The following is a 72,089-nucleotide window of genomic DNA, read 5'->3' on the forward strand; positions in this document are numbered from 1 at the left end:
TGTAAATACCGGTGTGTATCTATCGCGAGTTCTCGTTGATCTTGTCCGGCGTGGCTTTCGTAGTGCAAACGCTGTGAGGGAGACTCGCGTGAACGTGGAGCGTGCCTCCAGGCAGATATAGCATAGTGACTGTTTAGGCTAGAAAAATGTTCTAAATGACGTCGTTTCGAGTAAACTCTGGATGTCGCCACTTCAGGACACTTGGATTGCAGCAGACGAGCAGTATGGAGGAATACTACAAAGTTTTTGTGTAGTTTTATGGACCTTTTCGTCTCGGGCACCATTGACGCTCGTTATATGGATTTTTGCTGCAGGAGGGTACCCCCGCGGGTCTCCAGCTGCACTTTGAGGAATAAGAAACTACATCGGACTTCTCATCAGCATGAGGGTGAGTCGATAATGACTGAATTTTGTTCTAGAGTGAATTATTCCTTTAATGAGGTGGTCAGGATGGAAACTAGTTGCATGTAAAACAGTGTTTCTATCGGTGTTTTTACAATAGATGTCTCCAATCTCCTATTGTCATTCACAGAAATAAGTAGATCTAAAAAAATGAATCTCTTTTTGACTATATTCCATAGTGAATTTCAAGTTAGAATATGTCCCATTAATGTATTCATTGAATGCCTTAAGATCATCTTCACTGCTTACAAATCCCATCACAATGTCATCAATAAATCTGCAAAAAAACAAAATGTTACCAGAAAATGGATTGTTATTAAATATATGCTTTTCTTCCCACAATCCCATATACAAATTTGCATAGTTAGGGGCAAAAGGTGACCCCATACTCGTGCCTTGAGATTGCAAAAAATATTTTTTATCAAACATAAAGTAATTAGACTTCAGAATAAACTTCATCAATATCATAAGCAGTTTGGCAGGGAGAACATCTTTTCTAGGTTCCAAGTAAAAGTCCATGGCTTCTAAACCACCTTCTAAGTCACATGGTACACTTAATCAATTTAATGACTGGGAACATTGCTTGAAACATTTAATACTCAAGGGAACCTGAATGAGTCATTTATTTCCTGTATCCTGGTTAGACTAACCTTTCTTGTTCTGGGATAAAAGTGGATAAATGGATGGGCTGGCACAGCTAATCTGCTGCTATCAACCCATTCACCAACTGAGCTGTATGTCAAGGCTGGTAATTGTGCTGCCAAGGTCCCATTTTCTTCATCTGTGTGATCCCTGTCTGAGAGAAGCCTTAAAGGTCATGAAAGTGAATGTAAATGAGAGTCAGATGGATAGACACACCAGTATGAATAAAACCTTAAAATCTTATATCATGTACAAGTGAATGGTGTTAAAGCAGCATCATGAAAGAATTGGTAATTTTTGCAATTTGGCACCTCTACAGTTTCTTAAAGTAAAAGTGGTAAAAGTCACTAGGTAATTTTTCGACCTTAAAATAATGTTTCTAAACTCAGTTAAGTGGTAGAAAAACGGTTAATAGGATGAATGGTGACGTTTCTGCAGCCTGAGGGGGGTCGCGCCGGCAGAAACCACACTGTGTAACTTCTCAGAGCGGGTCGGAACCTATCTGACGTAAAGGCGTCTAGTGCGACCTGTTTTACAGCATACGTCACGTGTTTATTCGTCGGTGGATTTAGCCAGCAGCTACTTGGATTTTTCGTAAACCAACACCATGGCTGAGCCAGCTAAAACAGCCAAGAAGGTATTGTCTGAGGAGGCGAAGAAAAGAAAAAGAGAAAGTGATAGAACACGAGCCCAGACACGGATACAATCGGTGGCGCGAGCTGAAAGAAGAAACAGGTTTTAAGTCTGATGGCGACCTAGCCTTGATGCTACTGGATTTGTCACTGGATAAGTCATATACTACATATATACAAATTTATTATCTTACCGACTTTACTTTGAGTTGATTTGTTGTTATGTGGTGTTCATTGGGGCACTATTTGTCCACAGTTTATAACCATAATAAAGAGAGAATCTACTGCTGTCTGTTTCGATAGTTTGCACGTTTTCATGTAGTGACTGTAAACGATGACTAACTTACTAAAACACTATTAACGTCTTGTCTTGAAAAGTTGCAGATTCCTTAGTTAATGCAGATAATCAACGTAATTGTTGAACAGTGTGGTCGGGAGGTAAAGTTAGGCTATTGTTGTTATCGGTAACGTTAGCATGCTACTTACTGTTGTTGTACCGAGTTGGTTGTAGTTATTACACCAAACACAACGTCAACTTGCGATTGTATTTAGTAACTCCCGAAAACATAGTTATATTTTCAAATGTTACTAAACACATTCAGGCCCAAGCGGCGTGTTTTGGAAGTAACTTAGTCGGTGCAATCACTATAACCAACTCGGTATGAGAATAATTCTAGCATGCTAATGTGCTGTGCAGCCTATATGCTAACAAACTACCAACTGCTATCTCTGAATCTAGCTTGTTGTTGGCACTCGATTGAGGTTTTTTCAGACGATTGTTCCAGTCGAAGTTTTCCCCTTATGTTGTACAATGTAGGTTCTGCATTGCAGCAGGTTACTACAAACACTCTGATTTATTTATTTTTTTAGTTATCAAAAACCTTGTCGGTGGACATGTTTCCAAACGAGGCTTCGTGATTCGCCGGCTCCGTCAACAAATTCACGTGTATTCATTTCCCCCAGGGATGCTCATGCAGCGACAGTATTTACGACACTGGTAACAGATAATTGCGCTTCTCAACCAGCTGGGGGTAGTAATGAGTCCAAACTACCTAGTGTTGCTTTAATTTACTTATACATGACTTTTGTAAATATGGACTGTGGTACACATGCATTTGTTATGATTTCAATGGTTATGATCAAAAGATAGCATGTCAACAATTTTGCTAACCTGACACGCTAGATGGTTTATTTCACACTTATACCATGGTCTGGGTGAATATTCACTTCTCATTGGCTGGAAGGTGTGAATTAACTTCTGATATACGGACACCTCTGGAACTCCTCAAGTAGTTCCAGTGAAACTGTCTGTTCACCGTTCTAAATTAATGCGCTGTAGCCAGTATCTAAAATGAGCGGCATCAGCATCAGCTGGCTGCAAACACCTCGAAGCTTGAAATAAATTAAATAAAAAGGAAAAATGTGAATATCTTATTTACAACACAAAGTGTAGTCCATCAGAGCATCATCCTCTGAACATCATAGGGTGGCACATCTAAGACACAAGCTGCAACAAGAAGCCTACACGCTGTAGAAAAGTAAGAAGTAGGTAACCTAAGTGTCTGCTGGCTGAACTGTCCATAACAAGTAATGGACAGCTCATAAATAGGTGAGTAACCCTGTTTGATTTTAAAAAGCTGGTATATTGACTTTATGTGCATTTACTCCCCACTACAGCTGCTACACTGTCCCTCTGAACGCACTGCATCGAGCCATCCTCCCACATTTAACTCGCTACTTCAGGCTGCAGCCAGCCACTCGTTTGTTGTTAGAGAAATTTTATTTTAGGACAGTGACATGGCTGGTTAGCTAGCAAGTCTTATTGTTTAACATGCTGTGCAATTATATTTACTGTTTGTAGATAGTACACAATGTTATTTACTTTGACTCTTGCTAACATAGCATATAACTATCTGTCTAACAGCTAAGACAACTAGTCTAGTTTAGCAAAACACAAAAATATACGCAAATTGTCTTGATGTATTTTTCTTGGGCATTATCACTTACATAACCTTCTGGAAAGGTGCCGTTAGAAACTGTTGGCAAAAATGTTTGGCAGGTGATTGGAAGAACCATCTGTCTATCACTGGCTAACTTCAACAGTAAGTATCAAACTCTTACCAAAGCCAGCTGAGAGAGGAGCGATGTTCCTGTTTTGTTATTATGTGGTTTCCTGTTTTACTTTGAAATTTTGCCCTTATGTGTCATGTGTTGCTTTTCATTTCCTCCTATTGTGTGATTTCTGTGTTCACCTGTGTCTTGTTTGTAATTAGCCCTTGTGTGTATAGTCTGTGTGCTCCTTGATGTCTTCGTCAGTTCATCCGTTTCTTCTCCTGGATTTCATCTTTAATTAATTAAAGCTCACTCTTAGTTCCTTATCCTGCCTGCCTCCTGCGTGTATGTGCATTTGGGTCCTCACAATATTTTTGCCTTAAAACTTAACACTTTGCTCTTCTTTCAATGAAATATACTCTTCAGGGGCCTCATTTATAAAATGAGGAAATGTACGTACACCGAAAAAAAATATTCAGAAAATATCAGAAAGTATTCTGATGGCGTGCCCCTAACAGTGCGCAATTTCCTTTTATAAATCCTAAATCAACTTGGAAATCTGCGCACATGGATCAGTCCCGCCCTCTCCACACCCACATTCAACCATAAATGGTCAATGTTAATGTGTGGAAATGAGCCACTGAATCATGGTCACAAGTGAGAAGAAGATGAAGAAAGTGAATCAAAGTGTTTGTGGGTGAAGTAGACGTTAGAAAACACTTGTTATTAATTATTTCATTCACGTTGTCCTCTCGCAGTGTGAGGACAGTAAAAGACCATGCGTCCATCATGCAGCACTACGCATGAGTGGCACTGCATTTCTATGTTTACAGAGATCAGACTGACTGTTCCACCTGCCAGAATGATCACGATGATCAGTGGTCTCCCCCACTCTGAGACATTATTATCAGAATCAGAATCAGAAGTCCTTTATTTGTCCAGCAATGGGGAAATTTCTTTGTCACAGCAGCCAAAGGACATTTATTACAATAAACAATAATACAAAGTAAAAAATAAACAATATAATAAGAAGATAAGAAATAGAACTGACTCGTATATACATAATATTTACAATATGAACACTGTAGTAATATTTAAAATATGAACAGTGTAATTATAAACAGTGTGGTATTTTTTATTTACAAATAATAATAAATATGGGTATTAAAAATTGTCCAGTTAGTGCAAACCAAAATGTATATGGCATATGTGTATGAGTTTTTATGGCATAGTGCACAGTGAGGTCTACTGGGAGCAGTGCTGGTTGTACAGTCTAACAGCAGCAGGAAGGAAGGACCTGCGACACCTCTCCTTCACACGCTTAAGGGTGTATCAGTCTGTTGCTGAAGGAGCTGACCAGTGCGGTGATAGTGACCTGCAGGGGGTGGGACTACTTCACCAGGAGCAATGACAGCTTGTCCATCATCCTGCTCTCTCCCACCACCTGCACTGGGTCAAGAGGGCATCCCAGGATGGAGCTGGCCTTCTTGATAAGTTTGTCAAGTCTCCTCCTACCTGCTGCCGAGATGCTGCTGCTCCAGCAGACTACACCATAGAAAATGGCTGATGCCACCACAGAGTCATAGAAAGTTGTCAGGAGTGCCCCCTGCACTCCAAAGGACCTGAGCTTCCTCAGCAGATGAAGTCTGCTCTGACCTTTCTTGTATGTTGCTGCAGTGTGATCAGTCCAGTCCAGTTTATTGTTCAGGTGAACTCCCAGGTACTTGTAAGACGTCACCATCTCAATGTCCGTTCCCAGGATGTTCACCTGTGTGCAGGATTGTTTGCGCCTGCGGAAATCCACCACCAGCTCTTTGGTCTTCTCGGCGTTGAGCTGGAGGTGGTTCCGCTGGCACCAGTCTACGAAGTCCTGAATAAGTTCTCTGTAGGCTCTGTCGTCCCCGTCCCTGATGAGGCCGACAATAGCAGAGTCGTCAGAGAACTTTTGTAGATGGCTGTGGGGTGTTTGGTGGGAGAAGTCTGCAGTGTACAGGGCGAACAAGAAAGGGGCCAGGACTGTTCCCTGTGGGGCCCCCGTACTGCAGACGACTGTGTCCGACACACAGTCCCGAGTCCTCACATACTGTGGCCGGTTGGTGAGGTAGTCGAGGATCCAGGACGTGAGGTGTTGGTCCACCCCCATGAGCTCCAGCTTGTCCCCCAAAAGTGCAGGCTGTATGGTGTTGAAAGCACTGGAGAAATCAAAGAACATGATCCTCACAGTGCTTCCAGGCTTTTCCAGGTGAAAATGGAAGTCTGATATGTGAACACAATTTATTTATAAAGTCTTGTTAACTCAGTCTGAATTATGATTAGGACTCACAATGAGTGTCTGGAGGGTAACGATTGTGTGAGAGCTGTTAATGGCTTCATTTCCAGGCTTTGATAATACAATCCATATGTGCAGTAGGGTTTAGATGTTCTGGGTGATGTTCCAGAGAATGAGGTGTCTGGCAGCCACCATGCTGTCTCCAGTCGCACAGCGTTTTTACACAAAACAACTATATGAAAACTAAAATCATACTTGGTGATATATATACAGTGTTCATTCTTTAATGCTATTTGTTGTAATATTGGATTTCTGTAATGATGATGATAATTTCATCAGTTAGCCACCAATCAGTCTGGTCCTCTCTGCTCGTTCCAGGAGAGGGGAATGTGATGGTTAGATGGCACGGATCCAATATTGATTTAAGATTTGAGATGGCTGATATTTTTTCAACTGAATTAGTTTTTTGTCACAGTTTGGCATAGCTGGTCTACTCATTTCTGCCTGCCCTGTCACCAGCCATTCTCACCTATCAGCTGCTCCTCATCACCAATGACCCAGTATATATACTCTAGCCTCTTACTCATTGCCAGATTGTTCTTCACCTCATGCAAGACTCTCCAGCACTTTTCTCCAGACTGATTACCTGCTGCCAACCCTGCCTGCCTCTGAGAAACCTGCCTCGTCTGATCCCTGGTAAACTCACCTGCCTTCCGTCTCTGGCTTTGAGATTTTCCACTGCTACGCTACAGAGTGAGTTTTACTATTCAGCTTTCCTGTGACTTCCTGGTGATCAGAGGCTCTCGCTGTATTGCCTCGCTTGCTGCTGTGAGTACGCCGTGTATGCATTCACCTGCTGTTTTCCACCTTCATTTTCTGCCTGAGTGGGCTAAAGACTTTAAATATCCCTGAAGATCTGGGGGGACCCACCTTGCCTAAAAGCGGACTCCCACGAGAAAGCGTGGCTCCCACCACCATCGTGCCTCTCCAGTGCCCAGCTGCCTGCCTTTGTCACTGCCCAGCTGTTCGCCTCCGCACCTGCCCAGCGCCCCAGAACAAACTCTGGTTCTCAGTCGGCGGCTCCATCGACATCCAACTGAGGCTCCCAGTCGGCAGCACGGCCGACACCACCAGCCAGCGGCTCCCAGTCGGCGGCACAGCCGACTCTAGTTTTTGGGTAATTTCACTCACAGTGCTCTGTTTTTGCTGAGTCTGACTATTAAACTCCACAAGCCAGTATTCCTATGTGCATATGCAAGATTAATAAATGAGGCCCCAGTTCTGAAATAACTGATGCTGTAGCAGCTACGCTAACCTCTCGAGGAGCTGCCATTCTTGTTTTCAAATGAACGGTCACTTCTCTCGCTGGTCCCCTCATCGAAATCATATCTGTAGCTGCCAGGAGTTCTGCATAAGCAGTGTTGGGGGTAACGCATTGCTTTTGTAACGTGTTAGTAATATATTTCTTTTAGCTGTAATGTAGTAATAAAACGCTTTACTAATAATATTTCAGTAATGTATTACTACAGTGATGTCAGGTAACGTGTTACAATCCACGTTACCAACCAAAGTGAAGAGTTTGGTTTTTTTTTAAGAACCCATTCACACCAGCATGACCATATTAATATAGGCAATGCATGTCTTTAATATAGCCGAACCTATAAGTTCTTTGTTCAGTCTCTGTGTGACTGAAATGAGCTGTATTTCGTAGGCCTAATGAAGAAGCAAGGAATCCTCCAAGCGCACTTTAACTTACATTCTTGAATCACATATGTCCATGCATTCCTTGTTCTGGGGACTCAAATAAAAGGAAAGATTTTTGTCATGTCATTATTGGCTATGTTATAGAAGGTATAGGATTATTGTGTTTATATGACTAAGCCTACAATTAAAAATATGTATTCCCATCTCATAATATATCAGACTTTGACCCTTTGTCTGCCTGCTCATCCCTGTGTCCAAGGCCATTTGTTTATTTCAAAAGATCTAGGCTGTTTAATTGTTCTATATAGGTTATTTGGGAATTTTTTTGAAAGTAACTAAAAAGTAGTGTAATAAGTAATATATTACTCTACGAGGACAGTAATATTGTAACGTGATATATTACTTTAAAATGAAGGTAACTAGTAATATGTAATATATTGCATTTTCAAAGTAACTTGCCAAACAATGTGCATAAGAAACGGATTGGTGTCTTACGTCCACATTAGCATGCCAGCTACTATGACTATTAGTCCAGCAGCAAGATGTCTAGCTCGGCATCTGTCTTCCAGCCATTTATTTCAGCACTTGCCAACAACTAAAAAACAGTCTGAGATTTACTCTTTTTTTTCCCCTTGCTGGGTCATTCTCTCTTTTTCTTTTCTTAGCTTCTTCCGTCAGCATCCTCTTTGGTCTCTTGGCCTCTGCTATGATGTCCGTAGAGGCTACATCCATTGCCTGCTCACCGGGCTCCAGTACCAGACTCCCCACTATCAACATGCCCCCAGTGCTCCAAGCTCTTAGTCCAGTCCTGGCAGAGCCAGCTAGCTGCAGGACTAACTAAACCAACTAACTAACTACAGCAACAATTAGCAGCAGTTAGCACTTACTTTTGCAATAAGTGAAGCTTTCTGTCCAGGAAAACTCTGTGGATCACATAGAGTTGAGGCAGAGCAGCTGCAGGACATCAGAGCGAAAACCAGAGTACATCCATGGAGGTGTGGACATTGTGCCATAAAGTAAACGCATTTCTCATGGGAGATCATACCTGGCAACCCAAGTCAGTGAACCATCAAAATGATTTTTAAGCTGTTATTTTGAGATAAAATTGTTACATAATGTTGCATATATTCAATGGAGGTGAGTCTTCTAAAGCATGTGTATCTGTCGATAAATGTGCATTGTTATCTACTAATGAGCATCACTCTGCCTCTCTGACTGCAACAGTATTGCCACTAACTAGTATCATCCCTTGGTCTTCACCCCAGTACTGACATATTACCATCAATCACCATAACTACAGCGCACCAGCTCCTCGCTCACATGCACACATACACCGCAGCACAATATTAAACAGCAGTCGTGGAGCTTACAAACAGCAGAGAAGGCTCTAAGTTTTATTTATTCCCTGCTTCTCCCTCGACGATGGGGGTTTAATGGTATCGTCTGACAAGGTGTGCACTTAGCACGCCATACCAAATAAGAAAGACAAAGAATTGCAGCCTTCGATCTAATTGACTCAAGCCAATTCATTAGATTAATTCATCTCGGACAACAAATTGCTTGGAGGGTTGTTTAAACCCCTCAACAATCACCCGTGTTGACTCAGGGAGCACTGGGAGCTTGTGAGGCGCATCCTGGTTAAACTAAAACAAATATACACATAGAAATGGGAGAGCAGGTTTGAATAACAAGGGTCAATGTTATGCAAGCTCGCCAGCCACTTAGCTACATGCTGTAATCTTGGTTACAAACATTTCTAAGACAGAGCTGCTCTGGAGGCTGAAATAATGTCATTGTTAAACCTCTTTGGTTAGATATGCTGATGTTTATTTGTGATTGAAATAGGGTTTGACAGCTAGCAGTGTGTAAGTAATTATTACACTCTCATCCCAAAACAGTGAGGTGAGAAAGATATAAAAGAAGCTGGAGAACACAACAGGAATGTTATTCCTTACTGAACCTTCAAAATAACAGAGCAACTGCATATTGAAGTTACAAATCTGTATAACATTGGGGTGCCCATTAGCTCAGAGCAGGCATCCCATGTGCAGAGGCCTGGCCCTCGCTGCAGCTGCCCAGGATTCGAGTCTGGCCTGGGCCTTGCTGCATGTCACTCCCCCTCTCTCTCACCCTGTTTCCTGTCATCTCTCTGAAGCTGTCCTATCAATAAAGCCATACAAAAGGCCAAATAAAAATAAAAAAAATAAAAAAAAATTTGTATAACATTTTTATTTTCTGAAAAGATAAAAGTTCCCACAGCCCCAGTCTGTGCTGGGAGTCCTGGAGTTTTTTTTTATACAAAAATAGAACTGCCCTCAGGTGAATCATGAGTCTAAACATCCAAACAAATCAATTATCGATAATAACTACAGAAACCAAAGATGGCACACTGCCCAATGATTCCTGACTTATTGGCCATTTGAGAGGAGCCAAAATTAGTTTCACGTCCCCATATTTTCCCTTCTGGTAATAGACCACTGTTCGAGATGGTGTTTCATATTTATAAGCGTTGTTACGATTTATATGGAGTCTGGACCCAAATGCACGACTCAAACAACAGGTTAAACAGTAAATAACAAGTCTTTAATGTTCAATGTGCAAAACAAGTGCAAGGGGGAGGGGTGGTGCGAAGTCCCAGGATCCAACTGTGGCTCGTGAAGTCTCCAGTGAGGGTGAGAGTGAGAGAGTCTTGATGTGGCGTCTGCCATGGGGTAATGGCGGCGCTGCGACACGGCGCAGTGAGGTCCGTCTCTCGAGCGTACTCACACTGAGGGGAGGGCTGCCATGATGAGGACCATGACAAGCGTGACACGACTGGATATTTTGGGCAAGACAGCTAAACATTTCCAGCTGTGTTTGTGAGCCAGGTAAGCCAAAACATGATGTTTTCCTCACCAAGTTGACTTTGTGCCTAAAACTAAGTTGCAACATATCCAAGTTTGTGGAAATTTTAGCATTGCCAACATGTTATGGGGTCATGTTTTAGTTGCATACAGAAAATTAGCTATGGCTTATCAGATAAACACACAATCTAGATAGATGGCTGGATGGATGGATGAGGGGAAATTAGGTTATGAGTTTATTCAGTCTGTTGGCGTCCTTCGCTTTGATGCCCGCACCCCAGGACACCACAGCGAAGATGATGGTGCTCGCAACAACAGACTGATAGAACATCTGGAGCATCCAGTTGCAGACATTAAAGGACCTGAGCCTCCTCAGGAAGCATACGCAAGGCTAGCCCTTTTTTGGGGGGGCTCAAGCCCATCCAAAACTTGCCTTAGCCCATCCTATCATTTAGTCCTCAAATCGTATATCCTTTTTTTCGCAAACATGTTTTGTTTGCTGTGGAAGAAAATGGTAACAGGTTCAAATGGGCCAGTAAAATCAAGCACAACCTCCCTGCATGAATCTCTTGCCTCTGATTGGTGGGTGGGCACCTCCTGGTTTACAAAAACAAAGAATCAGATAACTTGCGGTGCAGCTAACATAGGAGATTGACAGGGGAGTGTACCTATGTTCCCCGTTTTTCCCAAAAAAGGTCCTATGTTCCCCAGTTTGTTCATCAACCGGCAATAGCGGGGAACATAGGACCCTTTTTGAAAAAAAAAGGTCCTATGTTGCTCCCACTGTTGCCGGGGAGATTGGACCTTCTTTCTAAGAAAGGGTCCTAAGTAACTAACCCTAACCCTAACCCTAACCCTTTTGGGGGAAAGCGGGGAACATAGGACCCTTTTTCTAAAAAAGGGTCTTATGTTCCCCGGTCACATACAAAGCGGGGAACATAGGACCCGGGGAACATAGGGATGATCCCATTGAACAGTGTGTTGTAACACTAATGACCAGGTAATGCTTCATTTTAGAACCTTGACATAATCTGTCAGATGTCTATTAAACGGCAGTTGACCACAAGACAATTTTTATCAATGCCTCTTCTTGAATTGTGTTACGTTTAAGTTCGCAGAATAGGCTTGTAATGATGCGTAGCATGATAAGCTAGAACACTAGGAGCTAGCGCTAGCTATTCAATGGCAAAGAGTTAACTTGTTGCCCAGCGACAAGATATGAAAGATATGAAATGTCACTGTGAAGCTATATCTTATGCCAAGTTAGGAAGTCTATCAGTAAGTTAATGGGCACAAAATAAGCTATAGCCTAGTCTCTAGTCAGGTTGGTGAAGCATCGTGGCAATAGTAGTAGCAGCTATAGTGCTGGTAGACTAAACATAGTGCTAGTGTTTGGATGACATGAATCTTCTTTTTTTTACACTACATAAGCCTGCTTTTCATACTGGCTGTTGATAGAAAGGGGATTCATGGTCGCTATACTGTAGGATAGTGCTACCATCTTAAACACTGGAACATTAAACCCTTTGCAAATGTCTGCTTTTCCATAGATGGACATACATTCTTTTTTTAAAAGAAAACAGCCAGGTGCAGGTGAGAGAATGTAAATCCATGCCATTGAGTAGTATAGCAACAAAGTATTTAATAGATGATACATGTTAATGAGTTAGCATTTATTTCTTTGCTGTTTAGTTGTTATACTGTATTACTTTGTCTTTTTGGTGGACAGTACAAAGAGGGGGAGATGAGGACAGAGAGAGAGAAAAGGAGAGAGAGCAGAGAAACGGGTGAGAACATGAACAGGTAGTCAAGAAGACCATAACAATAAGCATCTTTTTGGCCACATTAATTGCATTTGCCCATATTTATTTACTCAATCTTTTAAAACTGCTCTGTTCCACTGCACACTGACAGGTTATAATGTAGGCATACATTTGCTGTATTTACCTCAGAAATTGGCCCACTGAGCTTGTTTGATTTATGTATTATTTTAAAGGTTTATAACTACTTCCTTACAAAACGTTTGTATGTATGTAAAGAGGGAGAGAGGAGGATGGGGAGAGGGCAAGAGCAGGATGGTGAGAGAGAGGACACACAGAGGGTGCAAGACCTGGAAGAAGCAGGTGAGAAAAGGGCATTGATTGTTATAGGGACAAACCACCTCACTAATTACATATAAAAATAAAGTACATTATATTTAGAGTAATTTCATGGATGACTTTTTAATCTCTCTTTAAATATTTATGTTATTTGTTTTTTTACTAAGGAGAAAAAGAAGAGCAGGGAGAGTGTTTTGAAGTTGAAAGGGAGCAGACCAGAGAGGTGCACGAAGAAGCACAGATAGAGGAGCAAGCGGAAGCATCAGTTTCTGCAGATACGGCTTTTGATTTAGGTGATAAGGATACTGGTCCTAAACAATTGAAGCTGCCTCAATACCCACTAGATCAGTTTGGCAAGCAAAAGAGAGCCTTTCAGCCTAAGTGGTTCCAGAGTTTTAATTGGCTAGAATACTCCTTGAGAAGAAATGCTGCATTCTGCTTTGCTTGTAGGGTGTTCGGCAAGAAATTAAAACAGGAGGAATTTGTGAATGGTGGGATAAAAAATTGGAAACATGCACTGACCTTTTTTCAGAAACATGAAACCACACAATGCCACAAAGATAGTGTAGTCTGCTGGCATAGCTATAAAGCAAGTCAAACAAAAGGCAGTGTTGTACAGCAAATAGAGTCTGCAAGTTTCAGTGAAATAACTGAGAGGAGGGAGTACTTGAAACGTGTCGTGGAAGTGACATGAATGCTGGGGAAACGGTATTCCATTTAGGGGTCAGGATGAATCGCTTGAGAGCAACAACAGAGATTCCCTCTGTTGTTGCTCTCAAGCGATTCATCAATTCTTCTTGGCGTGCATGGAGCTCCTGAAAAAGTTTGACCCTTTCTTAAAAAGCTACACTCCTCCAGCAAACACAACCTACCTTTCATTTGATAGTCAGAATCAAATGATACAGTGTTGTTCAGAAGAGGTAACGGCAACTGTTGTTAGAGAGGTGAGGGAGTCAAACATGTATGCCATTATGGCCAGGGACGGAAAGACAGAACAGCTGTCACTCTGTGTGAGATATGTTTCAGATGGTGCTCTTAGGGAAAGGCTCCTAGCCCTTACAGACTTGACTCATTTTGATGCTGCATCAATATGTACTACAATTGAGAATCAATTGTCAGTGCATGTATTGATGGCTTGAGATGTGTGGCACAGACTTATGATGGGGCAGCTGTCATGAGTGGGGCAGTGGGGGGCATACAAGCCCATTTTCGAAAGCAGCACCCTGAAGCCATGTATGTGCATTGTTATGCACATGAATTGAATCTTGTGTTATGTCACAAATGCAGAGCAGTGTCTGAGGCCAAAGAGTTTTTTGACATGCTGGAAAATGTATACACTTTTTTTAATGCTTCACTTGTGAACCACCACAAGTTTGAAGAAACACAAAAAAAACTAGGGCTGCAGCCAACTGAACTTGTACAGTTATCCAGCACACGCTGGGCATGTCAACTGCGTAATGTGAACGCAGTACTTGCCAACTTCCCTGCAATCATTGAGTGTCTCTCTACTATTAACACACCCCTTGCAGTGGGAGTGAAAGCAAAACTCTGTAAATTCTCATCAGTCTATTTGCTGTTTGTTTTCCAGTCTCTCCTCTCAGTAACAGCAGGTTTACACAGATACTTACAGAAGGAGACATTGATCTTGCCCAAGCAGTAGCATACAAAAATGCAGTGACTGATACTCTTAAGGAGAAGCGGAGTGATGCCACTGCTGCTGATCTGCATGCCAAGGCTATGGCCTTATGTGAGGCGAACCACTTATCAGTGCCTGAGCCATCCTCTATCCAGAGGTGGAAGACAAAAGTAATGCAAGACTTTGTTGTTGAGTCTTCTTGTGGGGCAGGTACTGAGGTTAGTCGTTCCTCAAGGTTAGAAGACCTGAAACAGAATGCTGTCTAGACAGAATGCTGTCCAAATTGAGAAAAGGTTTTCTGAAGTTGATCAGGAATTGCTGGATGGGATTATGGCATGCTGTCCAACATCTGACAAATTCTTCTCTGAGCCACATTTGACAGCACTGGCACTTCACTATCACATTGACCTCAAGTCAGAAGAGGTGGTGATAGCTAGAAACTACTTGAGGCGCAGGAGAGAGGATGGTGGTGCTGTTGAGAACATGCAGGCAGTATATAACCTGCTAGATGCAGACATGTTCCCCTCACTCAAAGCAACTATTCAGGCTGCAATGACCATACCGGTCAGCAGCTGCAGTTGCGAAAGGTCCTTCAGTGCTTTAAGGCATCTCCATACCTGGCTCAGAAGGACCGGAGGAGGAGGAGAGTGAGGTTCTTGAGAACATACATCGTGAACAGGTGATCGATAGATTTGCCTCCCTGAAGGTGAGGCGACATAGTTTAGTTCTCCCGAAATAGTAGTCTCGTAGTAGTATTAGTCTAGTACTGTGTGCTTCATGTTGAAGATGATTTTTTTGCTTTAATTGGGATATAATTGAACATTTGTTTTTAGACTGTAAAAAATACTTTTGAGTATGATGCCTGCTAAATAGCATATTAGGCCTAACATAGACCTCCACAGGCATCATATTACAGTTGAATAGGGTAGAAAATATTACTCATTGACATTTCTTTGAAACTTCTTTAGTTAATTACTTATGTTGAGACAATTTTGTTTTGTATCACAAGTTTTCTGAAAATAATAAATTCTGTAATATAATACAAACAATGTTCCAATATTAATAAAAAAAATTGTTTTGAAGTTCATATTTTACTTTGTCTTCAAATTTTTACCATCCATTTTCCATATTTACCATGTGTAGTTTACATTGAAAACCAATGTGTTTCAGTACTGTGTAAACATGATACAGAAATACTGTACTGTCCATGGCATGGAGGAAGGTGGTTCATGTCTCAATGCATATTAAATCCTATTTAGAGGGCACAGGCTTTTAAAAATAGCCCAAAATAGGCTATAGTTCAAGATGATCTTTTATCCCTTAATAGGCCAAAAAAGCTGAGACACAATGTTATAGACAGACAGCTGTGGTCAATTGAGCCTACTCCTCAGTTTACATTAACACATTTTTGGAGAAAAGTTGATCATTGTTCATCCTTAATCATTACTGTTATCATAGGTTCAGGAAGATATTAGACTCTCATCCGGTGAAATGACTGATTTAGTGGGGGGATTGTATGTCAGTAGAACGTGTACATAGATCATGGATGGATAATCAAAGATTCTTGCTTTTATGAAAAATAGTAGCCTTTCTAAAGAAATTTTAAAACTGGATTAAATTCGGTAGCCTCACAATTCCTCGTCAAGAGCGGATGTCAGCTGCTTCCTGGGGGCTGAGACCCCCCAAAGGTCAGATCCTAGAATCGCCCCTGTCAGGAAGTAAAGCCGGCTCAGGCCCTTCTTGTAGACTGCCTCCGTGTTTGTAGACCACTCCAGTTTATTGTCCAGCACAACACCCAGGTATCTAATTTGATAGAAAGAGAGTCAGTTTTATCTTTCGTTGTAAATGCAAGAATGTGTTTAGATTCGACAAGAATATCATATCATATCATTCAGAGCTCACACGTGTCCCTGACAACTCTGTAAGAACACTCCCACGCAGAGTTTAAAAGCCTGCCAACCCCTCTCCAGTTAGTTAGAACTGAAGAAGCCTCTTGGATGAGACGTGAAACATCTTCAAGAAACTGAAACAAGTCCAGTTGCCTATGATACAGCACCCTAGATTTACCATGACCTGGATGACTGAGAATCTTCATCAACATTACATATTACTAGTTGCCTTCATTTTAAAGTAATATATTAGGTTACAATATTACTGTCTGCGTAGACTAATAAATTACTTATTACACTACTTTTTAGTTACTTTCAAGAAAATGCCTAAATAACCTATATAGATCAATTAAACAGCCTAGATCTATTGAAATAAACAAATGGCCTTGCCTATAATGACATGACAAGACAAAAATCTCTTCTTCTGTGCCTTTTTATTTGAGTCCCCAGAACAAGGAATGCATGGACATATGTGATTCAAGAATGTAAGTTAAAGTGCGCTCGGAGGATTCCTTGCTTCTTCATTAGGCCTACGAAATACAGCTCATTTCAGTCACACAGAGACTGAACAAAGAACTTATAGGCTCGGCTATTAAAGACACGCATTGCCTATATTAATATGGTCATGTTGGTGTGAATGGGTTCTTAAAAAAATAACAATAAACTCTTCACTTTGATTGGTAACAAAGATTGTAACGCGTTACGTGACAGTAACAGTAGTAATATATTACTGAAATATTATTAGTAACGCGTTATATTACTCTGTTACTGCTAAAAGAAATATATTACAGTTATGCGTTGCTTTTTGGACTTGGATTTAATATTGGAGGTAAGTATGGCGGAGTTAAAAGAGCTTGCCAAAAGTAGCAAATTTCTCTTTAGAATATGAATAAATACTTAAAATCCAGAGTCATCTCATTGTTTCTCTGCCTACTGCCACGTTTTTCCTCCTGATATATCTCAACAGCGGTCAACTAAAACTATCAAAAAGGATACATTTGCTCTTTCTTACCACCATGACCTTTTCACTGTTGTTCTTAAGCCCCCCGTTTAGATTCAACTCAACAAGTTGTAGAGAGAACGAATATTCTAAGTGTGAGACAAGAAGCCATGTGAAGTATGTTTACTCACCGCTGCTGTCAGAGTGAGGAAAAAGCAACAGTAATACAAGTTTGTATAGCTTATTAAGCTTTGACAGGACTGCTGGTATTTATCTATAAACACTATAAGAAAAGGGAAAAGTCAAATCCACATCTCTGTTCTACAAATGAATTTATAAATCAGGCAGAGGCGTTTAGGTATGTAATCATCCATGAAAGCAGCAACTCCCTGAAAGTCAACAACAAAAAGCTTTAATTAGAAAATACAATTTATGGACCTGTCTCTGCCTCTCACTGTTTCCCTCACACACACACACACACACACACACTTAAACACAAATAGGTGCTATCTATTTCATTAGAGACAATGAGACAGAGGGCTTTGTTTTAATTAAAGGAACACTTCACTAATTTCCAAGCTTAGTTCCATGTATTATACATTAGGATGATGTGTCTGTAACATGTACAGCAGTAAAATGTAAATGGTTTACTCCTGAAAACCAGCTGGTGACAACCCTGCCTACATTTAAAGCTAGGGTTGAAGCATTTTTTGTAATAATTGTAGAAAATCTCTTAAAATCCTGACAGCAATCACTAAATTAAATTCTCAGAGAAAAAAGAAAAATAATCAGTATTTGTTGCTGTCACAGGCCTATAAAAAAACCTATCCAATCATTTTATTTGAATGAATGTAATGATGAGACAGCCTGCCTGTCAACCTACTTACCTGCCTACTTGCGCATGGTCTGCCCATGCACTCACAGCATATGAATCTTCCACAACGCTAAAGCTAAGCTAGCTAGTGGCACAAAAATGGCAGAGAAAGTGCAGCCAAAATGTCCCACTGCTAACGTGCTAGCATGACAGCGGTTAGTACGAACAATAACCATGTTGTTTGAATTGTAGTGATGTGCGGATCGATACTGAAATATCGATACCTCCAATACCAGATCTTTATGCTCTAAAATCAATTCTCAAATCAAAATATCGATACTTTTGATACTTCAGTCATTTGAGGTAATGTATATCATTACCAGGAACACAGTGGAAAGTAACTAAACTATTGAGATCTTGTCTAAATGATACGCGGTTGGTGGGAACTACTTTTTCTTCCGCCTGGGTAAGTGCGTAATGCGTAAGCGCAGCGGCACGCTGCTCAGTCGCAGAGCGTAAACGGAGCCATGTGTACAGATATTTCAGCTCCACAAACAGCCAAGACGCAGTTTGTGATGTTTGTGGAAAAAGGTAAGGAGTTGTGGCAACACAACAAACCTTGTGAAACACCTCAGGTTAAACCACAACACAAAATACGAGGCATTTATGATGAGGTGGACAGAAGAGGAGAGCACAGTGTCAGGTGCTGCTACTAGTCAAGCTTTATTTATTTTAAATATAAATATAAATATATTATATATTATATATATTTATACTTATATACTAGGGCAAGACAGCAGGCACTATCCAGGTACAGAGAAAGAAAACGTGGAGCTTTAAGCGGCGCTAAGCACTGTTGCTGTTGGAGTTGTTCAAATGAATAAATATGGTTATGAAATAAGTAACGAAATAAATACATGCTTCAACATATAGCTGCATGAGTTCAGCTTGGAGTAATACAAAGGCAAAAAAGCCTAGATTTATTCAGGTAAGGTTTCCTAAAGAATTGGATTTCCTAAAGAAAGTGGATTACATAGACTAGGTGTCATTAAATTATACAGAGCAATTGCAATAAAACAGCCATGGTGAACTAGAAAAATAAATACTAGACAAGATGGATAAAAAATAACATTTTATCAATAAAATATATCTATTATTATTTACAATCAGTCTAATTTGCTTTAACTGTTAAATGAATATTTTAAAATGTAGGTATTGACAAACTTGTGCAATGATTGTGGCATTTATTTATTTAATTAAATATTTTACTGGCAATTTCTAAAAATGAGGCCGCTACCTCAATATAGAGTTTAAAATAAATAAATTACTTTGATGTCTTGTACTCTTTATGAAGCTATGATTTGAAATACACTACTTTTTTTATATTTACCAGACACATTAGGTGTATTTGCACAAAGTATCGGTATCATGGCTAAACATGGCTTAAATTAGCAATAGACTTTTTGCTTTAACTTATGATTCTGAGGTAATTATAGATTGGTTCCCTATAAACCTCGCTCTCACTATGCTATTCATTCTGCCACCAGGATGGATTTTTCCCGTAAAAATGAAGGACAAATTATGACACAAAGCGCGTCTGGCATTGCACAACCAAAACCAGAAGAGGCATTGTTTTCCCCGGTCACTATTCCCAAGGTAACGGTGGAACAACTGGAATAACTGTGGAAACTCTACGCTAGTGTTGTAGTCAAGACCGCACCAACCGAGACCAAGACATTACCCAGACCAGAGAGGACCGAGACCGAGACAAGGCCAAAACATTTGGAGGTCGAGACCGAGACAAGACCAAGACTTTTAGAGGTCGAGACCGAGACAAGACCGGGCAGGTAGCAGCTGCAGCTGGGGGAAATCTTTACACTACCAAAGATTTGAAGTTATTAGCTGTTTTTGAGAGGGTCCTTTTTCACTCATAGTAAGGCATGGACAAAAAGCCTATCAGCGGTGGTCTTGACCAGTCTCGTTCAAAAAACCAGAGTCCGCCCAGTCCAAGACCAAGACAAGACCAAATAAAAATGCCCTCGATTCCAAGACAAGACCAAGGAACTCAAAAAATGGTCTCGAGACCAAGACCGATCTCGAGTACTACAACACTACTCTACACTGCAAAAGAAAAATCACCCCCTGATGGAGGAGGCAAAGAAGGCGAAGATTGAGAGTGATAAAACCGTAAAAAGTAAGACAAAAGTGAACAGACGGACAGTCACTCAGCATTCTTTCTACTCAATCAGTTAATTAAAAAAAACCCTGCCTACTTCTTAAATAAAGCCGGTCTTTTCATTGCAATGAGGTCACAGTTTCAAGGTCAAATTGGGATTCTTAAAGTTGTTTTTTGCTTTGGACAGTAGCCAGGCTGCTAGCAGTGGCCAAGTTTCTAATGCTGTGTTTGTGTTATACTACAGGGAAACACCAGGAGGGGGAATTTGAAAAGTTGTCTGTTTCCGCTTTGAGTAACCCTAGTAACCCCAACCCATCTTAAATTCATCTGTACATCATTAATGCTAATTCTACAAATAATTCAGAGTCTCTGAATCTGAGTTTCTCAGCTCAATCTTGAACTGAGAACCCCTGTGTTTGAAACAAGTTTAGCTTCTGGAAAATAAAGTGTGCAAAAGAAAGTAGGCTACAGCTGTGTTGATATATAATTAATACACTTTTAATACCATCTGTTTTTCAGCTCATTTTCAGGTTCTAACTACAGGTTGTGAACATAAATTAGGTTGCCACTCAGAACTTTAGTGCTCGTACCTTCTCAGGCAAAGGTAAATGATAAAAAAAAATTGTCAAACACTAGATTCAGTAGGGGATTGGATTATATTGGAATTCCATAGGCCGATTCAATACCTGATTCAAAATTGATCAAATGTTATCAAATCCCAACCCTGTGTGTGTGTGTGTGTGTGTGTGTGTGTGTGTGTGTGTGTGTGTGTGTGTGTGTGTGTGTGTGAGATAACAGTGGCCTTGAAACTTTCTGAAGAGATAAAGCAAAAGGTGGTGTTTCTTTTATTATTCAAAAAAAAGAAAAGAAAAGAGAGAGAATATGAAAGTTAACAGCTATCAATTCCTATGCAAATTATATTTTTTTTCCTGAGTTTGTCTCTCTGAGTGCCACTGCTGCTATCACAGGGATTTCTCTGAAAGGAAAAAAGGAAGCAATTTCTCTTAAGAAAAATAACACCCCAGACTGTGCAGTGATGGATTATGTCTTCAGATTGACAAGAACATCTGTCAGCTGGATATTTGATGGAATTTTGATGGAGCCGGTGACTGAACGGGAGCCTATGAGCGGTGAAAATACGCTGAATTATATTTCTCACAGCATGCTCTATGCTGTAAACAACAGCCGTGGTTAGTCAGATATTGCATAGAAATGATCAAATACCCTTTCTGGCAGTAGTTTTTGGAGCACACGTCAAGTCTAGCTGCATTTGAAAATGTCAGATTATTGAATAATACTTTTAGAAATTGTTTACTGAGGGTGGAGATGGTGAATGTGGTCTTAGGGCCACTGGCTGAAAACCTCAGGACAGCAGGAATCAGCTCAGGAAAGGAAGAAAATATATACAAATGTAAATATGCTGATGTGTTATAAAATGAAGCACTTAATGTTCAAATGCTCCAACAGAGAAGAGGCAGAAGGGGCCAGCTTTAGAGATTTTACTGAGAAACACCAAAATGTAAATGTAGAACAAACCAGTGCAGGAGAAAATGCTTAAAAAAAGGAGTCATTTAAATGAGCTCCTTGAAAGCACATCAGATGTTGCTGAAAAAGAAATATTCACACTCAGCTATGCATAGATAGCTGTGAATAATTAATATTCATGGAAAAACGGGGGGTGCTATTAAAAACTTGTTTGGGGGCGGATTCCCATGATTTAATGTTGCAGTGTTAAAATCATTTCTTTTTTTTCATTACCATGCCCAATCTAATGAGTGATTGCACTGCATTCTGGGGTTGATGTATTCTAAATACCTGCACCTTATTAGAATTTCCCATTTGATGTGGGATGCTGGGGCTGCTGCATCTCATGAACCAGAAGATCTCACCCAGCCCTGCCAGGAGCCAACGCCTTTTTAATAATGCATCTCGAAAATAACTTACGCTTTGAATTCCTACTGAGATATTTTGGTTTTTACTTTTCTCTTTCTATTTCATGCATTTCCAAGAGGGTGTTCGCAATCATTTGGCTATGTTTTTATCTGTTAAACACTCAATTAGGCTTCCACATTACATATATTCAATCAGTCTTTAGTGAAAGGAACTGGGAATTTGCAGTGTGTGATGATGATGGATTGACAGACTGTTAATTTTATCAACGAAACCTTTGACAAATTATATTTTTAAAATGCTTTTTTCCACCAAAGACCATACTAAAACATATATAGTAACCTTTGAAACCAAGAATGATGACAAATTACATTTTTGGTACAGCATTTTCACGTGGTATTATTTTTGGTGCTGTCATAAACACTGGGTCGCTAGAAATGGGGACAGTCTGACTGGATCTGAGCCAGTCGGCCCTATATGCACACTACCCAAGTTGCGCAGGGCCCCACGTGGCCCTGACTCCCCCTCATGTCGAAGCAGGTTTCAATGTTTAAAACTGAGAGATGAGAGTGTGAAGCCTTACTATGCTTCTGCTCATGAGGAGAGGAAAAAAAACAATGTGAGAGTGAATTGCGGTCAGGTAAACTTGTGTATTTCACTCTCCAATCGCAATATCTGCAATAAACGGTAATATCAAGTTCATGTGTGCTAGCTTGCAGTGCCAGTGCATGTCTCTGTAGTCTGTCTGTCATGCTAATGTTAGCTGTGCTTGGCAGTGCATCTTTGCTCTGTCTGTGTCTTCTGTGTTCTGTGACTTTGTGCCTGACAGAAGGGAGAGTGAAATAGGCCTACAACTATTTATTATGTTTGATAAATGCCAACGGGCAACGGTGGTTTTAAAATTTTTACTTATTTCTAATATCTTATATCTATCTACCGTCAGATGGAGCATACTGTCTTAATGGAGGGAGGATTGATGAATGAACCTGAAAATGAGCATAATATGGGGCCTTTAAAATATTAAAACGTGGATTTGGGACACTCTTGTTGATGACTAAAACTAGACTAAGATCACCAACAGTTAAATGACTAACACTATATTATAATTTAGCTGCCAAAGTTTAACACTGTCAAGTTTGGAGTGTGACAGGTGCTGCAGATGGAGGCCGGCAGCAGAGATATTAAATGAGTTTGTAATGGCAAATCAGGAAAAAGCCCTTTTAACCTGCATTCACTTGAATATGTTCGCTTGTGAAAGTGTCTATGTCTCCCTGACTACACCCCACACGTCTTCAGATAACTCTAATGGAGTGGCTGCAGTGCCAACTGACGAGAGTCAAATACATCTGTTTTGCATTCATCAACACCTTCCTTTGTTGTTTACCTGAATGTTTTTCTGCCTTCCTGCTGCTGAAAGAGATTCCTCTTGCATTCCGTGTCAGATCAAGGAAAACGTTATGTAAACTTATACTGCACACTGTATATTTCTAAAAGCTTATGACAATTTATTCTCCATTCCCATGCTCGTAAATAGCCCAAAGTTTCACTGCCCTCAGGTGAAATTATATAAATAAACAAAATCACCTTAGCCCACACAACATTCATTAACATGGCTCTGAGCAAACTGTAGTCTGTACAACCTCAAATATGCATATCAACTATTTATGCAGTTGCTGCACACACCTTGGTCTATAGTATTCATTATGTATGAGGACAGCACTGTTCCTCTGAGTGATGCAATGCTTTAGGAGAAAAATAATCACACATACATTAAAACACACACGCACACACACACACACACACACACACACACACACACACACACACACACACAATGAAAATCAAATGTTACTCAAAAAAACGTATAATAAAACAGGTTAATACAAGACTGAAGTGCAGGCGGGGGGAGTGTTAAAGGACTACAAAGCTTGATATGTGAGTGTCCACGCTGTGACCCGCTGAGATTTTCATCATTACCTTTCCAGAGCCGCCCACCACATTAGCATCCGGGTGGGTCGGCCTGTCACAAAATTGGTAATGGGCCCCGCAGAGAGGCTCTATGAAGCTTATAGCAGCATGGTCTAGTGTGTGTGTGCGTGCGTGTGTGCGTGCGTGCGTGCGTGCGTGCGTGCATGCGTGTGCACATCAGTCTATCTGTCTGTTTGAGTCACAACTCTAAGCTAACACACACATTCACACGTGGGTGTAACCAGCCTCAGTAAAGCCCACAAGGACACGGGTGGCCTAATGCCGTTGTCAGTCTAGCAAATGCCGCTGTCACTCTGAGTGTGTGTGTTCCTGAGGAATAAGCGCTTCTCTGCTCAAACACAACTGTCTCAGATTAGCGTGAAGGAGGCCTGACAAGACAGTGTTTGAAGTTGTAGAAACAGTGTGTACACTTCTTGTTCTGAGGAATGAGTTCACTAATAGCTGATATATCTAAAGACAAATGTGTGACTCCCAGTTGTGAAGTACTGAACTATACAGGAAACACCAGGGACGGAAAGAGTCTTCAATATTTCACTCAAGTACAAGACAACACACCTGTTCATTGCGCAGAACTGTCAGAGAGATTCACTGTCGATTACAATCAGGGTAATTTTAATGTTATTTTCTTTCAGTGTACAGCTTAAGTCACAAGTCTAATTTCTATTAACTCTAACCTGCAGACCAGTTGCAGTGCGGTGGGGACAGCTTGTGCGCTCAGCTGAAGCACCAACACACAGCAAAAAAAATAGAATCTGTCCCATTTGTTTGTGTAAATAAATGTTTGAACACAACTAGGAAGTGAATGGTTAACTCATTCAAAACAAGGGAATACTGAGTCATGGTGAATCTTTCACAACTGTGTCCCACTCCACCCCTACTCCACTCAAGAGGGATTTTCCGCTAACCTTGGCTGTGCGCTTTTGGCATCCACTTTTATGTCAGACAACTTTTTTTTTAAATTTCTGAGCCAGCAGCAACCATCACGTCGTGACTCAACAAACTCTTTGCATTTGTAACGTCCACACTGTGTCCACCAAAAACTTTTTTTTTTCTTGTCTCAACATCCACAGCAAGACATTTCATTTAACACTGTGAAAATTCCTTATTAACCCCTTTTCTCTGCATTTCCTGTGATCATATACATGCTGTCAGTGTGGATACATATTAATTAGGGGCGTTTCACTGACTTTTTATAGGCAACTGTGGGCATTACATGAAGCTCGCAAAAGGTGCACCACAATTCGAGTTGATTGTGATCTATAAAGGGAAACCAGCAGAGGATGTGTGTACGCACTGTGTTATAAATCAGAATATTTTTGTGCGTAAGCGCTTTCTGTGTTTCATCCATACCCCACCTTTTGACTTAAAATAAATGCTTATAAAATGAGGCCCAAGATCACTTTCAGACTGGGTCTCTTTTGATGCACGTGTTGTGATTGTGTATGTTTTCCTAAGATTGTTTCAGATTGGGTCCAAAATATTTGATATTTGCTGAGAATGACAGTTTGTCATCCTGGGTAACAATTAATGTATTTTTACTAAAGCAGAGCATTGCGCATTAAGAGCTAACCACAATAACGTTGCATTCCAATGCAAACATTTTCATACTGAATGCAACCTAGATAGACACAAGCTGATCAGCATGGAGGGAGGGATACTTCAGGATCCAGCTGCCACATTCCATTTCATCTCTTCTGGGATCAAGTCCAGTCATTCCATGATTAGATTTGCCCGATTTGCTTGACAAACATCAGGAGCAACATACTGTCTGACACAGAGAGTGTGTGTGGGGGGTTAGATGTACAGTAAGAGGCTTGGAGCCAGATGCACATCAATGAATCCAATTTCACTTCTATCATCCCAAGACAAAGGTTACAGCACTGTAACTTGACATTTCAGCCTACACTGGGACAAAACATCTCAGCACGAAGAGATTTAACCCCATCCTTATCCTCTTAATTGGTCAAATCCTCAACTAATTGCCTGTCAGGCCATTACAGCATGAAATCGGATATATGACAGCACAAAGGGGGAGACAGCAAAGGATGAAGGGATGAAAGATGGGGGGGAATGAGCTGTAATGGTTCCATTTTGGTTGCAGATTAGGCTCACAGACAGACTCTTCTCTGATAGGCTGCCTAATAAAAGATCACTAAATGGAGACACACTGTGAAGCTATATGGTGGGTAATTGAAAAGCAATTACAGACCTCTCTCTCTTCATACCATTAGCACATCTAAAAAAAACTACCTTCTTCTAATGATAATGGTGTGTCTTTCTCACTCTCATGTGTTCACCTTACCTCTTTTACACCTATCCATGTGATCTTCTACCAGTCTACCTCACTTATCTTCAAATGCACCATAGCACAGTAAAGGGAAGAGCTCTCACATGGATTAACACAGTTCCGAGTGTAAGGTTAAATTCATTTTGTTACTCATGAGTACAAACACTGGATTTCTTTTTGCCCTTCACTAAGGAGGTAAAAAATGTGGTTCTCAGCCCCTTGATCAACCATTACAATTGGAATGTAAACATTTTCAGCCTATTATCCAACTCATACTTGTCCTTAATTGACAACGTTGATGACCTACACGTTTTGTTTTTTTGGGGGGGGGGTTTTGACAAATAACTTTAGACTAATAACTAGATGTTATGTTATGGTGGTTCTAAAATGGAACAATAATGTATGGCTGTAGTGGAATCTGGGAGTCATACGTCATCCTACAAGCTCGGCTTCTTAGAAGAGTGTGGCTTCTTTAAGAACTAGGGCAGCGACGCACTGTGGCTCCAATAGACTTTTTCTCATAAGCTTACATTGTGAAAGAAGCATCTGTAAAATAGTGAAAAATATTTTTTTGAGCGTCACAACCCCCAACAAAATCACAACAAAACAATTTGAGCCATTCGGTCCAATAACATTTGGAAATTCTAGAAGAGCCACAAGATTAAATCATTTTATCCGCATTCAAGTTAGCTGGACACCAAACCGGAAGTTAGTCAGCTCGGTCTGCAGAAGTCTCTAGTGTGCACACTCTATGGGTCACACAACATTGAAGATATGAGTATTTTTATACCCGGGAAGTTGTTTTTTTTTACTCTAGTTTTTTAAAAGCAGGTGTCTGATTGATGGACATTAAACCAAAGCTGACACTCCTTGCACTTTCCCATGAACAGTGGGGTGTTTACAGGATTGTATGGCCTTGGAGGCATGCCTCTCTGAGTGCTTCCTAGTTTTTGGCAGTTAATTTTGACATTCAAGTAATTTTAATTTCTGAAGACTTGAAGAGAAAGCTGGAATCACCAACAATGACTGAGCCACTTCAGTGTTTCTTGGTTTTTAAAGCCACATCACCTGCCCAGTTGTTTGGTGCTGAGCAGGTAGTGTACAATGGGTTGATTTGAGCTTTTTTGCTGAAACCGTTGCCAAACAGCTGGTGGAAATAAGGTTGCTGGCAGTGAGACTGAGCCGACAGAGTAAAGGCGAAGGCTGTAAAACCCAAACTATGAGCTGAAAGAGCTGTAAAGGTGTGCAGGGATAATAATCATCTGTAATCTTTTTCTACCAGTGACCCCTTTCATAATTCTTTTATCCATTGTTTATGTCAAATTATTGGGGATTTTCCCTGCTCGTTCTACCGTGCAAAACTGTAGAATGCCACATTAAACCCTTTACATCATTATTTTTGCTTTTCTTGTCCACATGTAAAACAGTGCACATAGCCACTGAAAAGGAAAAGGAAAAGGGTTTTACTTTGTACCATTTGAATTCTCTGCAACGGCAACATCTGGGGACCCACAGAGATACTAAGCTGTCCTTCATCATTTAGAGTGTGCAGCCTGTGAACACTTAGAAGTACAGCAGCAGCGTGAAGTTTGATTCAAGTCCCCTTGCCCTGTCTTCAATCCACTGAAGTATCATTAATTATAAGCGCAGGCATTTCCTTAGGCATTCCAGGCACAGCTTGTGTTGGTTCAAACACAAGCCTGCTCACATCAATTTCACTACTAAGTTGGTTTTCTGAGGACTTATCAAAGATCTTCAGTTCGCTTTGGGTTATTGTGCCCTCGTCGACTCTCTTCCTGCTACATTGGCAGTCGATGCAGCTCTCCAGCCCTTCCTTTCTCACCTCCTTCTCCTCCTCCTTCCAACATCTCCTCTCCTCCCTCTCTTTCACTTTCATTGCCCACAGTAACTCCCCACTTTGTCTTTGTCTACCTCTTCCTCTTTTCTCGCTTCCCGGGAACTTTTCATTCACTCTGGGCATGACTGCTGCTGCTGGTCCTCTATTGTAGCTCCATGCTACACTGCAGCAAACACCCCCTCCTGTAACCTCCACCCACCCCGAACACTCACCCTCCTTCCTCTCAATCTTTATCCTTGTATCCCAACATTCTCTTCCTAATCTGATTGAGCTTGCTTTATTTCCCAACCAGTGTTTTGCCTGTGCTGAACTCATCTCAAGGCATTCGCAAGTGTTCTCTTCTTATCTCTTTAGCTGAATTTTTCTGCATCACATCTCTCTCTGTTATACTGTGTAGTGCTTCATGCAACAGTAATAGGGAGTTTTGGGTTAAATTTGGCTATCAATAAAAATTAATGATTATCAGGGATAATTATTAATTATGATAAATAATAAGATCCTATTTACATTAGATCACCTCAGGGCACCATCCTTGAAGAAGGGAAAAGATAGCCAATTCACCAAATCAGTGTCAGAATAAGGTACTACACTGTCAGTTTGTGACTCTGATTAAAAATTAACTTAATAACTACAACCAATATTACCATAACAGCTAGTAATGGTTGAAGGATTTTGGAGTTCTTGACAGAGTAGAGGTTGGCAACATTCACTCTTGTACAATATTAAATAGACAACATGTGGGTTCAAAAGTCTTTTATTTAACACAAAGATGAAAACACACAATGTAACTAACATGTACTATATACTATATACTATGTATTAATGTGTGTGTGTGTGTGTGTGTGTGTGTGTGTGTGTGTGTGTGTGTGTGTGTGTCTGGCAGTGAGCATCATGTGCTCACTGATATCACATGTAGACATGATATGCTCCAGGCTGAAGGAGTGTGTGTGTGTGTGTGTGTGACGTGATGCCATGTTATAGAAGATGGTTAGTTGCTGTTCTTGCTGTGCAAGGTCTGATGAAAGACAGCAGGTGGAGGAAACTGGTCACTCCTTTTGTTTGCAGGGATAGCAGCTCCGTGCTAACTTGCTTTGTGTTCTTTGGATTGTGGAGTTAGCGGGCAAGCTTTGTGTCGCAGCTGCTGGTGCTAACTGATCTGGAATACTGGCAGGACCTGGTGCAGTGAGGAGAAGTTCTTTGGGTCTGCTGGAAATGTAGCTTGCAGCTCTCAGCAGCTGTTAGGCCCAGGAGAAGAGAACTTGAGCAGGCAGCCCCGTGGGGAGAGAGGTTGAGACGAGAGAGAACAAAGGAAGGAGCCGGAGTTTTGACTATCTGGTCAGAGGGGGGTCTGTCATCCTGACCAATTCATAGTTTTCAGGCACGTGACCTGCGCGCTGACCTGGAGGGCAAAACAGTAGACCAAGATGGTGGCTCATACCGGACTTCCCGTAGAGACACGGCAAAAGTTGGTAAATTTCCCCTCGCACAGTTATTTAGATCACCTGTCAACAGTAGAAAAGGAACGATATGGACATAAACTGCAAGTGTTGGGCACTTGCAATCCATATACAGCACCCACTGCGGTATTTCAGCCGTTAAAAACTGCCAGGTCCCTGCCAGAGCTCGACTTTGGTGACATTTACGTGTACCTCACCTCACCTTATACTGCTGCTAGGATGAAAGCTTGTAAAAGTATGGACAGTTATATGTATTTTCAATCTGGATGGGTAAATAATGCCGCCGATTGGGAGGTGAAGAGCAAAAAGTTCTTCATTGTAAAAGCAAAGGTGAGTACTAATCACCTAACACTAGATAATGAACATTATTGTATTAATATTATTATTGTATATTTACCCTGGACATCACCAAAAAAATCACCAACAAAGTTTATCAGTCTAAACACAAGCTTAAAGGTGTAAAGGGATTTCCAAATCATTGCATTTTGAGTTTATTTGCGGCTAACGCAGCATCCCAACTCCTCAGCTAACTAGCTAGCTTTAATTCATTAAAACCACTGCAGTTGGTCACCTGGATACACAACAACAAACCATGTCAAAATGATTACAAACAGATGTGACTTATGGCTAGAAATACAATAATTAATGAAAGTATATACTTGTGTTTACTTGAGCTTAACTTTGATGAAGTGTTCGCTGCAAATACTTCCACAATCTCCTCCTCTCTGGGTTTTCTTTTTCGGACGGAATTCAGTAGAAGCATAGCCTAGGCTTGTCTCCTCGTCTGTTCGATATCTTGTCTGCATTCGATAACACGACAACGACATCCGGCATTTTGGCAAAACAAAAGTGGTTCCAAACGAAATGTATCACTTGCTTCCTATGCTGGTGGGCAGCGGGAAATTATCTTTTGCCCTCCAAGGGGGCGTTCCCATGGGAGCATGACATCACGTGAAAACTTTGAATAGTACATGAAAGCTGAGAGTCCATTTTGAAATCCACAATGAACAACTTCATCTGTGGGTCCCAACAACTGTTTACACCCTAAAGGATTTAATTTAAGATGTCTTTTGTGTATCGTGCTTGCATAGACATGGAAAATGAATGTATATGTGGATTTAGAATTGCAAAGTATTACATTCATCATTTGGGTGTATATTCTCGTTTTGCACTCAGGTTTAGGCTTATTCCTGGAGCAGACAGGGACCTATAGTCTTGCTGTAGGACATGGGATTGATAGTTTGATTAATTCAGACTAACCTCCACAACCCAAAGGCCATTCTGCTGCTCAGAAACAAATCTAGAAACGGGTACGACAAAAATAATCACTTCTGTTTTTCTTTTCTTTCTGTTTCAGACATGTCCAAAACTAAAGCCATGGCTGTGAAACGCTAGCATGTCCAATGTAATGCCATCACAACTCACACTTGAAGTTTTCTCCTAGAAGCAGAGAGAAGTTTGGTCTCTGGGATGTGGTCTTTGTTTTCGAGTGCACCTCCACCTCGCTCTTCCTTTCTCCCATCTGCATCCCCCCCTCCCCAACTCTGACCCGCAGTGTAACACAGCAGAGGCAACAGGGGCCTGACCTGATTTTCTTTTATTGCATTGTAATACCGCCAAGTCCCAGAGAGCAGTCTCCTGTGTTACCATGTCATCACTTATTCATGACAGCCTCCAAACACAGCGCCTGCATCCACAGTCACGCCAGCCACGCAACCTGATTCACACCCCCAAATTCACACACACACACACACACACACACACACACACACACACACACACACACACACACAGGTAAATTTGTGCATACTGGTAGCCCGGGGGTTCAGGTTTGTGATAAGACAGGTGAGCCCTGCTTATTATATAGTACACACACAGGCAGCTGATGGGGGGGAGGGGGGATTGGCTCACTGGGTTTTGGTTCAAAAACAGTTAGTTGGAGCTGCTCCACACTGGAAATCTTACTGGCTGAGGTAGATCTCAGTGGGTAGAGCCACAGAGGCTTTTGGCGGGCTAACTGAAGAAGTTGACTGGCGAAGACAGAATGTCCCAATGTGTCCTCATTGAAGAGGACATGAAGATGGTGAAGAAACACCTGAGATCGTTTTCATGTAGGTGAGAAAAATATTGACAATGATGAAGATGAATGATGATGATAACGATGTGTTGATGGGGAATTAAAGCTGGAGTGTGTAAGTTATTTCTGGCGTCATTTGGTCAAAAATCAATAATAACCTTTCAGCATATTGTAATTCATAGTGTTATGACAGAACACTGGACTTCTGTGTCTCCTCTTGGCTCTGTATTCAGGCTTTAAAAAATCAGTGCCATGACAGCAGTGTTCAGCCAATCACAGTTCATTTTACAGAGCAAGCTGTTTTGGGCGTTCCTATTGGTTGCTCGACCAAAGTCGATGCGCATTCATGTTCCGTGAAGGTGCAATGGCGGACGTCCTGGCAGGAAAAGCTATCCCGGCATTACCAACAAAAGCGTACACGGCTAAGCAAGCCAAAAAAAGGAAGACTGATGTAGAGAAACGAGAGTCTAAGAGGGAGACTGACAATAGACAGAATAAATCGCGTGTAAACATTGGACAAGCATATCCGAGGTGGAGAGAGCTTAGCGATAGCATCGGGCTGAAGTTGGATTCTGAGTTTGCTGTTCTTCTCCTGGACAGGTGAGCCTCCAATTTAAGTTTTACGTAGCTAATAATCTAAAGGTGTGGTTGTAATTGGCTGTGTAGTTGAAATGACCATGAATCTAATAAAGCAGGCGGTTTGTGGTCACAATTGACAAGTAATGTTGTGAGTTGATTAGCTTTATGCTAACCGTAGCCAAAGGCTCACGACAGCTACAAGCAAGTCAAAGTCAACGTCAAATTTATTGTCAATACCGTTATATATACATGACATACTGAGGACGTATGCCGTGTAAATATGGATGTGACAGTTATTATTTATTTTCAGGTTACGGTGAAAAGAAAGAAGTGTCTGAATAAAGTGGTTGTCTCCGATAGTCCGTGCATGTGGGGGTAATTGTTTACTTTAGCGTTATACGTTGTTTTATTATTCTTAGCATTCACACCTCTTTCCCGTGATATATAAGTGTTGCTGTTGTCATTAGGTTATGCTGTATAAGTATCACGTCAGTATGACAAATATCGTGGCTTTATTAGTGCCAGACATGTAGGCTATGTCATGCTGAGACGTTAGCAAGAAATAATTGTTGTCGGTCTCTATCGCTCTTCTAAACAATGCAAAAGTAATGTTTGTTTGTTCATACGTTCAATTTGTTCACGAGAAAAGGGGAAAGTACTTTCTTACCTGCAATTCCGCCATGGCAAGTGTATGACAGAAAAGTTCCGACGTGAATATTCCAAGCGCTACAGTCGCGCGCGTCCACGATAACGGTGTGGAGCTACGGAGTCGAAACAGGGAGGGGAGGGGGGAGCACAGTTGTTTCCATCCCAGTCTCATGTGTTTTTCACATATTCTACAAACTCCAGCTTTAATGTTAATGTTGGTGATGAAGATGAATGAATAATGAAGAGGAATCATAATGGTAACAACAATGATGTGGTGGTGGTGATAATGATGATGATGACACATGATGATAATAATGATGATGATGATGATGATGATGATTATGCAGATGATGATGATGCTGATAATATTGATGATAATGCTGATAATATTGATGATGATGATGTTCCTGATGATAAGGTTAATGATGATGATGTGATGATGATAATGCTGATAAGGTTGATGACGATGATAATGATGATGATATTGATCATGATGATGAACTGATGACAACAACAAGAATAACAGCTATAGTATAATAACTGTAATGATAATGGTCCTGATGATGATGATGATGATGATTATGAAGATTATGACAATAATGGTGATGATATCGATGATGATGATGATATCAGTGGTGATGATGATGATGATGATGATGATGATGGAACATTCCACAGGTAAACAGGTTCATTGGTACCAGGTGATAGTTTCATGACTGGGTATGAAAGGGGTGTCCTGGAAAGGCTCAGTTGTTCACAAGCAAGGATGGCGGAAGCTCAACACTTGGCCAAACACACGATTGTATAAAGGAGATTACTACATGGGCTCGGGAACGCTTTGAGAAACTGGGAAACAGTTAGTTTGCAAATGTTTTGAGTTTTCATTCATGTTTTACACAGCATCTCAACTTCTGTGGAAGCGGGGTTGTATTTACAGTTATAAACTGTGCATATGCTCCTTTGTTTTTCTCTGTTTGCTTTCCCCGGGGAACTCACTTTAATCCCACATCTTCTTCTCACAGATAATACTAATTATAGTTTAACTTCTCTTCCCCCTCCTAAACAATTCATGACCGTGATGATTATTTCACAACAACAGCGGTACTTGAAAGCTAGTCAACAACCAACAGGGATTGTTGTGGAATCTATTTACACAAGTGTCAGTGTGCATTAGCGCTATAATTTTGGAGAGGGTGTTGGAGCGGGAATCACTTTAGAGCGTCAGTTCTGGATCTCACAGTAAACTTGTAGTGTTTGAAGATGAAGATGGATTTTCTCATTAGGTATTATTTGACTTTCAGACCGCTGGAATGTTTTACAGTGTAAACTACAGGCACTGTAATGTGTAGTGGTTAGTCTTAGTTTGAAGATTTTGTAAAAAATCACGAAAAATGAGATAATTACTGTGTAACGTGGCTTTGGAGTCAGCTGTGGTGGACACTTGGCTGCGACCAGGATAGTAAAATGGACACAATCTGTACAGGAACAAGCTGGAATGGAACAAGCTGACCTTTTAATAACAGTTGGAAGTTAAAGGAAAAGAACAGAATAAAAGGACATGTGATATAAACATGAAATTCAGCCTCACCATCCACTCTGTCTGGACCTTCTCCCTGGTGTCTTTTCCCTCTTTTTTCTTGATTTCAGATGGGTGTGGAGTCATTAAAATGGCTCCTCTGTTTTCGTTTGTGACTCCAGAATATGAATGAGTGCATACCAGAGGGCCAGAGAGGGAAGATGCTACAGCACCCTACTGCATTTTTATCTTCTGATAGAAAAGTTTCAAACAGGCATCAAAAGGACAGTGGTTTCATCTCGACTTCTAAGTATGTCTTGAACCTATTTAAATGAGGGCCTAAAATATATTTCTACTGAAAAGCCTTTTTCATATCATTTTTCACAACAATTAATATTTTTAACAAAATGTGTAGGTATAATGAAAGGGTTACTCTTAGTGATAAACCCCCCAGAGAAAAGAAAAATAGCTCTGAGACTGTAAGCTACCTTCCCAGCACCAAACAGCAGACAGACACAGTTAGAGACTTGCTGTTGACCAGATATTTCTTTTCTCTTTCTGTTTTTCTAGGAGCAGTGTTGGAGAGGCTGCTTTGGAAGCATAGCTTTGCAAAACACAAATTACTTCACACTGGAAGAAGTTAAACTAAAGCAGACCTACCCTAGGGAGACATCTAGTTTGGTGAACTGAAACTACTTAGTAAAGTAGTTTGAAATACCTTTGGACAATGCACATGTGATATTAAGTTATAACAAAATATAATGCAAAAACAGTCACATGCTACCCACAAAAAAAAGCATAAAATGCATGTCAGCGTTGACTTACAGTAGAGAAACAAGAGTAAACTAAAAATAAAAGTCATTCCTTTCTGGCCCTTAATTGTTTGTTGCTCCAGTACTTAATAACTACAGGTATGAGCACCACCGTCTCCCGTCAGAAAGAACTTGATCTTGAAAGAGAAACAAAGAAGAATGTATTTTTAATTCTATTTTTTAAACACAGCTGTTTGCAGGATACATGGGGTAAGTTATGTTTGTGGCTACGATACAGAAATAGCCTATCTTCTTGCTGATGGTGTCGTTTGTCATGTAGGTCATATAGAGGGATCAGTATTAAAGTTCATTGTATCTATCCATCTATCTGGTATCTTTCAGTGAGTACAAGATGATGTCTGGATCTGGTGGGCTTAAATTATGGCTAAACAGTTATAGGTGGTTTTTAAAATTTAGAGTGATACAGGGCTATTGAGTTTGATACTGGATTTGGCTTGATAGAATTAAAAGGGACTTTTGGGCCTTGGCAGAGGTATGCGCTCTACTGTGCCATTCTAGTTTTAAATGCAACACAGTAGCCTACAAAGTCAATAAAAAAAAACACGAACAGACTCGAAAAGAAGCAAATTCACCTGGGGCAAAACCAACTGACACAAAGACACATCGCCGAGTTAGCTTGTTAGCATTAAGCAAGGGTACAAATAAATGGTGTGTAGGAAAAATATGATTTATTGCAACACCATGCATTGATAACATGGATAATAATACATGGATCTCAATGGAAATCCAGGTATTACTGTGTCTGGTGGTCATCCAGGACTCATAGGACCAGAGACGTACATTAGTTTTCAATACACTGTGCTATGGTTTACACTATGAGAGCACAAAACCAGCCCTATTCTACTGTGCTACATTTTGAGTTAAAAAACAAGAGCTCTGAGTACATTTACATTCAGCAGAGCATGTACTGGTTTAACATGTCTTTAAGTGAGAGACACAGAAACCTGCTGCACACTAAATTATTGATTGTCTGGAAATGTCACATTACATCACCCTGTGTGTACTCATCACAGGGAGCCAAAGCCTGACATGAAAATAAAAGCAGAACTCTGGCAGAGATGCATTATAATGGAGGGAAAAGAGTGCTGTAAATCAGTTTTAAAGAAAGACTTTATTTTGATTTGACCTTGCTCATCACTGCATCACTAAAAAATCTCAAAGCACACCTGAGCTCATTCAAGGGCAGACAAGGCTCTGGTTTAAAAATTGTAAAAACACCACTCTATATCTCCTCTCCCACTGTTTCCTTGAAGTCTCTGACAACAAGATAGCGGACAGTCTCTTTAAAATAAGGGGAGAGGGGAAAAGGCAGGAAAACATTGTGCTCAGCTGTGTATCAGTTTGCGTCTCACTGTATGAAGCTACATGTCTCACTGTTGGCTGGCTCACTAATTGTTCTAAGTGTAAAGAGCTTCTAATCAATGAGCTAAAGGACTACTAAACAGAGCGTGTCAGATGAGAATGTGCTGGATCATTTCCTCCTACTGTTCTGTACATACCTCACCTCTAATTATACACCAGCCCACAATGGAGGCTTATTTCTTCAGGTTTTTCGTCCAAACTAAATCCTTTAGGACATTCAGACAACTTTTGATTGACATAATCAAACACCCTGTCAGTGTTAATCATATGTTTATTCCTCGGATTGTCTTCATCAATCACATTTCAGCTATTTCTATAAAACAAAACCTTCTATGCACCAAGGCTCACTATTCAGACCAACACTGCCACCTGTTGTTCAGCTCATACTAACACCCAGACCCAGGATTGGCATGTATTAAACATAAATAATACAACACAGTAATACCTTTAGTCACACAGTGTAAAGGATGGCCATGTTGCACATTTTATAATGACAATCTTATCCCTCATAAATCCACTGATTAACATTTTGATCACGGATAATCTTTATCTGGGTGTCACCATGAAAGGCGCAAGCTTGGGGAGTCAACAGAATCTCAATGTGTGGCACCCACACTGGAGTTTTTGCAGGCTGCATGTGTGCAAGTATGTGGGGGGGTCAGTCCAAGTGCTCCGCCGGTCCCTCCGCGCTCTCTGCAGCTGCATGCAAACATCACACATTCTGAGTATGTACATGAATAATAGAGCAGCCTGACAGGAAATTAACAAACGATGGGGACCCACTTGAGCTCCCACATAATATATTCATCTGAGGCAGCATCACACTTCTGTCTGATTCCATCGCTCGCTTTTCTTTTAGCACCTCTCAGGCTTTAAGTATATATGTGTGTACTGTATACCCACTGCCGAAGCCTGTCCAGGTCATCCAAACACACGCTCGTTGAGCAATATTAGAGAGCAGGCGGCTGGGGAGATAGAGAACAGTCATAAAGAAAGAAAAGAAGGTAGAGAGAGTGTGAAAGAGAGAGAGAGAGCGAGCAGCAGCAGAGGCAGAGTTAGTCGAGCTCCCCAGGAATTATTGAGGAGCGTCTGTCGGTTTGCGCCTGCATTCTAAATAATGGATGAGATCCTCCAATGAGATAAAACCAAAATTCCATGCCGTTACAAGGACATAGACTGCCGTGAATACTAACTACTCCTGTGCGCTTTCATTTCGTTTACTGTGTGATCATGCAGGGCCCTCCTCACCATGTGAGTGCCAGGCGCTCATAGAGTTGTGTATCATCACCTGCCTGGTGTAAGGGATCTCCTGCACTCTAATGAGCTGGCTGCCGCTTCCGCTGCCACATAATAAGAAGGTGCTTTCATTCTTCATATTCTCTATCCTCATATGCACCATACTGTTCTCATATTCTCTCCTTGATAACTCATCTCCTGTTTACTTATTTATACAGCAAGAATAAGGAATACACAGTGATCTGCCGGGTATATAGATTCTATCCAGTGTTGTCATTAGTTGAGCCTGCTGGAAACTTGTCAAATCACCAGATGTGTTTAGTTTTGGTCTCAATCCATTTTCAAACTTTTACCCCTGCCCCTCATTTTTGAGTGCCCCCTTGCATCTCAGAACAGAATTACAAGAGGTAGTGGTTTCCAATCTCCACCTATGAAATGGAACAACCATTCAAGACCCTCATACATCATCAGTTGTCGGTGATATATAACAGACATTTCCAATATGGCATCTAAAGCCATGATAAATTCTCTTGCCCCCTGGTATTATGACAATACCTTTTGCCATTTATCTGATGGAGATGGAACAGCATGGACACTCATAATTCATTCACAACATAATTTAATCAATCAAGTCATGAAATACAAACAAACACTGCTCCATTACCTGGACACTAGTGGTGTTTTATAGACTAACATGCCAAAAGTGCAGAAATTTCACTGCTGGGTTTTAGTTACATTTCAGGCTTCATACACCTTTAAAAGGGGGAGATGCACCCTTTAAATACATCAAAATGCAAGACTGTTGTGCACAAATCAGCAAAAACAGTATAACGTTAGCTAGCTGGCTAATTAGCTAATGAGACATCGAAACGACAGAGAGTTCTCATGACCCTCAGTTTCTAGCGTGCCTCTGAAAAACTTCTGTTTGGAGTGCCATGTAGCCCTAACACTTTCCCATACCCCTAGACGTGTATGCACAAAACATAGGGGCAAGGCTAAGTGGTAGGGGCAAGGGGTGGATAGGGATTGGGCCTTGGTCCAAACAACTGGGTTTCCACTGCCTGTAATGTTATGTAATGTTCGTAACTAAATCCTCTGTAACTGATGATTCGTTCATATATAGGTTCAGAATGCACAAGATAAAGCCTCTTAGGAGCATCACTCTGACCTACAGGTTCATTTTGAGACTGTAGATTATGTAAAGCTTCACTCACTAAGATATGGTGATGAGAGGAGAGATGTAATACTGAGCTTTACTGGGATTCCACATCAAAAGAGAGACGTGAGCCGTATTTAAGTGATATTAAAGCATCCGCCCATTCGATCCACACCGACTCTGACCTCCATCCGGCCGTCTCTGTCCACAGAAGCAGCTGTCTGAATGATTATAGGATATAATATAATATCCTATCCTATATTTATAGGATATAAAGCATTTAATTAATGATCAAGGGTAAGCTTATTTCATGGTCAGATCAGTGTTTTGGAGGCATCTGTCTTGAAAAAAATAGAAGGAAGACAGAGAGAAAGCATCTGGCTGAATATTACACCAAGAAAACAAAAATAACTTCATACAAATTTTATTTTTATTTATTTTATGATACTGTAATAAATTTGTCATTGAATGGAATGAATGGAAAAATCAATGTGGAGAGATGTCTCCTGCACCCATGTCTCCTGCACCCATTCTATCTCAAAATCTTGTTTTTGTGGCTGACTTTAAAACCTGCTCACAAAGCTGTGAGATCAGAAAGAGAAGTCAAGTCTTCATGACATGCTGATGGACAGAGGGGATACTCAGCTTTAATGCACGACAGATATGATGAGAGAGAGGCTGCTGATCTGAAGCCGCTGGCAGGAGGTACACTCCAGTCACAAACACTGCATGGACCGTTCACTGAAAATCACTGATCTGACAGCAAATCCACAGTAATTATGCATAGACGTACAAAAGAGTACAGGATGAAAGCAGCCTATGAACCATGTCACATTATTGACCAGACAAAGTCAAAACAGGGCAGAGTTACACACACACATTCAACACTTTCGCATATGGCATTTACAAGCCATCCTGAACCATTTAAGTTGTATTACCATGTACCAGCCATTATATAAACTCTTGTATTCTCAATAAACCTCACAGGTTAAAATATTTTCAACAAAATCAGATGGTAGAAATACTTTTAATATTTTTCTGTGACAGAAAATACAGTAGACTTACGTGCCAAATTCTGCCTATAAGGCCTATAGTTAGATTCTGCCTTATTTTGTACATTTTATTTAACATTATGAATTTACAATAGAGCCTTGCAAATATTACACCGTAAATCTTTTTATTTGACTTTACTTTAAAATAGCCAGAGAGTCTGAGATTACCTCAGAATTACCAAGTAAAGTAGACTATTGAATTGAATCGAAAGTTGTACGCATTAAAAAGTTTTAACAACTTAAAATAAAATAAAATTGGTGTGGTTTTAGCAGCTGCTGTGGAGATTAGGCTACACTTAACTGACTCAGAGCTTTAAAAAAAAAAAAAAACGGGTGACGCCACTCATGGTGTGTCAGCATGGTGCCCTTGTGGACCTGGGCTGGGCCATTAATAATTAACAGGAGTAATTAATGGAAAACAAACCTTCTTACTGCCATTTCTAGCATATCCTCACCAGAAAAACTGGCATATAGGTCATCTGTGTGGGCAGCTTATTATGACCCATGTTAACATTTACAGTTAGGCAGCAACCTTTATTTTCATTTTTCCACCAGCACTTTTGGCTGTGTGAGTCAAACCAAGCGACGCTGATTTGCTTTTCCATCACTAGTTTTACTGCACTGAGTTGAGCTGAGCTGCCCCGAGCTGTGCCCGCGATGGAGCTTGGTGCAGTGACGTCTCACAACTGAGGCTAACCCGTAACAAGCACCCATCACCCGCTAAAACAAGTGTGTGTTGCAAATCGATACTCAATTCATGTCTGTGCAGGAAACCTGAAAGAAAGACGTTTCTAAAAGTCAGTGTGTTCAGCTCTCAGTACTTTTGTAGCTTCTAACTGAATCTCCTTCATTTCTCTCATCATGTTTAGTTACTGATCTGATTTTGCTGCTTCATAATGAAAGCTTTTAAATTTCTAAATAAAGGGGGGCTTTTATTGTGAAGAAGTTATAGGAAATAACTGTAACTGAATTAGCGGAGCCACATTGTTAGCGGTGATTCTTCGATAGTACTGCGGGGATCGAAACAAGAACGTCATTGGTTAAAGACACACCTTCAAGCAGGTAGCCCAGTTGTGGTGGAAATGCACATCCCTGTTGCAGGAGCAAAGGAGGAAGTGAGCTGATGTAGTATAAAGAGTGACAAAGTCTGTATATGTGTAGCCGGAACGGTCTGCAGGCCCCGACTACACTGCATTGTGTTCTGTGCACAATAACACGGGACACAGGGGTGGTTTCACACTGATGTTTTATTCCTGTATGATGGTGACACATCCAATGTGAGTGAGATAATCATCTTCTCCACAGCGCAGACTCTAAGGGCGCGTTCACACCAGCCTTGTTTAGTGCGGTTAAACCGAACCGTGGAGCGTTTGCCCCATGGTGCGCTTCGTTTGGGTCGGTGTGAACGCCGGCCTCGAACTCTGGTGCGGACCAAACAACCGCACCCTGGTCCGCCTCGTAGAGGTGGTCTCGGTCCGCTATCAAGCGAACTCCAGAGAGGATTATTTCTGGTGTGAACCACATCCGCACCAATAACAAGAAGCACACCGTTTTACGCATCATTTCCGGTTATGGCAGTTCATTCATTCATTCATTCATTCATTCATTCATTCATTCGTTCATTCATTCAAGGAGATGCATGGATTCTATAAACAAGAGGTGCTTTTATGATGAGCCAACTTTGTGATTTTTACACGTTTATGATTGTCTGCTTCCCTCACTGGTCCAGCTTGTGTAGAAAAAACGTCATGGTAGGCCCTTATTATTGCCTGTCGTCTACTCCGGTACGATCGTCGGATCGCATAGCGTCTTCGGCGAAATGCGTGGATCAAGACATGCCCGCTGCTCTATGAGGCGTTCATACGCGCGGTCCATTAAAGTTTGCGTGTAAGCGCTTCAGATCAGCACTAATGTAAAAATAAGCAGACGCTCCATGATGTACAGTAGCCTACTGATCTGATGTACAGATTTGCTGTCTACCCGCCTAAACAGTTTGACCAATAACAGAAGGGCGTTGCGGCCACGTGAGTTTTGTTTACAGATTTTGGACCGTTTGAGTTTGGCCTTTGTGAACACAAACCGGACCGACTCAAAATTGAAACAATGTATCATCCTCGCGTTGGTTCAGATCAAAAAAACGGACCTTTCACGGACCTTTAGGTGTGAACCCGACCTAAATGCAGCACTAATTATCACATCTCTCCACACAGTGAATCACACAACTTAACATCTCTGAACATAACAAATGGAAGCTGAGCAACCACACACATACCTGCCTAACACAAAAAAAATAAAATACATTTAGCATGTAGGCTATTACATGGAGAACGCATCTGTACATGCACACCACACACACACCCACACTCACTCGCGCGCACACACACAGGGAGAAATCGCGGTAAAATAACTTTCTCTTGCTCAAAATGGCTCCCACAGTCACGTTACACGACATAAAACACCATAAACACATCTCGGAACAGTATTACATTAACATTCGTTCACTAAATTAGCATTAAAACTCAAAAACAATATAACTTTTTGATCGAGCCTCAACTACATACCTGTCTCAGTCAGGAACAGCGCAGACTGACCAGGAAGGGGGCTACATACATCATATCCGTAGACTTTCAAAATAAAAGCTCGGGTTTGTAAAAAAGAAGGAACTAAAAAAAGAAAAACCACAACAATTTGAATAATCCATATTTCAAGTAAAAAGAAACTAAAACGCATCATGTGATGGATTTTGGTGAAATTAATAATAATAAAATAAAATAAAATACCAAAATGTTTATTTTCTTTTTCTATCTGTTACATATGGAGGAGGAGTGGTAGGATGGCTCAAACACCCAGAATTTCACCCAGGGGACCACTGTTCGAGTCCCATGTGAAACATATCATCAACATATCACCACTATCTGTGAAGTAAGAGCAGATTTTATAACTATAGATGTTAGTTTTAAAGAATGGATGACATGCTAACACAATAATAATGAATGTGTGTTGAGTTTCTCTGGTTTATCCTCCACATCTCTCAACAGGACAGTGTGTTGACAGCACAGCATCACTCAACCCGTCATCCTGCTGTATGGGAGCATCACAGCCAATAATAGCAGCGTCACTGCTACTGCTGCACGACCCCAACCACCACCATCACTATCACCACACACACACCACACACACACAAACACACAGCCACACACACACACACAGACACATATACACATACACACACACACACACACACACACATACAAAGCTCCACAATGCGTCAAGGTCATGCCGCTCTACATAGCGTTTTCAAACAGTGTTTTTCTCAATCTACTCTCAATTCTTTCTCTGCATCCATGGTGAAAACACATTCAGCAGGAGGGCATTATGGGAATAGGTGAGGTGGGACCATATCACCAGTATTATGCAAATGGACTCTGCGGATCAGCAACAAGGCCAGGACAACACTGACTGACAAGCCGATGCATTACATCACATTGAAAACTGCAATACCATGGTTGAACAAGCAGATCAGATTTTTGCTCATGTCAATTTTTGACAATTTTGAGCCACTGATTGACTTTAACATTATCACCAAAGACATACAGACAGAGAGACACTTTTCTGAAGTAAGGAGCGAGGAAATTAAACTGTCTGCTACAACAGAAGCACTACTGCAAGTTTCTGATAGATTTAAAAAAAAAACATTGTAAAAATGTCAGGCAGCAATGGAGTATTAGTGGAATATAAAGGTGATGTTTGGTGGATGTTTGCTGCTGGGTTGTGATTTGTCTTAAATTAAGCCGTTAAAGGGGCCTTGTTTTTTCTCTGAACTACTCAGAACCAAAGTGGTTTGTCATTGAAAATCATAGAGGCATAATAGCTGCTATAAAGTATAATAATGTCCCTATAAACATACTATGAAGTACCACATAAACACCAACTGTACCTGCAGGAACACTACAGGAATGTAGTGGTATACAGTAAAAAAACATTATGTACCAAAAGAAAAAGACACTACAGAAATAATGTTAATATAGTAATGTGATATTTTATGAGGAGCTGGTCCCTGATTTGTGTTTGATGATAGATTTGAGGGACACTCGCTTCCATATTAGATGCTTATTAGTGTGTGGTCCAGAAGTTAGATGAGTAGCCAACAAATGTTACAGTAAGTCTACAAAATATTCAGGTTGTAAAAACGTCAAATGACTTGTCAGCTTGTCCCGGCCTGAGTCAGTTACAATACACATGCAACCCATTCAAACACTTTTCATTGGCTTTACATTTCTTTATTTTCAATTTTCAGTTTTATGTTTGTCACAATTCTTTAGGCTACTTATGCTCTGATTGGTTTGGTTAAGTTAAAGGTGCAGTATGTAAGAACTGGCCACCAGTCAAAGCTACATCACTCCAAACAAATAGGGGGCACATATCGCTAGAGTGACTGCTAATTGCTAACTGCTAACTGTAGCTGCCATTAACTAGTTAGCTCAGTTACCCATGCAGGTAGTGACCCAGACATCGAGCTTGCGGTGGTATTATGAGACCGGACAGGCTGGGGCTAGCTGTTTAGCATGCTAAATTCAGTAAATATCCTTGCGATACAACACATAAGAACATTTATGTTTTCATAGTCTGTTGAAAATTTTTGTTTATTTTTTAAATTGGTTTAAATCAAAATTCTTACATATTGCACCTTTAAGCAAAGATAATGTTTTGGCTTACCTGATTCTGTCTCCACAAACAGGGCTGTAAATTGTCCTAATATCTTGTCAGAAATATTCAGTTTTGTTTCCTCTAACATGACTGGAAAATGTCCCAACATCTCATTAAAAATATCCAGTGGTTTCATGAGTATCAGTTTTGAAGCGTCACCTTGAACAGTGGTCTTCCCCTTGCCCTCTAAGCCACCATCATCCCCTCCTCCTCCTGGCATGAAAGTCAGCTCATATACATGTAATTTGATCATGATATGGCACAAATTTAGAAATACTGATGTAAAGTTTAGAAGTTAAGTCATATTTAATTCATCCTTGAGTTGATGTTTACACAGGTAACTGTTTGTTTGTTTTTGCAGTTGCTGTTTGCATATTTTCATGTCTGAATCTCTTCACTAGCGCAGTGTTTAATGTACCTCTTGTGTTACCGTACATGTACCGCAGTTAGGTCCTTCTAGCTTCTGATTGGTGGGTTCAGTCACATGGGAGGAGAACAAGGAAGTGTTGTTGTTGTGTTGAAAAGCTAGTGTGCGGAACGGAAAGTAAAGTGCTGCATAAAGAAATTATCCGTCTCCATCCTGCTCTTTCCTATTGTTAAGAGTCAATCAAACCACCACACACCGAACCCTCACGTTACATTTGGTGGCAGCGGTGGGATTTATTTCGGTCATTTTGGTGCGTTTGGTGAGTTTTTATTTCCCCTGAACTGTGGATATCGTCACGTTTTGCTACACGGACTTTTTTTTCTCTCCACTCTTCGGAAGCAGCGGATGACCTAACAGCTGATGGTCTTTGGTGATATTAAGGATTTTTTTGCACTTTTCTCCCCACTTGGATGGTTGTTGTAACTTTTGTACTGGACATTTTCCCGCCATGGCTGACGAAGAAAGTAACTCTGAGCATGAGCTGCAGCTCTCTCCCGGACAACAACCCAGGTCAGAGGATGTTGCATCGACTGCTGCTGCCCCTTTACCCCCACATCTTGTCTCCAATGCCCTGAAAATTGATCTTCCACCTGTTTTTAAAGGAGATGGGACAGAATCTTTCACAAGTTGGTCTCGACGCTTTGAAGAAGCAGTACAGGCTATGACGTCACCTAATGCTGACCTGGCTCCCATGAGGGCCTCCATCCTTCCTACTCGCTTAGCTGATGCTGCATTCCTGTATTGGGACAGCCTGCCTTCTTCGACCCAGAGAGACTATGATTTGGTAAAGGAGAAGCTAAGAGATGTTTTTGGACCAAAATAATCCCTGCCATTCTTCCAAACACATGTGAATGCTCGCCCTCGTCAATCAGGTGAAAGTTTGGATGTGTACAGTGCAGACATCACTCGTCTTGTGCTAGAAGCTTTTCCCAGTTATGACCACAATGCACTGGAAGGTGAGAAATTTCGCCGTTTTGTTGCTGGCTTGGACCCAACCTTACAGTCAAAAATTCATGAGATGGGGGCAGAGGACCTTGAGGACGCTGTGCGCATCGCCAGCCGCTGTGAGAGAGCACGTGCAGCGCTGCAACTAACCACAGCAGCATCCCCATACACTCAACCTTCAGAACAAGTAGCCATGATTCGTCCTAAACCTCCTGATGACAAACTTCTCCAAGCAGTTGAGCAGCTGACTCTTACTGTCACCAGCCTGAAACATGAAGTACAGCAGTTACAGGAGAAACACAGTTACCTTGCTCAGCGTGTGGACTCCAGAGCTGACAGATCCTCCACCGGTGATGCTCGATACAGTGTACGCAGTCCCTCTCCCTCACCTTATCACACCAGACAACACCCCAGAGACTATTACTCACCTGAACAGTATTATGGTCGTGATCCAGAATCCTACTATGAACATTGTCCTCCTCCCCCTGTTCATCAGAGATACCATGAGTGGAACAACAATGACAAACGTGACCGGCACCACTCCCCATCACGCTCCTCCTACCAGTACTCCAGGTATGGTCACCATGACAACGATGCTAGCAGACACAGACGCAGCCCTAGTCCAGCTCCACTGAGAAATAGAGATGCAGTTCCACACATGAAGAGTAGTGTCCGCTTCCAGTCTCCTGAAAGGCATGCACATTCCAGCTCCAACCGTCAGGGAAACTTTCAGTAGCTGCTGTTGAGGGGCAAACATCAGCTACTGCATCACAGCCCCAGAAGGATACCCCACAGTTAATGCCTGATGACAGTGACTCACAACCTGATGGCTCTGTTTCTTCTAACATCTTTGCTATTGTTGAAGGCATTGAAGTGTGTGCTTTAATTGACTCTGGCTCTTTTGTCTCCATTGTGAGTGAAGATTTTCGAAACTCTCATCCAGCTTTAAAGAAACGCCCTATGTCAGCCTCCTCTGTGCCAGCTCGTTCAGTCAATGGACAGCACCTGGACATCATAGGCAAGTTAACCATTGGAATCAGGCTTGGAAAACAGGTATGGCAGCAGGAATTTGAAGTTCTTAGAGGTGCATACCAGCCAGTCATACTAGGTTGGGATTTTCTGGGAAAACACCATGCCCTCCTCGATCTCAGAAACAAAGTACTGCAACTTTGGGATATGAAAATTCCTCTATTACCCAAAGGACATGAAGTGGCCGCTTGCTGTAATGTGTCTGTGCTAGCACATACAAAGATTCCAGCTATGAGTGAAACCCTCATCACGGCCTGTGTATCAGCAGCTACACCTGCTTCCCCTATGCCAACTGACTATTCTGGTGTTCTCATGCCCAACCCAGCCTGTGACATCATCGTGGCACACTCACTCAGTGAAGTTCAAAATGGCACAACTGTGGTTCGAGTCTTAAATCCCTCCAGAGACGACATTGAGCTGCATGCTGGTCAACACCTTGGTGAGTTTCATTCTGCTTCATCTGTTGACATTATACCAGCTGAAGAAGCATGTTGCGCAACCTCTCCTGTGTATGATTCAGGTCCACCTGTACAGATCAATGACACAAATCTGACATCTTCTCAAGTTCAGTCTCTGAAATCACTGCTCCAGAAATACTCAGAAGTATTCAGTAAAAACTCAGAGGACTATGGTCGCACGGGCATAATCAAGCATCATATTCGCACTGGGAATGCCACACCAATAAAACAGAGAGCTTACAGAGTAACACCAGAACAGAGAGCTGAAATACAGACCCAAGTGGAAAACCTGCTGAAAGCGGATGTCATTGAAGAAAGCTATAGTCCCTGGGCTGCACCAGTTGTTTTGGTGCGCAAGAAAAATGGCACGTGGCGTTTCTGCCTGGACTACAGAAAACTTAATGTGGTGACAATCAAGGATTCCCACCCTCTTCCCAGAGTCGACGACGCACTTGATGCTTTGTCGGGCTCTGCTTGGTTTTCCACAATGGACCTTCAACATGGCTACTGGCAAGTTGAGCTGGAGGAGAAAGACCGTGAAAAGACAGCATTCACGACAGGCAGTGGACTTTATCATTTCAAAGTTATGCCGATGGGACTCACTAACGCTCCAGCCACATGCCAACGCTTAATGGAAATGGTACTGCGTGGCCTTCCATGGAAAACCTGCCTAGTGTATTTAGATGATGTCCTCATTTACAGCTGCTCTTTCAGTGAACATCTCCAGCACCTGGAAGAAATCCTCTCCAGATTCAAGTCAAGTGGCTTGAAACTAAATCCATCAAAATGCTGTTTTGCTAGAGATCAGGTGCAATTTTTGGGCCATGTTGTATCCAAAAATGGAATTCAGCCAGACCCCAAAAATGTGAAAAGTGTTCAAGACTGGCCTACTCCACGCTCAGCAACAGAAGTAAGAGCATTTGTAGGACTTTGTTCTTATTACCGCAAGTTTATCAGGAACTTTGCACATCACAGTGTCTCACTGCATGCACTCACTGAGAAGAATGCACCTTTCTGCTGGACTTCTCACTGTCAGGATGCATTCACGTACCTGAAACATGCACTCTCAAACCCTCCAGTGGTTTCATTCCCCGATTTCACATTACCATTCTCCCTCTACACCGACGCTTCAGGCTCTGCTATTGGTGCTGTGCTGGCTCAAAAACAGGGACATCAGGAAAAAGTGATTGCCTATGCTAGCCATGTTCTCACAAAAGCAGAAAGAAAATGGTCAACCTACGATAGAGAACTCTGGTCTATTGTCTGGGCAGTACGACATTTTCGCCACTACCTGTACAAGCAGCCCTTTGTTATTGTAACAGATCACAAACCTCTTTTGGGTCTCAGAAAAATACCCATTGATAATGACAGAACTGGTCGTCGTGCACGCTGGGCTCTTGAACTTGATCCTTTTGAATGGACTGTGATTCACAAAGATGGCTGCCGCCACCTTAATGCAGATGCAATGTCACGTCGCCCTGCTGACACCAGACCAACAGAGCAGAACACCTCCTGCACTGCGCCTGCCAGTCCACACCCTGACAAAAGACACTCAAGTCCTGTAAGTTCTGTACATCACCACAGCTCCTGCAGTACTGATCCAGAACCAGTTTCCTGTAACCAGACTAAACCACAGCCTTCTAGTCCAGATTTGCAGTATGCTACGCAGTCTGTCTCTTCCACATTCATGCTTCAGCTCCCTGAAGAAGATCTTAAACGGGAACAACAAGAAGATTCTGTACTGTCTGAGGTTATTAGCTGGAAAACTAAAGGTCAGAAACCACCCTACTGGTGCCTGAAAAAACGCACACCTGCTGAGAAAACACTTTGGCAAGAGTACCACAGACTTACCTTTCATAATGGTTTACTCTGTCGTGAAGTTTTCAACCCACCCACTAAGTCAGTGCTGCATCAAGTTGTTGTCCCCCAAGCCTTAAAAGACACTGTCTTACAACTGCTGCATGGAAATCCAGTAACTGGTCATTTGTCTGCAGATAAAGTCCTGAAACGTGCGCAGCAACTGTGTTACTGGCCATTCATGTCACGTGACATCAAGCTGTGGTGCAAACAATGTATTCCATGTGATGCAAGACGGAGTCCCATACCTCATCAGAGGGCTCCGATGAACACAATTGTTGCTACTGAACCATTCCAAAAGGTCGCAGCTGACATACTTGAGCTCCCCGTTACAAGTCGTGGCAACAGGTATGTGCTTGTTGTTCAGGATTACTTCTCCAAGTATGTTAACCTGTATGCTATTCCAGACCAGCGCTCCACAACAGTTGCAAAATGTCTGTTTGAAAGTTTCATCTGTGAGCATGGCATCCCTGAAATGCTGCATACAGATCAAGGACGTCAGTTTGAGTCAGATTTAGTAAAACACCTATGTCAACTGCTGGGCATCAAAAAAACACGGACCAGCCCATATCATCCTCAGTGTGACGGCATGATTGAGAGATTCAACAGAACACTGATCAGTTAGCCAAGACACTTCTCCAGCAGCCTGGTGAATGGGATGATTGCCTCAACCAAGTTGCTTTGGCTTACAATACCAGCCCTCACTCTACAACAGGGTTCACTCCATTCTTCCTCACACATGGTCATGAAGCCAGAATGCCTGCCAACATGCTGTTACCAAATAACATGCCATCTTCATCTACTTCAGGCTCTCCTGCTGACTATGTCGCACAGTTGACTCAGAAACTTCAATCAGCTTTTGGTTCTGCTGCATGGAACAGAGACTGCGCCCACAACCAGCAGAAGCAACAGTATGACAAAAGTGTCAGACACACACCCTATGCTTCTGGAGATCTTGTGTGGTTAAATGACCCCACTACATCAAAACAAAAACTCTCTCCTCACTGGAAAGGCCCCTTTGAAATATTGGAGTGCCTCGGCTCTGATGTGGATTCTCCTGGAGTGACATACAGGATTCATTATCTCCTGGATCAGTCTGACAAGTCCCAGATTGTCCATTACAACCGACTCAGACCATACAATGCTCCTGTACCGGATCATGGACATAAGACACCTGATTGTGACTCATCTGTGCAGTCCCAACATCCCCGCTTGACTGCATTGTCAGGTGCTTTGCCCTTTAAACCGTCAACCTCTGCAGCAACGACAGGCTACCACAAATCCAGCCGCAGCAGTGCTCCACCACTGGCCCCTCAGATATGCCAGCCCCAGACTCAACCTCAACCTGAGCCTCATTCCCACTCTCCCCTGTCACCTTCTCCTTGGACTCAGTGTTTGACTGCTCCCTCTTCTGGTCGGGGTAGGGCACGCCAGTCTGGCATTGCTCTCTCTGCTACTCCTGGTCAAGGTTCCAGTTCTTCGCTGCGTCCCAGCAGACGCCAAGTTAAACCTCCCAGATACCTTGTGGACTATGTTCTTAAGTGAGACAGTTGCATTGTTTTTTTTGTGTTTTTTTTTTGGGGGGGGGGTAGTTACTTATTTCCCCTTAATGTCTGAAACAAGGACGTTTCTTTTGTGGGAGAGGGAGGAAATGTAAAGTTTAGAAGTTAAGTCATATTTAATTCATCCTTGAGTTGATGTTTACACAGGTAACTGTTTGTTTGTTTTTGCAGTTGCTGTTTGCATATTTTCATGTCTGAATCTCTTCACTAGCGCAGTGTTTAATGTACCTCTTGTGTTACCGTACATGTACCGCAGTTAGGTCCTTCTAGCTTCTGATTGGTGTGTTCAGTCACATGGGAGGAGAACAAGGAAGTGTTGTTGTTGTGTTGAAAAGCTAGTGTGCGGAACGGAAAGTAAAGTGCTGCATAAAGAAATTATCCGTCTCCATCCTGCTCTTTCCTATTGTTAAGAGTCAATCAAACCACCACACACCGAACCCTCACGTTACACTGATATGATATGTATGAAACATACAAACTTAAGTATTAGTTGTTTGCAGAAATGTACAAAGCAACTGGACTGGTCAATGCTTTGGGTTTTCTGTTGGGACTAAATGGAAGAAGGACTAGCAGGTTAGCCTCAACAGCCAACTGCGTCCTGCAAAACTTTCTACTGGTGCAATTTCTTCCATAAAGCTTCCCACAAAGCCTAGAATTACATTTCTTATATTGTCCCTGTACTTTGTCAACCTAGTATCAACCAAATGTGTTGTTTTTTGAGAAAATGATGCACCTACTCATGCTCCTAAAACTCTTTCAAAACTTATAGTATACATATATAGTGGCAACGAAGTATGATATACATTTCAAAGGTGAACCAGTAAGTTAGTCCTTAATCTGTGATGGATGTTTACAACAGAAAGTTGGGGTACGGCTGATGTTCTTTGGCTAACCTGTGGAGTTTGTTTGAAGCCTCACTAGTTTTGCATAGCCAGACCTGTCTCTGTCTCCACAATGCTGTTCCAGCGCTGGAGATAGGTCTGGCCTCATCCATTATCATCTTGCTTTAGGCGAAAAAAGACTCTGGCTTGTTTGTATTTCTTTAAACCAATCACATGCTATCGTCTCGGCGGCCCAGGATACAGGGATGGTGCCCATGCAAAATGGTGATGGCGGAACATTTGCACATGGGAGGCGAGCCCTGCCATTAAAATGAATATATCCCAACAAAAGTAAAGGTAATAACTGCTAGCTTGTTTAGGTTCATACTGTTAGTTACCAAGTATGAGGGTAACTTTACATTTTCAGTATGTAGGTTGCTAGCTTGGAGGTTGTTGTTGTGTCCCATAGAGATGGAGATTTTGAAAACACAGACAGGAGCAGAATGCCATATGAAATAGCCGGTAATTGACAAGCTTATACATCCTGAGAGTCAGACTAAAGCTTCACTAATCAACTGTTTTTATATTTCGCTATAATGTGAAAAGGGTTTCTTTTTGTGACAAATCCAAGATTTTTTTTTTTTTTTTTTAAACTCCTCTGATAAGCACACTGTACAGTACCTGTCCTGCAACAAACAGCAGACTAGCTGGTGAACATATTGGAATATTTAGCAACTAAAGAGCCAGATCTGTTTCACTGGTGTTGGCAGGGACCAAAACAGAACTACAAGGAGAGTGATTATTGGACTTTGGGCAGAAACATAACTCCTCCTAAACTCTAATGTTGCTTTGTGTCTGCTGGATATCTAAATAGACAACTGTTTGCAAACACATCAGCTATGTCTACACTATAAGGTTATAATATGTCAATATTGAAGGAATAGTTCACCCCAAAATGAAAATTCAACCATTATCTAGAATACATTCATCCCCATGCTGTTGGAAAGTCAAATTAAATGGAAAAAAACAACAACAAAAAAACGGAAAAAAACAGAAAATCTAACATCCCAAATTGATTTGAAAAGACTTCATTACACTCTCAACAGGCATTCAAGCTCATGCACTAATTTCAGGCAGGATGTGCACGAAGCAACGCTTTTATCTTAGCATACAGCTAAAATATTTTGGTTCAAAAAAGGGTGTAAATAGCTGTTCTGCTGTGAAGCCCCAGCAATGTTTTGTGGACAGCAAAACTTCACTTGGTTTTCCATCAGCATGGGGTGAGTAGACAGTTGACTGAATGTTCATTTTTGGGTAAACTGTTCCTTTAAAACTACATGTTTCTTTCCCCACTTACCTTCTTTGTAGCAACGTCACTGCATTCCATATCCCAGGTACTACTTGGACTTTCCAGTGTTATTGCCTTTTCAAAATTGGTTTTTGGACACCCAATTTTCACCCAGCAACACTGTCTATACTGTCAACACTGTAGTGGTTTCATTGCATACTGCCTTTTTTGTAGGTTGACATCATGTCAAAGATAGCCCGTGTTTTTTTATGCTTGCAATTAACAATTATTTTTGTTATTGTTTTATGTATGTTTTTTTTAATTAAATGATTAATCCTTTTGTTCATAAACTGTCAAAAGCAATTAAAAATCTATATTTTAGCTCAAAGCAACGTCTTGTTAAACAATACCGTTTTAAATTTACAATGATAAAGACAAAAACATGAAAACCTCACGATGAACCTGTAATCAGCAAACACAGGATACTTTTATGTTTCAAAAGCTTATTATCAAGAAGTGATACTATTGCACAACATCATCTGTTACCAAAGTGTTTGTTTCTATCTCGCTGTTTTAGACAAAGAAAATCAGGTGCCAGGGCATGCAGAGCCAAATAAGACTATCCATTCAGTTGTTGATGAATTCATTCCCAGGTTTGTTGCATCCGTCATTACCTAGTCCCCTTCATGTGGACAGCTCAGGGCATGACAGCTCTCACTACCTACTACCCATCAGCCCTGCCACAGACAGATATCTCTTTTACTGCTCTACTTCGGCCTATCATTTTCTAACTGTCATACCTGCTCTTTCACAACCCAAATACAAAACCTATCTCTTATATGCGCTGATGTTTCTGCACAACCTGGGTTATCTCAGTCAGATGCTCCATTCTGACAACACATTGTGAGATGTATCAGAGGCAAAAAATCTCTCTCGTTCATTGATATTTGTCAAAGAAGGGGGCTGGATGTGATGTTGCTATCTATCCAGGCTGGGAGTGGAGAGGCTGACAGGTTGAGATAAAGCTGCTGAGACAAGGAGAAGGTGTGTATTGTAGGCTACATATAGAAAGAGAGAAGAAACACAAGGTCTGACCCAAGCAGAGAGGAAGTTAGTACAGCAAAGCACCTTTACAGTACCGTGACGGTCAAACCAAGTCACAGTAAGTAACGTGTCACTAAGTATACCTGGCAATTCATCAGCCTTATTGCAGCTTGTGGGAAATGCTCTTTTATCCTGTACACTGTAAGTTTTAGAAGTTGGCTTCACTTTGAACTGATTACGTCAGAATTACCAAGCAAGGTAAACTTTATATAATATATAATAAAAGTTGTACCAGCTAAAAAGTTCTAACAACTTATTTGTTTACTTTGTTTTTGAGGTCACTGGTTTCCTATAAAATTTTTTTAAGTGAAGTCACTTTGTCAGATTTTACAGTGAAGGCTATAAAAAAATGTCTACAAGAAAGTGTAATGAATGCATGAGAATCATATCAACTATGATACATGTAGCTGTGTGTCATGCTAGGTACACAGTTTGTTTTCAAACAAACCGATTCCTCTCCACTTAACAGTCAGTATGATGCCATCCAGACTGGAGAGTTTGCCCACTCCCAAGGCCAGCTTAACACCTCAAACTGATTTACAATAGAGGGGCCACACTTTCCAAGTCTGAGTTATTCATTTAAGGTTTTCATTGCATTTCTAACGTGTGACAATACTACCATCTACCGACCATGTATGGGTAATTGCTTCTACATTAATGAATAAACCAGGACATATTGTATTACAATAAGTGATGGAAATGTTGTAGAATCCTGATTTATTTCACAATATAGTTAGGAATTACTTACCCTTTTGTTTTTGCATGAAGCTAACTTTCTTTATGATAATTTGCCTAAAGGAGGAATTCACTCATATAAATGTTTTGTTTCTTTGTTCCTTTCTCTTTTTGTTTATATACTCCTAGTTCACATATTGCTTATTTTTGATATTTTTAATGGGTCATGGTGGATGACATATATGCGTTTTCAGCACGTTAATCTCTGTTTTATTAATTCAAAATTTCGAGAGTTATTCTCAAACAAAGAAAAGAGAGGAATCGACTCCTGATTGGTTTACCGACCGTAGACAGACCTCTCCTCCAAAGATAAAATCAACAGGAAACGTGTGTTTCGTGCTCTTTCTTTCTTTTTTTTCTTGCTTTTTTAAAATATCTACAGACTTTTGTTGTATAGTTTGTTGAGTTGTGTACTTACTTTAGCTGAATTATCAAACCAGGAGAAATCTGTATGTTTACTCAAGGTAATTTTGTATTTCATTTGGTCACCTGTTGCTTTAACTTCCAGGAGAGAGTCAGAGTGAGGAAGGAAGTTGGTGAAGAATCCCACTCTACTTAAGTCTTTTGTTTTTATTGAGAGACCCTAGCAGCAGAAACTGCATACAAAAATTAAATGGAAGCTCATTTGAATGGTTTACCAAACTACCAATGTCTTTTTTCCTTTCCGTGTTGACAATTTTTTATGCTAGTAATGCTAATTTTAAGCTAGTTTTATGCTAGCTACAAACCATCGAGGTATTGCTTGTTTTTAAAATTAGACTTTGTAGTACACCAATATATTCAGTGGTACTGAACTGCATTAACATGAATTGAGAGCTGAAATCACCTTGAGAAGAAGGAGAATGAAAACAGCTCACACTGCTGTGATTAGTTCATGCTTCCGTGCATACAGGATAAAAAATGTGTTTTTTAATAAGCTGTTTTGAGTCCTGCATGCTGTGACACAGCACTGTAGCACAGATGTGTGTATAGATGTGTGTCATTGACTCCTATTGAAAATGACTTACTTCCTGCAGCTTTGTCATTGTGATGTGAATGTACTCCTGGAGTACATGAACATCTTTGTGCAGCACCTCATTCCCTCTTCCCACTCCTCTCTCTCTCTCTGACAAGACAGCTACCAAATTGGCCAGCTTCCACATTGCAGGTGCCAAATAACATCTTAAGTGGTTACAATAGGACAGGGAGTAGCCGCTGTGTGGATAGGTATATATAAAAGGCACTTATGAGACAACTTAACAACCTCATCCTACTATCTACTGTACTAAACTCTCTATCCACCCCCTGGCCTCCAGTGGAGTACCGGGAGGCCACTACTGGAGATAGCTATTAGTGCCCAGTGCGGAGCCCTGTGGTGTTCTGGGGGCCGGTAATGGCCCACTTTTAGGCATGGTGGGAGTTGTCAGGGGGGTCTAATGAAGACAAAGGCAGGGTTTGTGGACTGGAGAGGCATGGGTGAGGAGGGGCTAATGCTCCATTAATGGAAACCTCTGCTGTCCTTGACAAACCTTAGGGTTGGAGATGGCGCTCACACAAAGGGCGTGTTCGTGCATGGATGCATATGCACACACTTAAAGTACAGTTTGTTGCAAGTGTGATTTATAGAAGGCTTTCACAGCCTGTCACACAAACATGCTTTTTAGCTGTTATGCTTATAGGTGTGAACACAGCACACAGCCCTGCACATGTTGTTATTGTTGCTGGTTGTGCCACACTAACGCAAGACAGAATGCTATCCCCAGAGGCTTTATTATTACAATTGCATAAATCACTATACAACCTGATACAAAGTAGCAAGTAGTACAAGAAACAAGAGGACATTAAAAGTTTACAGCTGTCTTGAATGGCCCTCTACATTCTGCATGGTCAATTAAAGGCTGGCAAATGGATTTTTCTGGTTACACACCCACTTTTATGAATAGTGAAGAGGAGAGCACCGGGAAAATTGATATCAAGGGACATGAAGATGGAAGATCAGGCTATGCTTCTTACTCTTCACACACTAATGTGATACACTAATGTAATGGCCGTCACCGTCCAGTCCAATGAAATGGGCTGTAATCTCCAGGTATCAGCGCAGTGCTCCTGAAGATCTCAGAGATGTTGATCAGTACTTAAAGCTAGAGATGATGGTGAAATAATGACATGTCATCATTTCACTTCATTTCAGCTTGTTCTAATGCCCCAAAGTGGCCAGAGAAGTCAAACAATGCATATTATGAACATGAAAACAAAAATGTTTTGGTGGTATCTAGCCAACCTAATACCAAGTAACCAGGGATTTTGTTTCAGATGTTATTTTATTATATTATTATTAAAAAATTCCAAGAAGTAAATAAGTTGTAGAAAAATGTCAGGAAAAGGTACAAATGTAGCTCATAAACCTCCTTGGATTATTAAGGGTTTGTAAAATATGGCCTGATTTTCAGTTCAAAACATTGAAAAAATGTCCTAACATTATCAACCGAGTGTGAAGAGACAAAAGTGTTGACGTAATTTCAAGGATGTCTATGAACTTTGGTGCAAAGATTTCTATTGAAATTAGCATGCTAACCAGCTAGCCCTGGCCCGTCCCATCTTGTAACATCACCTTGTAGGAGGTGATTGTCTGATAGCTGGGAGATGTAAAAGCCACCATTTGCTACTTAGTTTAATAAGTCAACAAAATAAACCCACAAAGTGTCAAGAAAGTAAATATTTGTACCCATTTCCTTACTAAACAGAAAAATACAACCGTACACCTTCTGAAATTTTTCTCTTTTACTGAACTAAAACTTCATTCAAACTGGACATAAACAAATAAAACTCAAAACAGTAAGCCTCAGCGATAAAACAATAGCAATATGTATCTGCGATGCATTAAACGCAAACCAACATGACAGCACATAATGAATACACCCTGGTTCATAAACAGCCTGTCATATCCCTTCATAATGGCATGTGTTACGAGTGACATGTGAACAGCCAATCATTTAACAGGTGTTGAACATGTCAGCTCGCTGGTATGGCAGTAATTTTATTTATTTGGGGTCATTTTATTTGTGTTTTTCATTCTTGTGTAAACATGAAACATATGTTTCACTGTTTGCTTTAAAAAGCGGTTAACTTAAAATAGAGCTTAAATCCAACCTTTCTTTGCCCTGCTATTTAAAACTGATATGAAACTTCACTATCGTGATAGATTATATTGCCCAGGCCTACAGAATAGTCTCGTAAATCACCTCCAAACTGTTACCCCTGTCTTAAAACTGACTCCTGTCAGTCTCAGAGAGGCTGTGTTCAGAACCAGTCTGGTGGCCAGTCGTGTTCACTGGGAGGCAACTGAGCCCATGTAGCAGCTTCTTGCTTCCTAGAGCCGCTGAGAGGCTGAGACTGGGAGGATTAACCTTTCTGTTACGCACCGTCCAATGATCAATGTCCACTCCAAGTTGTTCCTATTTAAAGGTTTTATTAAATAATTCAAAGAACGAAAAACTGGTAAAAGACTGTGAGCTAAATGTGCGGTAAACGAAAAATGTGCGCTCCCAGGTCACCCCCTCTCTCTACCACCGGCATCCAGGTGACAGGTGAAATTATATAGGTTAATTAAGGGGTCCATCCCACATCACATCACATCACCAAAATAAGTGAAAATAAACAAAAAACAAATCTAACGCAAATATATGGCTCCTACAGCCCAGTCAAGCTGATTCTGGTTGACTGTGGTGACTCTACCCATCAGCCAAGGTACCAGCTCCATGGCCAACTGAGCTACTTGCTAACGGCAGCTAGTTTTTACAGCCAACAAGATACAGCAAAGAGTAGATTCTGTCCATTTTCTGGTTCACCTAAAATATGATGGTATCTGGGTTAAATTTTGATTTAATTTATCAAGGTTTACAGCTCTCTCTCGCTAGGATTTCTGCATCTACAATACAGTAGGGGTGAATGAAAAAGTGCCCACAGCACTGAAAACTGACATTTAGTTTGGAAAATTCAAAAGTAACATATTTTTCTATCCCTGTTACTCTGTATAATCCATTACCACACAGCATTTTATTGAAGAAATAGGCAGACTTCTAACTTATTCTTGATTTACTTTCAGTGCCTTTGCTCTTCTATGTAGCGAGTCATAATGAAAGGGTGTAGAGGTCGAGGTGGTGGATGGGCGTGAAGCAGCTCCAACTCTAATATTGAGACTGAAGTGCATCATTCTGTCTCATACCTGAAAGTAATGTTCTGTCTGTCTGTCTGTCTGTCTAGCTATCTAGCAAAATTGTCAAATAGAAACATTTGTGCCCTGTGATGAGGTTGGAGGCCTAAATAGAGGTAAATGTGAATATAGTTCTTCATAATTTGAGTGGACTGACCCTTGAAGTAAAAAAGTGACAGGTGAGGCATTTGTCAGTAATTGTATTTTTCCCTGCTGTGGAAACTCTAGTGATAGGCACGATGGGAAGAGTCAGTGCTACTAATAAGTGACCATTGATTTTTGACTGCCATTCCATACATCATTCAGATGGGACACACAGAAAAATAGCTGCACTCACAGTCTAAAACACACACACAGAGACACTCACACATACACACACACTAAAGGAAAAAACACTGCTGTACTGATATCCAATCCCCTCCTGTAGGCCACAGAGGAGTGGAGTGATGGCGATGGAGGGCTGGCTGTAAAACACTTCAGACCATTAGCTTCATTGATACCTGCCAAAGGGGCAGGAAAGAAAGTGGGTGTAGTGGTGGTGGTGGTGGTGGTGGTGGGGGGGGGGGGGGGGGGGATTGATAGTACAAGAAGAGTGTTGCAACAAAATTATAAAGATGTTGCCAGGAAGCATGAAGCGCTGTGAGCTGACAGGCGGGAATCACTCATCCTGCTCCTCCAACCCCCACCTACCCTACCCACACAAGGGGTGCAGTTGCAGTTTAGCAGTTCATCACTACAAAAATGCACAACAATGTTATCACATTAAGGAGTACATATTTAAGGGTTAGCAAGCATTAAAATTTGCATTCATTTTAAAGTGTGCCTCACTTAATTAATTTGCAACTAAGTATTCCAAGTGACCCAAATCAAACACCAAATTTGACTTGATTCAAATTTAATTAAAGTAACAGTTCTTTTACTTGAGTAAAATGTTTTAGAATCGTTCCATCCCTGTCTAAAAGCATGGATGGATTATGACTCAGTGGGGCCAGACATGAAAAGGCCTCCTACCACATCTGGGAGCAAGACTTTGTCATCGTTTTGCATTTCTTTGAAGTGATTTTGTGTCTCTTTGTAGTCAGTGTGTCTCTTGTTGGTCTTTTTGTGTTTCTTTGCAGTTGTTTTGAGTCCTTTTGTAGTTTTTTTTGCATCTTTTTGCTCTCGTTTTGCTTTCGTTTTGCTTCTCTTTGTGATGGTCTTGTGTTTCTTAGTGGTCGTTTTGTGTCTTTGCTGCCATTTTGCATCTCTTTGTAGATGCTTTTTTTTATCTCTTTGCTGTTGTTTAGCATTAATTTGTGGTCATTTTACGTTTCTTTGTGGACATTTTACATTTTCTTGCAGTCTGGACGTCTCTTTGTAGTCGTTTGCATTCATGTGTGGCAATATGGTGTGTCTTTGTGGTCATTTTGTATCTTGTTGTGTTTGTTTTTTGTTTTGCTTATCATTTTATGTCTCTTTGTAGTCAGAGCATGTGTCTTCCTGGTCTTTTTTTTGCATTTTTTGCAGGTGTTTTGAGTCCCTTTTCAGATTGTTTTGTCTCTTTGCTGTCATTTTGCATATCTCTACGGCTGTTTTGTATCTCTGCAGTTGTTCTTTGTGGTCATTTGCCTCCTTTTATGAATGTTTAACATTTATTTGTAATCATTTTGTGTCTCTTTGTAGTCAGTGTGTCTCCGTCTGGTCTGTTTGCACTTCTTTGTAGTTCTTTTGAGTCCCTTTGTTTAGGCCCATTCAGCAGTACGTCCATGCCTCAAACTCACACACATGCTCACACATTGTTTACAGCCTTCACCTGAAGAGACTGGTAGAGCCGAGGGCAAAATTGCGGTGATAAATACAGCTGTGATGCTGAAGCATCGAGGCCGAGTTCACACTGTCTACCTATTACAGTAAATCCTATCAGAGAGAAGTGCACCTGTCATCCTCTCCTCCGGCCTTACACATGTCTGTTTGGTGCATCACTGAAATTTGTTCAGTGTGAGTATCATGTGACTGGGGCGAAAAATTGTTTTATTTCATGCTATCAGCTATTTCAAGTCTTCCAGAAGCCCACCTGCAACACCAAATCAGAGGAAGGGTGCTGGCCTCACGAGGCTCGAGCTGCAACCTCTTTGGATGTGGATTCACTTTCAAAGGAAGTGCGACAAAAATTAATTTCAGGGTGGATCTGTCGCTGTAACAATTTGTTAGTAGAACACAAGTTAGTGAATGTGCTGAGAGATTCTCATTGCTTGTAAGGGAGGCAGGGAAGGAGGAAGGCTGGTTCAGGAGCTCTCTGGCATGTTGCCAGACTGCCCTCCTGTGGTGGAAGATTGAAACAATAACACTGTGATTGGTTCCTACATGTTGCCTCTTTTCATTTTATGGTTTGATGCCGGCCCTGGCAGGGTGTGGCAATGTCTTGTGAACCTGAACCTCCATAAGCCAGCTCCCAAAATTTCATTCAACAGCAGAAACTGAAAAAAGGAGAAAAGACACAGAATTAAAAGAGCATTCTGATGGGTTGATGGGCCCTCCAATGTGATAGAGTGGATAAATTATGTATTTCCAGAATGTAGAAGAGTTTAGGTGACCTGTTTCTTTGTTATACGAACTCCCAACAGGGTATAAATGAGAGCCAAGCATCAACCCTTGAAAATTATGTTATTATAGTAAAACCTTAATAAAGGTCCTCAAATCAAGTCTAAATTAAAATATACATCAGAATTATCATACTAAAACATCCACATCTGTCCAATGGACTATGAAGTTAAACAAGTTGTATTCTTGTGGAGAAAGAAGTGTGGTGTGTGTGATGTGGAAGATAGAGAAAAAGAGTATTGTTTTGTTTTGTTTTGTTTTCCTGTGTGTTGAAATTGTTGTGATCTTTGTTAAATGACATAATGTAAAGCAGGCCTATTTAACTACTTTTTTAGAAGGGCCAGATTTAATAAAAAGTGACACACCAAGGGGCCAGACTTTCACATTCCTTATGTCTGATCTTTCTCTGCTTTGTTTATTCGTTTTTACAACTAAAAAAATAAATATTGTATATACAAAAATAAAGAGAAAAAAAACTATGCACATTTTCAATCTTGGGTAGGTTCTCAGTTTGATTCTTGTTAATCCCCTCTGCTTAAACAGCCTGGGTTAAAACTTTTAGATGAAAAAATAGTATTTTTCTGCTCAGCAAACAGACATAACTAATGAATGGTTTAATTAGCCTACTGATGATCAAAGGGCAGGAGTGAGGTTGTTAAAGGGTCACATTCAGCTCACGGGCTGCCAGTTGATGTCTGCTGTAAAGGATACAAGTGAGCTGTTGGACATGAATGATTTACAATTAATGGAGTTCAGGAACCATGATGATAACGATAACTATTAATGAGAAAATAGTTATAGGCCATGAGAAATTGAAGTTTATGCAGAATTAAAATTGAAAGTGTTATTATTGTAGTACTCAGTATAATCAGGCCAAAATGATATGTTTAAATGAAAATGGCAACTGAAAAAGGAAATGGATATTGAAATTACATATTGATATTGTGAGGAAAAAGGGAAATTAAACTCCTAAACTTAAATAGAAAATAGAAGAGCTTAAATGTATATGTTTAAATTGATAATTGAAAAGGGAAAGGAAAAATAGGAGAAAACGTGAAAATGAAAAGAATTTATTTCAAAAATCTTTTTTCAAAATATTATTAGAATTATGAAAGGTGCCTTCATCTTATTATTATTATTATTATTATTATTATTATTATTATTATTATTCTACTCATCAATTCTTGCAAACAGGTTTCTTTTTACATTCTGTCTTACACCAACTCCAAAAGGTTTAGCAGACATGTTGAATGCATTTCCTTCCCCATCAAACATTTGTAAAGTATACTTAAATAATTCTGAGAACTGCATTGTTTACATCCATGTTTACTTGTTAGCAGGGTTCTTCTTCCCTGGATTGGTTGGTGCATTGTTACATCTCTTGTCAAGTTACCGCCGTGTATGAATCAGTAGAAGAATTTAAAACTATAGGCAGGAATGTGATGTCACGTTACTGGTCTGGTTGCATTCACATCAGCACAAACAATACAGCAACCAACTTGTAAAAACACTGCTACTAGTGACCATATATATATATCTATATATATACATATATATATATATATATACATACATGTATATATATATATATATATATATATATATATATATATATATATATATATATATATATATATATATATATGTATAAGGTCTCAGAACACTGTTTGAAGCTAGAAAGGTGGCAGGGTCCACCACATATAAACAAAGTAAAACAGTATTTAGTCCTTTAAGGTCAGTTTGTTCATTCTTTTTATTCAGTCATGGAAAACAAAGAGAGTCTGTTTATTTAGTTTGTTTAGTTGCTAAAAAATCAGTCATTGAAGATCTTTCGCTTCTCTCTAGTTCTCTCCAAGTTATTTAAAATTTTCTATTTTCCCCTCTTGATTTTATTCGGCCAAAAATTATCCTGAAAAATTATCCAAGAATAATTACTCTGAAATAAAGTAGCAATTTCAAACCAATGTTCCCTCCAAATTGATAAATTGCAGTATACATAAACAGTAGTATATATATATATAGTATATATATTTCTGGGTTAGGGTTAGTGTGAATGAGTTTTTATTTGTATATTGTTATATTGTATAAGTAATATAAATTAGATATAAATCATAAAACACAAATCATAGTCATCATCAATCTGATAATCTGAATCCACAGTCAATTTGGATACAAATGGCATTTGATGCAGACGTTGCCGTCCTGTGACATTCAGCAAACTGTCCATCAAGACATCAGTTTACAGATATAAAGCATTAATGATATAAGATACATACAGTGTGATCTCTTTTTCCAGTTGGGTCTATTTGTTGGTCAAGATTGCGTGACTGTCCCCTCAATCTGTGAGCAACACAATACCACTGTCTGTTAGCACTGGGGTACTAGAGGGAGCCTTGATACTGTGATTGTTGGTGTTATCATCAGGAGCTAGGAGCAGTCGTGCAGCTAAACATGCAGTTAACATGCAGTGCACACAGGGAACATGTGTGCACACGCAAAAAGCAACAGCCATGGCTAACAAACAAATCACCGACCTTAAGGAGGACATCCGTCGACTCTCCGAGGAACTGCAGGACAAACAGACCATGCTGACCTCTTGTCTGGACCTTGCGCACGAACAATCAATGCACATTGCCTCGCTCAAAGCAGCCCTCCAGGATACTGTCCCATGGGACACCTCCACCTGTCCGCGGCCTATCACCTCCTCAACACCCAGCCTTCAGTCATCCCGGGCCGAAGTTGTTATCCGTGACAGAAAGAGAATCCAGGATGCGACTGCCTCTCCTCGCCTGAGCCTCTCCAACCGCTTCGAGGCCCTGGCCGACAACCCAGATCTTCGCCCGGTGCCGGGAGGCCCCGCCGCGTGCTCCCCGGCGCCCGTTGATGACGTAGAGCCCTCCTCCCCGCCGGTTCCCGCCGGCGCCCGGAGCCGCTGTGCTTGGGCCCCGGGCCGCCGGCTCTCTTCCCGAACGGCTGCCCCTGCTTCTCGCCGCAAGTTCCTGAAGGAAGCCATTCTCCGACGCTCCGGTGGCCTCCGCCATCACACGCTGCAGGCAGACTCTCCTCCTCCTGGGGCCGAAACGGCCGACCCACCGCAACACCTGTCCGGCCGGGCCCTGCCACCGACCCTGCGGATGACACACGGCCCGGACGGTGGCTCGTCACCATCCCGCCCGGCCAGACCTCATCCTCGCCCACTTTTCCCACCAACCACCCTGATCATCGGTGACTCCATCACTAGGAATATCCGTTTCTTCAATGCCACCACCTGCTGTTTCCCCGGCGCCACAGCCCCGGTAATTCTGGAAAAACTTCCTGGGCTGCTGCAGTCACTCCCATCCTCTATAACGCGCATAGTGGTGCACGTAGGGACCAACGACTTGGCCCGGGGCGCCTCCGAGCTCACCAAAAGGGATTTTACCTCCCTCCTGGACTTCTTGGGCACGTGTGGAAAGTCCGTATTCATCTCCGGTCCCATTCCCACACTTGGTCGCGGGGACGCACGCTTCTCCAGACTGCTCCAGCTGGACTCCTGGCTCAAGCATGCCTGCTACGCTAGAGGTTTCAACTTCGCGGACAATTTTAATCTGTTTTGGAACCGCCCCTCCTTCTTCAAGCCCGACGGCATTCACCCAAACACCACAGGTAGTCGCATGCTTGCAGCCAACATACAACACACTGTACATTTTGCTCCACGAGACTGACTATTTACACCACACACCCCCTTCACCGACACTCTTCCTCATCCCTCGCCAGCAGAGGCACAGACCACTGTCCAGCTCACTAGCGCCCCCGTACGACCCAACCAGTCATTATCCCTCCCACCTGAAACATTCCCCATACAATCCATTATAACACAGAGACCACCCCGCCCATGCAGTACATCCAGGACTATGAAGAACAACAACTTGCTCCCCATACACTGCACTCCTGCCACCCCCTCCTCGACTCAGATCCAAAAACACCTCAAACTGGTCCTACTCAACACCCGCTCACTGACCAACAAAAGTGCCATCCTACATGAACTTATCACTGACAATAAACTGGACCTCCTCTGTCTAACCGAAACCTGGCACAAACCTCTAGATTACCTCTCCCTAAATCAGACCACACCCACTGGCTACACCTACATTGACAAACCACGCCCTGACGGACGGGGTGGTGGCGTTGCTGCCATCTTCAAGAAAAATTTCCTTGCATCCACTATCTCCATCCCTCCTGCTCAGTCTTTCGAACATATTGCCCTCAAACTGCCTGGTCCCACTCCCCTGGTCATCACCATCATCTACCGTCCCCCCAAACCAAACCACTCCTTCCTCTCAGACCTCGCCGAATTCCTCACCCAGCTATCTGCCATATCCCCCTCAATTCTGCTGCTGGGTGACTTCAATATCCATATCGATGACCCTAACTCCAAAACTGCAATAGACCTCCTGGAACTGCTTCATTGCCTTCAATTCACCCAGCACGTCAACTTCCCCACCCACTGTCGCGGCCACATCCTGGACCTAGTCTGCTCTGCCGGTCTCACCCTTCATAAACTCTCCAGCCTCAACCTACAGATCTCTGATCACCTGGCCATCATCATGGATTTCATCACCCCCCTGCGTCCCCCAAAACTCAAACGCAACATTACCTTCAGGAACATTAAATCTATCTCCCCCTCAGCTTTTTCTGTCTTGCTGGCCAACACTCTGTCCACCCCCCCTTTAACTTTTAACCCCACTGACCTGGTCAACCATTACAACGACACACTGTCCCTCTGCCTCAATCACCTGGCCCCCTTAAAAACCAAATCAGTCTCTTTCACCCACTCAGCTCCCTGGTACACTCCCCAACTCCGTCAAATGAAAATCCGTAAGCGCCAGCTTGAAAGACTCTACAAGAAAACCGGTCTCACAGTCCATCTCAACATTTACACAGACCACCTCTCAGACTACAAAAACGCCCTCACTGCTGCACGGTCCACCTACTACTCTCAGCTTATTCACTCTGGCTCCAACAACCCCAAGACTCTCTTCTCCACCATCAACAAACTCCTCAAACCCTGCGACAACACCCTCACCTTCTTCACAGTCAACAAATGCAACTCCTTCCTGGCATCCTTTCAGTCTAAGATCGACACTATCTACAATCAACTTAGCACTTCCCCCCCCATTACAGCCTCTCCACCTCTCACCCCCCCCATCACCACCACCACTACTCAACCTCTGTCACAGTTCACCCATGTCTCTCCCCTGGAACTCCTCTCCATTATCACCAAGATAAAAAACTCTACTTCTGTTCTGGACCCCATCCCATCCTCCATCGTTAAATCCTGCCTCCCTACAATCTCCCCATTAATCGCCATCATTATTAACTCCTCCCTCTCCTCTGGCTCTGTCCCCGAATCTTTCAAACTGGCCGCTGTCACCCCCATCCTCAAAAAACCCGGCCTGGATCCTGACATCATCTTAAACTTCCGTCCTATCTCAAACCTCCCTTTCCTGTCAAAGATTCTGGAACGTGTTGTCGCCTCACAAATCCAAACCCACCTCCACTCTCATGAACTGTATGAACCTTTCCAATCTGGATTCCGCCCCAAACACAGCACCGAAACCGCTCTCCTTAAAATCACCAACGACCTCCTCCTCTCTGCAGACTCCGGCCACCTCAGTACACTCATCCTCCTTGACCTCACTGCAGCCTTCGACACCATCAACCACTCCATCCTCCTGTCCCGCCTACAAACATTTCTCAACATCACCGGCTCCGCTCTTTCCTGGCTCAAATCCTACCTCTCAGACAGACAACAGTTCATCCATGTCAACAACTGCTCCTCCTCCACTGCCCCCCTGCTTCAAGGCGTCCCCCAGGGCTCAGTGCTTGGTCCTCTCCTCTTGATCATCTATCTACTCCCCCTTGGCTCCATCATCCGTCGTCATGGTCTCCGTTTTCACTGCTATGCCGACGACATCCAACTCTACATCTCCACAAAATCCATCACCCCTGCCACCCACTCTACCCTCACAAACTGCCTGTCAGAACTACAATCATGGCTGCAAAAAAACTTTCTCAAACTAAACTGTGACAAATCTGAAATCATACTCATCGGCCCAAAACCCCTCACCACATCGACCCAGAACTTCTCCCTCAGCTTTGACAACATCACCCTGTCTCCCTCTCCCTCCATCCGTAACCTTGGCATTATCCTGGACAGTACTCTTTCATTCGAACAGCACATCAGCTGCCTCACCCAAACTGCCTTCTTCCATCTAAAAAACATTGCCCGCCTCCGCCCACTACTCTCCTTCTCTGCAGCTGAGACTCTCATCCACGCATTTATCACTTCAAGACTGGACTACTGCAACAGCATCCTCTATGGTTCATCCTCCAAAGTCCTCAATAAACTTCAATACATCCAAAACTCTGCTGCCCGCCTCCTCACCCACACCCGCTCCCGTGAACATATCACCCCCGTACTCCAAAACCTTCACTGGCTCCCTGTCCCACACCGAATCAACTTCAAGCTCCTCCTACTCACCCATAAAGCCCTCCACAACCAGGCCCCTCCCTACCTCACGGACATGCTCCACCACCACACTCCTTCTCGAAACCTCAGATCCTCCGATGCTAACCTTCTCTCACCCCCCCTCAGGACCAAGCACCGTACCTGGGGGGACAGAGCCTTCTCCATTGCTGCCCCCTCCCTCTGGAATTCCCTCCCCAAACACATCCGCGACTGCCCAGACTCACCCACCTTCAAGTCATTACTCAAAACCCACCTCTTCAAATCCGCTTTTCATTTGCACCCGTAGCTGTCTGTTGTCCTCAACCTGTTCTCCCTAAAAACCTACACAGATCCATATCCTTCATACATTGTTCTTTTTTCTACATATTTCTCCTTTTATCGCACCATGCACTTGATTTTATGCACCATGCACTTGATTTTATGTATTCTTGTATGTATTCTATTCTTGTAAAGTGTCTTTGAGAGTTTTTAAAAGCGCTGTACAAATAAAATGTATTATTATTATTATTATTATTATTATTATTAGTATTGTTAAATGGACTGATAGATCAAGCAGATGGTGATTGGCTGCTATGTGGGTATGTCAGAGTGGCAACTTTGGGTTTATTGGACTGGATGAACCATTTTCAACTGATCAGATAAGAGAGACAGGCAGAAAATGAATGAATGAATAGTCAAGAGTCAAGTGGAATAGCTGAGTAAATGAAGATTAGGATAGAACAGGATTTAAATAGTTTTAATTAATTAACTTATGAAATTCAAAAGTGTATTCATGGAAAATGAATGCAGGAACAACTGCCAATTTCATCTCAAACCAAACTTGATGATCCTGGTGGGAAATTGTACTGGTCCAGCAGCAAAGGTGATAAGATATTGTTCGAAAAAATAAAGAAGAACAGAACATACAACACCTTACAATAGTGATACCTGCCCTGGAGGTTTGAAGGCCAAAAAATGGTTTCAAGGTGCAGCCCAGTTACCAGAATTAAATGTTGGCATTTCTGCAAAACATGAATATGTTAAATTTATATACGTATCATACATAAACATTTCTACAATACATATCATATTACATTCAGATTACATGTGTATGAGCTGACTTTCTTGTCTGGAGGAGGACGAGTCATGGTGTTGTAACAGCTGAGTGAGATAGCTGGTCCCGAAACCACTGTTCATTTCCTGTTTCAACAAAACCGAATAGTTTGAGCAACTATTGCAATAGTTTCCAGCCATCTTCATGGCAACAAAACTGGCTATTTTAAGCCAAAACATGATCTTTTCCAAATCCTAACCAAATGGTTTTTGCGCCAAATTTCACCAGACAACAGGCACAGCGTTGCCACAACATAAAATTAACAATTGTAATGTAAACCATAAAATTGGTTTGCATAAACATACAATGCCATAATTTATTCTGCTGATAGAGTGCTGCAGTTTGGACTTCCGGTTCCCTCATTTTGAATGGGTTCGATCTTACACCTGGACAGTGCCATTGCTAGTTTCTGACTGACGCCATTGACATTTCTCACCCAACACCCACCCACGCCTCTGGGCATGCTAGTCTTAAAATGAGGTGTGGTAAGGCAGATTGATGGCGCATTGCTATATTTAGGCAGCGGAAAGCGACGGCTCTGTTGACCAATCAAAAGCCAAAGGCACATTATTTAGATCAGAGGTAGCCAACACAGTGCCCACATGGCATGTTCTAAAAAAAGTCACCATGGAGCTCCATCTAAAAATTTTATTTAATTGTGTTGCTGTTCTTTTTGAATCAATAACACTTGCATTGATGTGGATTTGAAAAAGACAATATTGAATATAACATTTTTAAAACAAAAATGTTTGATGTATATATTAACTCTGACCTTGTCTGGGGTCAAAGTTCAATTTGCATGCAGAACAAACCTCCATCTCACTCTTTGCTGAGACAAGCAAGCGGGCGCAGCTACAATGGGGGGCTGGATACGATTTTTACCCCCACAAACATGGTAAAAAGCGAAAGAAAACGTATGATTTTCACAATGATTGGGAGGAAGAGTTCTTTTTTACGTCAGTGAAAGAAAAGTGTGTGTGTCTCATTTGCAGGGCGATTGTGGCGACGGCAAAGCGGCACAATGTGGAGAGACACTTCAGTACATGTCACAAAAGCTTCGAAAAATTCACAAAAAGCAACTAAAGCTTCATTTAGAGCTGCAATTTTTTTTGATAAAGAACAAGAAAGCCTTTTCAGACGGGGAGGAGCAATGATGATAATTGCAAACACTGTGTTCAAAGACAAGAAGAATGGTCCCAATGTCATCTCCACTCTCTCCGATGTCCAACTGGGGTCAAGTACGATGGTAAGAAGAGTGTCGGCTATGTCCGGGAACTTGACAGAGCAGCTGGACTGGGATCTGGTTAAGTGCAGGTGGTTTAGTATCCAGTGCGATGAGTCCATTGACAGCAGCAGTACATTGCAGCTGATGATGTTTATCCAAATGGTGTTTGATGATTTCTCCACAAAAGAAGAATTCCTGACACTACTGCCCCTGAAGACAACAACGAGGGGAGTTGACATCTACAACGCCGTGAAGAGGTTCTTTGTGTGGAGATAAAGGTACCACTGGAAAAGCTGGTGTCGGTGACTACCGACAGTGCTCCCGCCATGACGGGCCAACATGCAGGCTTCATTGTGCTATGCAGAGGTGACATAGAGTTCCCAAAATTTCTACACCGGCTTTGATTATGTGATGAGTCCCGTCCTGAAGATCATAAATGGCATCCACTCCAAAGCCAAATAACACAGGACATTCAAGGTGCTATTAGAGGAGCTGTCAGCTGAATATGGTGACCTGCTACTACACACAGAAATCTGATGTTTTGCAGCATTTTTTGTCACTTTTGGGTGAAATCAAAGAGTTCATGCAATCCAAAGGGGAAGATGCCTTACTGCTCGAGGACTCTGAGTGGATACTTGACCTTGCATTTTTAACGGACATAACTGGGAAACTGAACCATTTGAACTGTGAGCTGCAAGGCAAAGGTAAGACTGTTGCTGACATGATAAGCGCTGTAAACGCATTTAAAGCGAAGATGATGTTTTCTCTGTGCATTTACAGAGAACAAAAGTGTTGCACTTTCCCTCCGTGCAGTCAGTGCTGAATGACAATGCTTGTGCATCTGGAGCCTTTGACAAAGCTGCAGAAAAGTACTCTCAAGTCATAAACAGACTTGGGCAAGAGTTTGAGAACAGGTTTTGTGACTTTGATCAACTTGAGCCATGTGTGTCATTCATTTCAAATCCTTTCATGCAAGTGGACATGACATGCATTGCTGAGCAACTAAGTGCAACGTTCAACTTGGATGCTGAACAGGTGGAGATTGAAATCCTAACATTGCAAAATGACCTCCACCTCAGAGCCCATCATTTTGGTGCCTTGTGTATGCACAGCAGCTATGAAAGTTGCCTGCCTATTTGGTTCAACCTATCTCTGTGAATCAGCCTTTTCTGAAATAAGTGCATTTTCTTATGTGCACCCAAACAGAGTTGTTGATGGGACAGATGATTTGGAGACGATGGAGTCAGAGGGTCCACTGGCCAAGGGCCACATACTTGTCCCTCACCAAAGATGAGTGCCAATGCAAAATAGCAACACTCCAGGTCCTACTGCACCTGGCTCTTAAATGGAATATGAGATGACACCCTGATTGGTTTCATTTATGTTACACCCAAAACACACCCATGACTAATTCAGAGTAAATACAATCCCTTTGCATCGTGTGGCCTCCTTTCTAATCAGATCATCCGCAGTTTAACTGACAAAAGGGAGTTGGACACACCCTAAACGCACTTGTG

The sequence above is a fragment of the Pagrus major genome, chromosome 20 (genome assembly GCF_040436345.1).
Source record: "Pagrus major chromosome 20, Pma_NU_1.0".
Classification (NCBI taxonomy): Eukaryota; Metazoa; Chordata; class Actinopteri; order Spariformes; family Sparidae; genus Pagrus; species Pagrus major.